General features: G+C 42.2%; 2 protein-coding genes and 1 pseudogene across 5 annotated transcripts in view; all 3 read right to left on the reverse strand.

Annotated features, from left to right (window-relative positions):
* Positions 1-2935: 2935 nt before the first annotated feature.
* Cbfb (core-binding factor subunit beta) lies at positions 2936-41979 on the reverse strand. 2 transcript variants are annotated; one of them, XM_005076188.4, is made up of 6 exons: positions 41623-41979; positions 41299-41385; positions 33763-33879; positions 19873-19989; positions 14256-14351; positions 2936-4437 (listed from the first exon to the last, which is right to left on the reverse strand). In XM_005076188.4, the coding sequence occupies exons 1-6, from the start codon at positions 41698-41700 to the stop codon at positions 4369-4371; spliced, it is 564 nt and encodes a 187-aa protein (XP_005076245.1). In that variant the 5' UTR covers positions 41701-41979; the 3' UTR covers positions 2936-4368. The 2 variants fall into 2 exon arrangements, with proteins under 2 accessions (XP_005076245.1, XP_005076246.1); XM_005076189.4 differs by having other exon boundaries at positions 14225-14351; positions 41623-41978.
* On the reverse strand, positions 14972-19865 carry LOC110342032 (annotated as a pseudogene).
* A 19141-nt stretch (positions 41980-61120) lies between the features above and the next one.
* Positions 61121-71876, reverse strand: part of Ces4a (carboxylesterase 4A) — a 19976-nt gene continuing 9220 nt past the window's right edge. Inside the window, exons 3-14 of one of the 3 annotated variants that reach the window (XM_005076250.2) lie at positions 68849-68990; positions 68631-68764; positions 68238-68391; positions 65732-65836; positions 65548-65652; positions 65374-65412; positions 64709-64849; positions 64207-64287; positions 63682-63838; positions 62921-63052; positions 62675-62747; positions 61121-61795 (exon numbers count right to left, since the gene is read on the reverse strand). In XM_005076250.2, the coding sequence (XP_005076307.1) occupies positions 61645-61795; positions 62675-62747; positions 62921-63052; positions 63682-63838; positions 64207-64287; positions 64709-64849; positions 65374-65412; positions 65548-65652; positions 65732-65836; positions 68238-68391; positions 68631-68764; positions 68849-68990 (1414 nt within the window). In that variant the 3' untranslated portion in view covers positions 61121-61644. Of the gene's footprint in view, positions 61796-62674; positions 62748-62920; positions 63053-63681; positions 63839-64206; positions 64288-64708; positions 64850-65373; positions 65413-65547; positions 65653-65731; positions 65837-68237; positions 68393-68610; positions 68765-68848; positions 68991-71876 lie in introns of those variants that run through there. The other 2 variants (XM_040736642.1, XM_040736643.1) reach the window with 2 other exon arrangements.

A 71876-nucleotide genomic window follows, 5' to 3' on the forward strand; every position in this document is an offset into this window, starting at 1 on the left:
CTGAACTGCCAATGCTTCTTATGTAATTTAAAGGCTGCTACTGCCTTGAGTCAGCTTTTGGGATAGACTAGGTTCCTTGAGGACAGAGATAAAGTCTATTTAAGGCTCTCAATGTACATTATTCCTAAGTGATTAATAGTTTTTTTTTTGAAATTTTATAAGTGTTTTGCTTGCATGTATATATGTGCACTATGTTCATGCCAGGTGCCCATGGAGTTCAGAAAAGGATATTGTATCCCCTGCAACTGGAGTTAGGGATAGTTGTTGAGACACCATGTAGATGCTGGGAACCAAACCTTGGCCCCCTGCAAGAGCAACAAGTCCTTTTTTTTTTTTTTTTTTTTTTTAACTTCTGTAGCTTTGGAGGCAGGCTGTCCTGGAACTCACTCTGTAGAACCCAGGGATCTGCCTGTCTCTGCCTCCCTTGTGTTGGGATTTAAGGCATGCGCCACTACCGCCCGGCTTACAAGTGCTTTTAACTATCTTTCCAGCAGATACACTTTTGTTTTAATTTCAAAATCCAATAGTATAGCTTTAACATTTTTCATCAAAATTTCCATTTTACAATTCATTACCCATTTATAATCTTGAATTGATGACAGCAACATAAGCAATATAAGATTTCCTGGTAGTGGGCTGGAGAGATGACTCAGCTGTTAAAAGGGTGAGCTCAAAACCAAAATATAAAATTTCCTGGTAGCTACGTTAGGTCCAAAGGCAGACACCCCGCCCCACACACCAATAAATGGCAGTGTTAGTGGCTTGTCCTACACAGGACTGTTACTGGGTAAACAGGGGCCTGAACTCTGGGTTTCTTTACCAGGCGCCTCCTTTAAACCACCAGAAACTGATCCTGCCCCAAAGATCAACCTCTGCAAGCAAGGGCATCTAATCCTGCCCAATCCTTAACAGCTCAAGACTCCCCAACCCTGTCAACACATAAAATCTGCTTGCTTTCCCCCCTTTTGCTCTTCTGTTCCTCCAATCCCTGAGAGATGGCCTTGGCAGTTTGATTCCAAATAAACCTTTCTTTCTAGCATGGAGTGGTCTATCTCCGTCCAATGTGTCTTCACTTGCAGTCACCCCCACCATGGGGTCTCATTAAGTAGTCCAGGCTGCTCTTGAAGGCATAATCCTTTGTTTCAGTCTTCTTGATGCTGGTTCAAAACTCCTTAATGGTGCCAACTCAGTATTTACGGTGTTTTTGTCATTTGTATGGAATCTGGTAGTGAGCAAGAAAATTTGTAGATCTATTCATTACAGATCAAACTTATGGAATGCTTCTAAAGTAAAAAGCTTAATTTTCTGGTCTAGATAAATGCAATGACCTGCTCTAAGAATGTTAGATTTAATACCCACATAATAATGTGTATTATTTTTAAAACTAGCCTGAAAGATGGTACTGATTTGGATGTATGTTTATTTATTTTGCCCAGAGGTCATTGTTTATGGTCATACCTTAGAATATGGATAAACCTATGAAATTTTGTTGTTGTTGTGGCCAGGGGTTGTCCCAAGATCTGGTCTCACTCTATGTATAAATCCATGACGATCCTCATTTATTTTATATGTATGAGTGTTTTGTCTACATGTATGTCTATGCGCCACATCGATGCCCAGTGTCTAAGGAGGCCACATGAGGGTATTAGATTCCCTGGAACTGGAGTGATAGAGTTACTATGTAGGTGTTGGGAACTAAACCCAGTCCAGAAGAGTAGCCAGTACCCTTAACCACTGAACCATCTTTCCAGTCCTCCACTTAAAAAAAATAAGGTGCTTTAATTTTAAATAATTTATGTATCTGTGTGTACTTGCTCAATCACATGTATACTGTGTTCACAGAGGCCAGAAAAGGGCACTGGATCCCTGGTAGTGAGATGATTGTGAGCTGACTACCAAGTGCTAGGAATCAAACTCTTGGTCCCTACAAAAAATAATGGAATCATCTCTCCAGCCAATTTTGGTTTATTGAGACCATACAGCCTAGGCCTTGAACTCTGTAGTAGCCAAGAATGACCCTAAGCTTCTGATCCTCCTGATCCCACTTTCCATTCCACACTCAACTTCCATCAGACTTTTTGGAAACTACATCATACACTGGGAAATTATTGTACACTATGATTTGAAAGGTGGTCTCTTCGGAACTAGAAGATAAGACCACTAGATGGCACTGTTGTTGCTTTCCTTAAAAAAAAAAAGTAAAAAGGATCAAAGAATCATAGTTTAGAGGACAGAAATGATCATATTGTATGAATAAAGAGCCAAGACTTTGTTTTCACTACACAGAATTTTAATGTGAAACTAAATTAAACATACAAATATACAGCAAAGCTAATGGTAAAAGCAACCTGGTAGCTTAAGGCAAGTTTTAATGGAGATGAATTTAGAAAAGATGATGCAATGATGTAATTTTAAACATAGATTATGAAAAAATATGGAACTGCATCAATAACTTAAAGTAGTTTTCAAAGCTTGCACTATCAGAGGAAAGGGGCTTATGATCTTAATGCCAGCATTAAGACAGACAGAAGCAGTGCAAGGCTAATAAAAAAAATCATTATTTACAGAAAGATGGCAACAACAAAATTTAATACCATGTGATCTTATTCACTGGTGGACTGAAAGCTCTTGGCTAGAACCAGAGAAAATGTACCACCCACATGTTATTTTAAAAAATAAAATTAAGTGCAGAGGTCAAAACAAAGGAGCTCTGTGATTAAAGTAACCTTAAAACACCCCTGTAAGGATCACTTTTAAAAGGTAATTCCCCCAGAGGAATTTAGGGCACTGAGAGTGTAAACATGTGAACTGTACAACACCAAATACCAACCAAATTCAATCATAGTACTTACTTATACAAAGCTAGCATGATCTTTTGTAACACATTATTGTTTATAATAATTCAAACACAATCCTTATCATGCACGACTTCAAATATATAACAAATATTTTTATTTTGAGATACAGGGTATTTATTTATGAATTATAAGACCTATATACAATGAAAGACACACTTCCACAATCAAGTATCTTTATATGCTTTTTAAATGCAATGACCTTATTCAGACTTTTCTGAATTGACCATGTCAGTTTTTAAAATTCTCTAAAATAATGCCATTTTATGATAAAATACATTTTTGCAAAAATTCAGAAATGTAGTTAACATTTAATGAATATGACCAAGAAAAGTATCTGTAAGCATGTGCCAAATGACTTAGCACTTTCTTCCAGTTATATTTTTAAAAAAATTGCAATTTGACACTAAGCCTATTTTAAAAATATTGTTGTTACACTGATTCATCTCAAAATGCACTATTAATAGTCCTTTTGCAAAATACCATCATATATAACTGTGAATGTTTTACCCAGAATTAATGGAAGAAAATGTATCTTCTGCACAGATGAACATTTTCTAAGACTAATCTTCATCACCCAATATTGTTTCTACAAAAGCATGCAATACAAAATACACATGAAAGCAGCTATTTTAATACAATTTACCTTTATAGCTGATTCATCACTGCCTCCAGTTTAATATGCTGTTACATAGGAGAAGTTCCAGTATCCTTTTTCTGATTGACTTAAAAAAAAAATCCCTGAATAAAACAGAAGCCAGTCTGTGACTTCTTTGGGCATTTCTGTAGAACATTATCACCTATCGAGAATACCTCTACCCAAACGCATGACGATAGAATATAACTTGAAACAGATTTGAGACAAATAAAAATTAAAATGTTTATGTTTAAAAGGGCAAGAAAGGTTGAGTATTAGTATTTAAAAGGATACTGTGACTTTAGCAACTGTAAACTTTTGTTTTAGGAGGCTGTGACAGACAGCTCTATGCCGCTAGGTTTTAGCTTGTAAAAAATGCGAACACATATTCATTTGTAAAATGGTGTAGAATACAAAAAACACAAAATGATATGGAGAAAACAAACACAAACAAAGAACGCTTATTAAGGAGGAAAGCTGTATAACCAACTCGTCTGAAAGTACAAAATAATTTTAAGCAACTGCTGAAGAAAACCCTGATACAAATTTCAATTTCTTATCTTGCTTTTAAATGACATGAACTTTAAAATTAAAATGGAGAAAGTAGATACTTTCAACCCAACTAAAATAATGCCAACAAGATAAGCTTGCATAGAAAAAAATTTCAAATTATTACTGGCTACATGTTTTAAAAATCAGAAATGCAGATATTATAGTGCAAAACCATGGCAGCTGATGATGTCTTTTACTGCCTCAGGTCATGAAATATACTGTAGTACCTCCAGTTATCACAGTTTCTGGTCGCACAATGAGTTGGGTATACCAACTAGAAGCAGTGTGTATGTAGAGATGGGTGGCACATGTGCTGTGCTCATATTAACGAAGCTTGAGATCATCACCACCACCTAAATTGGAACCAGGACTAGGGTCTTGTTGTCTTCTTGCCTGCAATGACAAAATTGTAATATGAAGTCAAGGATGTGGTTTGAAAACTTAAATGATACACATATAAGATATATGTATTATACAACAGGTGGTCATACAATTAAAACTATATCTAACATTTTATAATAATCATTTTATATTCAAAAGGATAAAGGAATACTACATATAAAAGAAAAAATATGACCTACTTTTAGAACCATAGGCTTAACTTTACTACATCAATATAGTCAATCATCTTAAAGCAAACTTTCCCTTTTAGTAATAGCCGATATTTAATAAGCAACAATTACATGCTAAGTACTGTCTGAAGCACTCTCCATGAATGAACTAAATATAAATAGTTCCCCAAAACCCACATAGGTACCATTATTTCTCCCATTCTATAAAGAAATTGAGTGGCTGGGCATGGTGGCACACACCTGTAATCTCAGTACTCGGAAGGCAGAGGCAGGTTATCTCCGTGAGTTTGAGGCCAGCCTGGTCTACAAGAGAGTTCAGTGACTTAAGGCTGAGTATAATGACACACAGAATTAGACCCTGGCACCTGGAAGGCAAACAGACCAAGAGTGTAAGGTCAGGGACCTAAACAAAAGAGATCTTGTTTCAAACCCAGTTATTAGAGAAAGAACATTCTTGACCTTCCCAATATGGTTCAAGTCTCATTTATACTGTAAGGTCAAAGTTTATTTTTTAGTGCTAGGCATCAAAGTCAGGACCCTGCTAAGAAAGTCTTCTACAAAAGAGCCACAATCAGCCCTAAGGAAGGTTTATAACCAGCCCTATGGGTGGGTTTGGTTAGACAGTCAGAGCTGTGTTATTAAGAACATTATGTTATTTGTACAACTGCTTGGTGTAATGGCACTCTAGAAGCAAGGCAGGCAGATCTTATGAGTCTGGGGCCAGTCTGGACTACTCAGCAAGTTCCAGGCCAGCCAAGAGACACTGTACTCAAAAAACCAAAACTAAAAAAGAAAAATAACCCCAAAGTCAAATAACCACAACAAAAAGACAGTTTGCTTTATTCACCCCTAAACAAAACAAAATTCAACAATATCTACTTCGTAGCAGATAGATTTAAGCCATTTTTGTCAGCAGACTTCTCACAACTCAGTTTAGCCTAACCCTTTTCAGTTAGAATACTCCAGGTAATATTACACTGCATAGCCAGTTGAGATTAAAAAGCTACGGGTGCCCAGGCACCAGAAAACCAATTTATGCCCCACCCCCAATCAATACTAAGTGTTTTATAAAGACCAGTCAATTCTGCAGCAGCAGAGACTGATATAGGAATTTGGTCTCAGTCAATGAAGGTCAGAAAGGGGCTGAGCAATGAAGAAACTAAGGAAAATCAATCCCAATTATATGTTAATGTTGGGCCCCAGCCCCATGGGGTCTCTGTGAGTTGCTTGTCAGCCAATAACCAAAGGTGAATCCTGTTTTCTAGTCCTGGCTTACAGCCCCGGGGCCTTGCCCCACTAGCATCAACCTCTAATGAAAACACGAGCTCTTACACCTGGGGTTTCTCCACTGTGCTGTAAGTCTGTATATAAGACTGCTCCCTCCTTGCAATAGACATAGACATACAGACATACATACATACAGTCTCTCTCTCTCTCTCTCTCTCTCTCTCTCTCTCTCTCTCTCTCTCTCTCTCTCTCTCTCTCTCTCTCTCTCTCTCTCTCTCTCTCTCTCTCTCTCTCGGACTGACCATCGCCATCACCAAAAAGCCAAAATCTAAAACCCTTTGGTAAAATATCTTTGTGTTTCAGTCTAAAATTAGACTAAGTCTACTTAAAAGGGATTCCAGACACATTGTGAGTCAAATACTACATTCCATTAGTCTACATTCAAAATCGCCACCAGATACTACTAAGGATCAAAGAGATCAAGCAACTTTTTAAACTGTCAGTGCAACTGCAACTACAGATAGAACTAGCATTAAAATGAGGTGTCTAAGGCCAAGCAGTGCTGGCACACCTCTCAATCTCAGGCAGGCTGACATCTGAGTTTCAAGGCCAGCCTGGTCTATAGAGCAAGTGCCAGGACAGGCTCCAAAGCTATAGAGAAACCCTGTCTCAAAAAAACAAAACAAGAAAATTCCCCAAAACAACAACAACAACAACAACAACAAAAAACAAATGTCTATTACAAATTGCAGTAGTTTGAATGAGAATGGTCCCCAGAGGGTATTGTCTGAATACTTAGTCTCCAATTGATAACTGGGATGATTAGGAAGTGTGGCCTTCCTGGAAGTCTATCACTGGGGATAGGCTTTAAGGTTTCAAAAGACTGCTTCCTACTTTCTGACCAAGATGTGAGCTCTCAGCCATTCTTGCTGCTATGACTTTGCTCTACTCTTTGAAACCAAAAGCTAATTAAAAACTTTCTTTTGTAAGTTTCTTGGTCATGGTGTGTTACAACTATAAAAAAGTATGCTCATTCTACACACCAAAGGTCTTCAAGTAATCTACATCATCTGGGTTCCCTGAAAACACTCTAGGAACGCCAAAGGATGACCAACAATCCCTACTTTTGCTTTGACTAGAGTCTCTATTTTATATATTGGGACACAATACAAAATTTCAAATGAAAAAAGATTTTTTACTGTTTTAAAAGTAGCTTGTTGGGCTGGAGAGATGGCTCAGAGGTTAAGAGCACTGACTGCTCTTCCAGAGGACCTGAGTTCAATTCCAAGCAACTGTATGTTGGCTCATAACCATCTATAATGGGATCTTAAAAAAACAAAACAAAACCTTAAAACAACAACAACAACAAAAACCCGTCAGGTATTGGTGGCGCATGCCTTTAATCCCAGCACTTGGGAGGCAGAGGCAAGTAGATCTCTTGAGTTCAAGACCAGCCTGGTCTACAAGAGCTAGTTCCAGGGCAGCCTCCAAAGCCACAGAGAAACCTTGTCTTGAAAACAAAACAAAACAGGAAAACAACAACAAAAATCCCAAAACCCAAAATCAAACCAAACCAAACCAAAAAACCCAAAAAGCCAGGTGGTGGCACATGCCTTTAATCCCAGCACTCAGGAGACAGAGGCAGGTGGATCTCTGAGTTCGAGACTAGCATGGTTTACAGAGCAAGTTCCAGGACAACCTCCAAAGCTACAGAGAAACCCTGTCTCGAAAAACAAAAACAAAATAAAAAAGTAGCCTATTTACCACAGGGTGTGGTGGCATATGCCTATAATACAAACATTTGGGAGGCTAAGGCAGGAGGATCAAATGTTTGAAACCACAGAGTTACTATCAATTCAGTAAAACAAAGACAGCTTATATGCTAGTACACACAGATAGAAATGAAAGAATCTTCTGTTTTTATTATTCTGTTTTATGCTAAGAGCAACTTTTCCATTTTTTAAAAAAGATTTATTTTATTTTGATTTATGTTTTGTCTGTGTCTGTACATACACATGCATGTTAGTTCCGATGGAGGCCAGAAGGTGGTGCCAGATCCCCTGCAGCCGGAGTTACAGATTGTTGTGAGCCCTCTAACCCCCAAGCAAGCTACTGAAAACCAAACTCCAGTCCTCTGCAAGAGCAGTAAACATTCTTAACTGCTGAGCCACTTCTTCATACCCCTAAAATCAAATTTTCTTTCTTTCCTAAATAAGGAACAGATGCAGGTGATAACAGACGCATAAAGTACTAAGGAAGTTAAACCCTACATTTAGGGAAAAAAATATTTTAAATTGTGTGAATTTGTAGACATTAATGCAGGTGCCCAGGAAGGTCAGAGGCATCTGGAGTTAAGAGGTAGTTGCTATGAGCAGCTATCATACCATGGGTGCTGAGAATAAAAAATCTGTAGGAACAGTTACCTTTCTTAATTGCTGAGCCATCTCTTTCCTACTCCCTATGATTATTTACGGGTATGTGCATGTATCCACGGAAGCCAGAAGAACACATCAGATACCCTGGAGCTAGAGTTTGTTGGGAGCTGAATTTGGGTCCTCTGCTAGAGCAATCTGTACTTTAAATACTGAGCCAATAGCTATCCATTTTGCCACCTATCCCCCACATCTGGTTTCCATCTTCAGTTTCTTATGTCACCTACTATGCATGTCTTAAAAATACTTAGACATAATATTTTGTACTGTTAGTATCTCATTTTATTTTAAGATTATTTAACAATATATAGTTAAGGCTACTAAAATAAATATTTTGCCAGTTCATATATTACTTGCCAAGTCAATTAAAAGGTAGACAAAATATTGTACTAGTGAAAGCCTCTTCCTAAAAAGAAAAAAGCTGGGTGGTGGTAGCACACACCTTTAATCCTAGTGTTCCAGAGGCAGAGGCAGGTGGATCTCTGTGAGTTTGAGGCCAGCCTGGTCTACAAAGAGTTTCAGGACAGTCAGGTCTACACAGAGAAACCCTATCCTGAAAAACAAAAACAAACAAAAGAGGCAGCAAAAAAAAAAGAATTGTTAAAGCCTATCATGAATGATGAATACAAAAGTCAACATTTTACAGATGTCAAACTGGAAGCATGTATAAGGAGTCTTACACGAGGAATTTCATATAAAGACAACAGTGAAAACTGAAAAAACCTTAACCCACCAACCCCTTGAAGTTCTGCTTTCCACCAACAGAATATTAACCTTAAGTAAGTATTTAATGCTCATGACCAGTAATTATCATTACAACTTTAATATGGCAAGGCTAGAGATTTCAGAAGTTATTCAAGCAGTGGTAGTGCTGCCAAAAATCTCAGGCTTCCAAAGATCATTACCCATGAATGCCACCCACGAGTTACCACTGTTCCCTGGCCTTCGTTCCCAGTCAGGCATCAGGACCACCCACTAGAACTAATATTATTCTTTTCTGTCTCAGCCTTTTCTATTCCAGGGAAAATGATTTCTAATGTCCTCTGGCAGACTTTATTATTCAGTTCAATCATCTTTATTTCCTATTGCTAGACTATATTTGTGCAGATGCCCTGGTTAGAAGACTATGGCTTACTTCTTTGCTTTTTCTTCTACTAGTAAACTATTTGAAGGAGACAGTATGTCAACTTTTCTTGGAGTTTTAATTTTACAAACTGTTATAAGAATGAATTAGATGATATTTAATCCCTTGACTATGTGTGTGTTTTTAAGGTTTATTTATTATGTATACAGTGTTCTGTCAGCATATATGCCTGCAGGCCAGAAGAGGGCACCAGACTTCATTACAGATGGTTGTGAGCCACCACATGATAGCTGGGAATTGAACTCAGGACCTATGGAAGAGCAGTCAGTGCTCTAACAGCACTGCTCCAGTGGCATGCCCCTAACCAACACCTCCCCCACTTTTGATTAAGAGTCTCACTATGTAGTCCTGGATGGCCTGGAACTTGCTACTCGGATTAAGTTGCCCTCAAACTGCAGAGACACAGCTATCTGCCCTGTCTCCAGAGTGGGAAATCATACCCAAGATGTTTAAATTATAGGGAGGAAATGTCTTCTTTCAGTTTTTTGTTTTGTTCTTTCAAGACAAGGTTTCTTTCAGTAACATCCTGGAACTCACTCTGTAGACCAGGCTGGCCTCGAACTCACAGGTATCTGCCTGCCTCTGCCTTCTGAGTGCTGGGATTAAAGGTTTGCGCCACCAATGCCCAGCTTCACTGTTTTTTTTGTTTTTGTTTTTTAAAGATGTAAACAGTTAAAAAAAGCAAACTATGAGGAAGGACTAATAGGTAAGACAGGAACACAGGAAAGAAAGGCAAATACACATAAAGCCCACTGTTTTAGATTACAGCTCTGTAAAAGAATAATATTTCAAATTATTGCTATAAAGGACTAGAGCAGTAGTTTCCAACCTTCCTAATGTGGTCACCCTTTACCTCATGAAATTACTTTTGTTGCAGTTTTGCTATTGTTATGAATCATAATACACATATCTGATATGCAGGCTATCTGATCTGCCACCCCTCACAGGGGTCGAGACCCACAGGTTGAGAACCACTGGACAAGTGGCTCTTAAATCACTGATAAAAACTTAACCGTTTTCTCTGTCTTTAAGGTCGGAATGCTTTAGTGCCCAATACACTTTAGAGAACTAAAAGGATGCTCTATCAGCCAGACAATTCAATTAGCTGGAGCCAGCACCAGGCAGAGCTTTTAGCACTAAGGAAGCACTTTAGAGCTATTATTTCTGTGGGCACACTTGGGCTGAGCACATTAGTGTTTTCTAAGTGTTTCTCACTGAATGTGACAATTTCTGTGATAAAACTGGGGCTTGAGAGAGACTGAAGTGACTGAACAGGAATGTGAACTGGGTCTGACAACAAAGCCCAGGCTCTCAATTGCTGACTAGATAATGGAATATTCTATTTGAATGACAAATTATTTGGCATCTCTGCCAACAAGACTTTTATGCACAGCCAAATATATATAAAAAAACCAAAGTATTTTCAAGTGACAACATTTTAAATTAACAACAATACAAGAATATTTAAATTAGATAATTTGTTTTGGGCACAGTGGCACAAATTTAATTCCAGCACTAAGAAATTCTCTGACAAGAGGGTTTAAGCCAGTCAGGGCTATACAGTGAGACATGTCATATAAACAAACACTTTATATAATTATTGAACTCAACAAATATATGAAAGCTTCCTAAGTAACTAGCTGCCCCACTAATTCTCAGTTATCTCTTCAAGAATACTTGTTACTACAGAAAGACTGACCACTCTGTCTCGACAAGACCCACTTTCTGCCAAGACTGAAAGATGTGCAAAGGTATATGTCTACTGAAGAGTCCAGCACAACATGGGCCACTATGTAACCAATTAACACAAACCAACAAAGTTAACTGTCTTTTTTTTTTTTGGTTTCTCTGTGTAGCTTTGGAGCCTATCCTGGCACTTGCTCTGTAGACCAGGCTGGCCTCAAACTCAGAGATCCGCCTGCCTCTGCTTCCCCAAGTGCTAAATTTAAGTATCTTTATTAAATACTTTGCAGAAGTTACCAGTGGTGGTGCACGCCTTTAATCCTAGCACCCTAGTGGCAGGCAGAGGCAGCCGGCCTACATAGTGAGTTCCAGGACTTCCAGGATTACACAGAGAGTGCTTGCTGAAAACAAAACAAATAAAAAATAGACAAAAACAAATAACAAAACAATAACTCAGTTTTCAAACAGGTAGGATAGAACTGTTATCTGGAAGATGTTCATGTACCAAGTAAACACAATGTATAAACATTGTGGTAGATAACACAAGGGACAAAGAATAAGGATTTCCCCAGGGCAGTGGTATGTCTTTAATCCCAGCACTTGGGAGGTAGAGGCAAGTGGATCTCTGCAAGTTTGAGGCCAGCCTGGTCTATAAAGCTACACAGAGAAATCCTGCCTTGGGGGGAAAAAAAAACAAAGAAGGGGGGAAAAAAAAAGAGTAAGAGTTTAATTTCATGAAATCTCAAGGAAGGGAAGGACAGATACATTTATAGTTGTTTCAACACATGGCTCAATAAGTAATTTAACAGAAATAAGAAGAGGTGGCTGGGAGTGGCAGCACATGCCGCTACTCTTAGAACTTAGGAGCTAGAGTCAGGAGGATCAATAATTCAACTTTGATTCTGTTGATATGGTGAGTTCATCTAGTTTATATCTAGCTTGTGCTAGATGAGACCCTGTGTGAAAAGCAAACAAAATCCCAAAGCAAACAAACCACAAAAAGGGTAAGAGGGGCAAGAGGAGGAAGAATGAAAAGTGGTACAAGTCATGAGGGGAGGCAGAAAAAAAGGGAATATAAGGGAGCAAGAAATGAAGTGTCAAGGAAACTACAAAGCAGAAGCCGATTAAGAAGACCTGAGCACCTTGATGAATGGGTAGAAAAGCACAGCTCAGAGTAAAATAAGCAAAATGGTAAGAAATGCAAGATATCAAAAACTGTACAATGGGTGGTGGCATATATCTTTAGGCAGAGGCAGGCAGATCCCTTGAGTTCAAGGCCAGTTTGGCCTACAGAGTAAGTTCCAGGATAGCCAGGGTTACACAAAGAAACCCTGTCTTGAAAAACACCAAAAACAAACAAACAGAAAACCCACCCCCAACACACACACACACACACACACACACACACACACACACACACACACACACACACACACACACACACACACACGAATACTTGTGATTGTTTTGGCGTGTTACAAGCCCAGGCTCTGGAGTAAGACGAAGAATTCTGATCACTTTGCTACGTGTGATAGTAGGTTCCTTCATGTATAAAAAGCTTTAGTAATATTTTCTCAGAGTCATTGTGAGGATTACATGAGCTAATTACACATGAAAACATCTTTAAAGTATATGGCACTAATTTGATAGCAACTACTATTGTTTTCTTTTCTGTGTTTTATCTATTTTAGAATAATTCTAAAATCTAATATCAAGCCTCCTCAATGGTTACTTTGTGGAGTGAAGTGAGACACAGACAGACAGACACAATCTCTCTCCATATATATCATAATTTAAATAACAGTATACAAATTAATTTTAATGCTTGAAAAATTTTTCTAAATTACACTGTAGCCAGGTGTGGTAGTGCATGCCTTTAATCCCAGCACTCAGGAGGCAGAGGCAGGTGGATCTCTGAGTTTGAAGCTACCCAAGTCTACAAAGTGAGTTCTAGAACAGTCAATACACATACAGTGAGGCTTTTTGTTTGTTTGTTTTCAATACAGGGTTTCTCTGTAGCTTTGGAGCCTGTCCTGGAACTAACTCTGTAGACCAGACTGGCCTTGCACTCACAGAAACAGAAGGAAGTAGTTACTATAAACATTGAAAAGCAACCACTACCTAGAAAACTTGAGGTAATGGCTACTTTTGAATAGAGTGAAGTTATAATTAGATATGCAACAGAGGGGATTGTTGTGATATAAAGTTTTGTTATCTTGAAAGCAGTTATAAGGATATTAGACCTATAGTAATTCATCACACTATATATTTCTTTGTATAGATATATCTGTATTTTACTTCATTATAAATTAAAAAATATTTTAGATTTATTTTTGTGTGTATGTATCTGATGAGTATTTTGCCTGTATGTATGTATGTACGTATGCATGTATGTGTACTTGTGTGTACCTGAGATTAGAAAAGGGCACTGGATCCTTTGGAACTGGTGTTACACACAGTCATGAGCTGCCATGTGGGTGCTGGGAACCAAACCTGGGTTTTTTCAAGAACACCAAGGATTATATATATATTCTGTTAACTTCATTCTTAGAGAATTTTGAAAATATTAAGTGGTCCTCTAAAGGGCTACACAAATGACAAAATCTATTGTTTCAAAATGATGGACTAGGAATCGTGGTTCATGTGATAAACCATCTGCCTAGCCCTCCTCAGGCCTCAGTTTAATGCCCAGCACTGGGAGAGAATGACCAAAGAAACAACCTACACTGGTAATTTTCAAAACCAAGATTAATAACATAGAAAAACAGACAATAGCATTAGCCCTCTAAGGATTTTTAGTGATGTTTTGATAATGAACTATACAAGAGGGACTTTTTACAAGTAATGTATGATAGAAATTGGAGGCAGCAAGAGGCTGAACAAAGGTTTTTGAATCAATGAATTAAAAGAAAATATACCTTGTTTTAATATAAGATTTTCTTGTGAAGACCAATGAGAAATCAATACAACCTTAAAATTCGAATAATTACATTTTTACAGCAATTGAATATAATAAATTCAAACAATATATAATTTTTAAAAATAAGACAAAATCAAACTATGAAAGAACATTTTACATAAATATCACAAACATAGCCTGAGAGTTTGGGGAAAGTACTAACCAGTTACTGCCAGCAGCTGTGAAACTCTCACCTCCATTTCCTCCCGGTGAGACCTGTCTCTATCCTCAAATTCACGAGTTCTTCTTCGAGCCTCTTCGAAGGCCTGTTGTGCTAATGCATCTTCCTGCTGTTAGGGTACATGAAATTTTGATTTATATAAAAAAATTAAATTTGGGAATTTTTTAAAAAGGAAATCAACTGAAGAGTAATTCTCAGAATACTAATACCAATCACCCATCCTACCTAATTTCAGAGGTACTTTTACTTTAGAGTCGGGTTCATTATATCCTTGGCTGCTGTGAAACATGATCCTCCCTCCTTAGCCTCTCCAGTGCAGATTATGGACACGGGCCACCACATTCTAACAGGAATCTAAGCCATCTTTGATTTGTAACTCTTTTTCTTACCTCCACAGAGTGGATTTGCATACTATCTAATTTGCTTCTTACTGGAATCTTTAGTTTCCCCTTCATTTCTATAAACGGTTTTCTAATTTGGAACCCAAAGAACTCTTAGCTAGGTAAGTCTCCCAAAGACTGCTCCTGTTCCATTCTGCTACTGCACCCCTGGTCTACAGACTGAGTTCTGGACAGCCAGGACTGTTTGTTACATTGAGAAAACTTGTCTTTTTTTTTTTTTTTTTCTGCTCGGTTTTTTGAGACAGGGTTTCTCTATGTAGCAATCCTGATTGTCCTGCAACTAGCTCTGTACACCAGGCTGGCCTTGAACTTATAGAGATCTACCTGCCTCTGCCACCTGAGTGCTGGGATTAAAGGCGTGCCCCACAACCACCCATTGAGAAACCAACCAACCAAATAAACAAAGCAAGAAATAAAAAAATATAATTTCAGTGGCAATGTCTATAATTAAAGGTATGATCAAACTCCCATACTTGGGGCTGAAGATGGAGCTTAGTGGTAGAGCATTTGCCTAGCATACATAAGGCTCCGGGTTCAATCTCCAGCACCTAGGAGTGGGAAAGCACATTCTTTTTTCTTTCCTAAAGTTTTATGTATATGGGTGTTTTGCTTCATGTATTTCTATGCACTACTTGTGTGCATGGTACCTGTGGAAGCCAAAGGAGGGCATCAGATTCTCCTGGTATGGGAGTTTTCAGTTATGAGTTAATGTGAGTGCTGAGAATTTAAAGCCAGTTCTCTTAACCACTGAGCCATCTCTCCAGCCCCCAAACACTTTATTATGATATACCTACTAGTGTTAGGACCCAAGGCAAGATATTTCTCTAAGCCTCAGTAAATTCATATAGAACATAGGCATAGTAATATTTCACATCTTTGTTACAGTTACACAAGACAACGTCGCCTTAGGGTTTCCATTGCTGTGAAGGGACACCATGACCAATGCAACTCTTAAAAGGGGAAACATTTAATTGGGGTTGGCTTATAGTTCAGAGGTTTAGTCCATTATCATCATAGCAGGTGGCGTGCAGGCAAACATGGTGCTGGACAAGGAGCTGAGAGTTCTACATCTTGATCCACAGGCAGCAGCGAGAGTCTGTGTCCCATATATGTAGTATATGAGACCTCAAAGCCTGTCCTCATAGAGACATACTTCCTCCAATGAGGTCACACCTCCTAATAGTGCCACTCTCTACAGGCCAATTATTCAAGCACATGAGTTTATGGGGGGATATTCAAACTACCACAATACACTAAAAATACTTAAGACAGATTTCAATAAATGCTATTAATTTACAAGTCACACACTAAGCTGGGTAGTGGTGGCACATGTCTTTAATCCCAGGGCTCAGGAGGCAGAGGCAGGTGGATCTCTGTGAGTTCAAGGCCAGCTTGGTCTACAGAGTGAGTTGCAGAACAGGCTCTGAAGCTACACAGATAAACCCGGTCTTGAACCCCCCCAAAAGTTACACACTTTACTAAATATAATTGCTGATACCTACTATACTTTCAGAATATTCTATACAAGCCTGAGGTACCTAGAAAAGAATACTGTCCATTCCTAAGGGAATTCTACTGATACCTCAAACCCAGCGAGGTATCAACTGGGACATACCTGCTAATGGCAAGGTATCCCTTCTGTTCTGTTCATTTACTTTTTCACTTTTTCTCACAACTTTTATTACATTTAGTGCATGTGCACACATTGCAGCTTAGGCATAGAGGTTAGAGAACAATCTGCGGGGGTTGTTTCTCTCCTCCCACCACATGGGGCTTGTCGATCTCACTCAAGTCAGCAGGCTTGGTGACAAATGCTTTTACCCTGTGCCACACCTCACTGTGCCTTACTCACTTTTTCATTTACAAGTATTTGCTTAGCTTATATTATGGGCAGACCATTGTGCTTAGTGCCATGAATGGAATATGAGGCAATGTTGTTTTTCCTCATGCAGCTGCTAGGGTTAGCGGCAAAGAAGAAACATAATTAACAAATTAATAGTAATCTACTCTGATTATGTACAACAGAGGGAAGTAGGATAAAAATGAGAGTGTACACTAGCTGTAACATATTTCCCTAAGAAAGTTTTTGAAGATACAATATTTGAAATGACTGAAAAGTATGACTAATTGCTGCAGAAAAAAATGAGCCAGGAAAGAGTTGGTAGTCCTCTACTTACTAGTTCCAAATTTCTGTCATGGTCTTTTCTGTTGACAAGTGAGATGCACAGAATTCTCACTCCTAACAAACGGTAAAATGGGAAAGCTGATAGGCAATTACCAGTATCATCCCAGTCCTTTAACATTTCTCTTTTAAGGATACTACCTGCTAATAAAATTACCTGCTCACCCATGAAAGGAGACTAATGGCTAGTGACAAGTAACTTTATTCAGCCTCAGGCAATGGTTAGAGAAATTTGCAAAATTTTAGTCTCCTGGGCCATGTGTCATAATAACTTACTATTCTAGAGCCTATATGAAACCACACATAAAGTAGCTAGATGAGGTCAACATAACAAAGTTGGAGTGGGCCATGGTGGCATATACCTGTAACCCAACATGTGGGAAGCTGAGGCAGGAGGATTGTTTGAGTTTTGGAGTTAAAACACCAGCCTGAACAGTATCAGGAGTCTTCAGAAAACAACAAATCAAGGTTAGAGATGATAGAGAGCGTTGGATGCTCTTCCAGAAGACTCAGGTTTGATTCCTAGAGCCCACAGGGCAGCTTACAAACATCTGTTAACTCCAGTCCCAGGGATGTGATACCCTCTTCTGGTCTCTGTGAGCACAAGACACACATAGTGTACAGACAGACACACAGGCAAAATATCCATATACATAAAACAACGCCCCCCAAATGGGCTAGAGAAATGGCTCAGCAGGTAAGTACTTGCTGTGCAAACAGGAGGACTGGAGTTTAGATCCCTGGGACACACTAAAAAGCTGGGTACAGCATAACACATCTGTAATCTTAGCTTCAGGGACTTGGAGACAGGTGGATGCCTGAAGTTCACTGGCCAGCCAGCCTAATCAAATTGGTAAATTTCAGGTTTTATGAGAGACACTGTCTCAAAAAATAAGGTAGAGAACATTGGAGGAAAACCTCCATTGCTGACCTCTAGTCTCCACATGCATGTATATACATATGTACCTACAACAATACCAACATAAACAAGAGACAGACTCACCCACAAACAACAGCAATGAGAAAAAAAAAACACAAAAAGCAAACAAAAAAACCCAATAGGCCCAAAGAGATGGCTCAGCAAGTAAAGGAGTTTCTGTCAACCCTGGTGACCTTAATTGATCTCTGGGACTCACATGGAAAGAAATGACTTTTGCCAAGTTGTTCCTTGTCCTCCAAATGAACACACATGAACATGTATACATGCACACACACACACACACACACAAATACAAACATAAAATGCACTAAAAACAATTAAACCAAAACAACTTAGGTATCCAAAAATCCATGGGAAATAAATGTTTAGTATCCTGTCATAGAGCAGATGAAGAATATTCTGACAAATCTTGCTTTACTGTATTACCTAAATCTGTATTATTTATTTTGTCTGGTGGTAACATCTTTCTTCAGCAATGAATTTTAAAAAGAGTTTTTGAAAATGAAAAATGAGTAATCAAATTATAAGAATTGGGGTGATTATATAATTTGTACAAAATACTGATATTTACTATTCCATGTAGGCAAGACTGATGCCTTGCCAGGAAAGTCAAACAAAAGCAATCTGCTCAAATGCAGTCACTGAGCATACATTTTGGCAAATAATGCATTTATTTAACTCATTACTCCGTAGAACATGACTTTCCATTTAAACACAGTTAGTTCTACCTACCTTCTTGTGCAGAAGAAAAAGCAAGTCAAGGCTACACAGAGTAATCCTGTCTCGAAACACCCACCCCTCCCCCAAAAAGAAAAAGAATCGTTTACTAGACTTAAATTCCCACCAGGCAGACACGGCAATCCAATAATTAACCAGGAGATTTCCACTGAAGGACAAATTAGGAATCAGGTTGTAGGCAAGCCTTTGGGGAATTTTCTTAGTTGATGACGATGGTGAAGGGCTCAGCCCATTGTGAGTGTGGTACCAAATAACCCTTTCCTCCCCAACCTTAGGTAATGGTGTTTCATTCACAGCAATGATAACTAAGACACTACTACTCTTTACCTATTTTTAGTTTTGTTTAAAAATATATTTACATATATACAAACCCACAGGTGGGAGGTAATAAAATGTTAACAATAGTGAATGCCAAGCATTTTCAGTCAAAGGGGCATTACTGGATGGGTTTTATTTCATGAATTTGTTTCCTGTATTTCTGAAGCTTTCTGCAATGAACCTGTAGCACTAGGGGAAAATGTCACTTTAGGATACAGGAAAATTAATGTTTTAAAAAATACCTCATTGCTATCAAAGGAAACCAAGTGCACAATGTTTATACTCATTTTCATCTTCATTGTCAAAAGAAAGAAGACTACTGTTTCTTATCTGTTTTTGTGAGTTCTTTCTAACTAAATTCTGATTATTTATATCATCTTCATTTGTTTTCTTTCTTTTTTCTTGGAGCTTGCCTTTACCTCAACACTTTTCATCTGAGGGACATTTAACTGGTTTTCTATACACGATTCTCCCCTCAGCTGGAGGTGGTTCTTCATCTGCTTTGGCAGCCTTTATTTCTGCTTTGATTTTCATGACTTCTTCCGCTGCTAGGTCTCCCTTTTTTAAAACCACTACTTGATGCTGTTCATCTTCTTTGTCACTGTGATCACCATCATCATCTGGGAGCTGAGGCTGAACTTTCTTGGTCTCTATGGTGGGCCCCTCCCTGTAGCTGACTTGCTCCTTGAAGCGGGACAAGAAGGTAGGCTCGGCTGGCCACATGTACGACTCCTGGTTCCACTTGCTCATGGCGACCCTCCTACTCTTTATTTTTTAAAAACATTTTATTACATTTGTTTTGTGAGTGTATAATGTGTACGGATGCACACCTGCTACCGTATGTGCACACAGGTCAGAGGACAACTTACAGGAGTTAGTTCTCTCCTCCATGTGGGTGCTGGAGATCAAACTCAGGTCCTCAGGCATGGCAGCAGGTATCCTTGAGCTGCTAAATCACCCCGAAGTCCAAACATACTACTCCAAAGATAAGGTAAAATAGTTCCCCAAAGACAAAAACTAAGAGCTAAATAAAAGTCTGAAATAACCCTACCTGGGCTCGCTCCTCATCAAACTCCAGGCAACCCATACCATCCAATCTGTGGAGATCAATCCAGCCTTTCCAGATGACACATACTCCATTGAGAATCATGGGAGCTTTCAAGTACACCTAAAAAAAAAAAAAAAAAAACCATAAACAAAAGACTGTTGAAAAAAAATCAACGAAAAGCCATCAGACCTGAATTTTCTTCCCTTAGAGTTTTTTTTTTTAATGTATACAGATGCTTTGTCTACATGTACATCTAACACATCAGAAGAGGGCTTTGGATTCCACAGGATTATAGTTATAGGTGGTTGTGAGCTGCCACGTGTGTGCTGAAAATTGAACTCAGAACCTCTGGGAGAGCAGCCATAATGCTTTTTTTTTTTTTTTCGAGACAGGGTTTCTCTGTATTGTTTTGGAGGCTATCGGTCCAGCCCAGCCTCGAACTCACAGAGATCCGCCTGCCTCTGCCTCCCGAGTGCTGGGATTAAAGGCGTGAGCCACCAACGCCCGGCTCTTGACTACTTTAAAAAGAAAATTTCATAGATTTTGTGAAAGAACTGGGGAAATAGCTCATTTTCCCAGAATGTGCAAGGCTCCGAGTTTTCCCCCTTGTATCACATACTAGAGAGGGGGGTAGAGAATGCATAAAAACTGTAGGTAGCTTTTTTTTCCCCTGAGACAGGTCTCTCTGTGTAGCTCTGGTTGTTCTGGAACTCATTCTCTAGACCAGTCTGGCCTGGAAATCAAGAGATCCTCCTGCCTCTGCCTCCCTTGTGCTAGGATTTATAGGTGGGTGCCACTACTGCTCAGCTAATTTTTTTTTTTTAAGACAGTGTTCTCTGTCCTGGAACTCACTCTGTAGATCAGGTTGACTTTGATCTCACAGAGATCCACCTGCCTCTGCCTCCTAAGTCCAAGAATTAATTCTTTATTAGTGGGAATGTGAACTTCTAGTACAATAGAGATCTTATAACACACTAATATCCATATCTGCTTGTATGTTAGAATTCTCTGGGATGCTATAACATCTTAAGTCACTGAAAAATTTACAATATATAATACATATTGTCTCAAGTTTAAAAAAGTATCAATAAATTTTATTTAAAATTTGCTGAGTTCAAAACTATTCATCTTGGGGCTGGAGAGATGGCTCAGCAGTTAAGAGCACTGGCTGCTCATTCAGACTACCTGGGTTCAATTCCTAGGATCCACATGGCAGTTAACAATTATCTGTAACTCAAAGATCTAACACACTCTTACATGCAAATAAAATACCGGTGCATAAAAAAAACAACAACCTTTTCAGCTTATAAACCTTTAGTACTTTCAGAAAATTCCAACATCCTTCTATGCTAAGGTAACTTGAACTTTTACAGTTTCATATTTTCTTCTCTAAAGATAACCAATTGTCACCAAAAGTTTTCAAGTAAATAACACTAGAGCAAAAGTCGCTTTAGGTAGAATTTCCAAACTGAGATTTCCAATTACCACATTAATTCTCACAGTGACTGATTTTTCTCAAGGATAAGGATCCAAGTAGAAAGGGTGGTTGTAAATACTATTCAAGATACATATTTATCATAGTTCCTACAATCTTTTCTGCTCTAATGTCAAACTGCTATGGATCTCAGGATGGCTGAGATTACAGTCAAGAGTAACCATACCCATCCAGCCAGGCATGGTGGTACTTCCCAGAGGCCAACCTGGTCCACAAAGTGAGTTCCAGGACAGCTAGGGCTACACAGAAACCCCATTTCGAAAAACCAAAAATTAAGGAGGAAGGAGGGAACAGGAAAATGATGTGAGTACATTATAATCTCAAAAACGAAATAATTAAAATAAAAAATAAAGTTTTTTGAGACAGAACTTCATGTAGCCCAGGCTGGCCTTGAGCTGATCTTCCTACAACTACTATTCAAGTACTGGAATTATAGTCTTGTGTCCACTGTACCTGGCTATTTAAAACATTTTTTCCTTTATATCCTCTCTACCTCACTTAACATGGGCTTCTGAATGAAAATCAGCATAAATTTAAATCATTCAGTGCCTTGAATAAGATGTTTAAAATTCAGAAGTGGAACTTCACTGAATTTTCAAAACTCCAAATAATCAAACACATCCTTATAAGTGAGATTTTCATCTACATACGCAAAATATGTCAACACTGGACCAGTCTAGTGTTTTATGGAAAAAAATGACATTTTTATTACTTGTAAGACAGACTACTGGTAGTAGAGTTTCTCAATTTAAGAGAAAAGCTGGCACGCCTTTAATCCCAGCACTTGGGAGGCAGAGGCAGGCAGATCCCTGTGAGTTTGAGACCAAACTGGTCTACAGAGTGAGTTCCAGGACAGGAACTCTTTTTGGTTTTTCAAGAAACCCTGTTTTGAAAAACCAAAAAGAAAAGTTACTCCCCAGGTACCTGTAACATAAATCTATAGGATTTATGCCTTTATACTATATATGTATATTTTTCTCTTTACTATATTGAACCCATTTCTACTTATAAAAGTAAGAAGATTCTCCTAAAACATAAGGTTCTTTTTTTCTCCTCCCATTTGAGCAAGAAAACCAGTCTATAGTTATAGTTAAAACCGTTTAACCACATATTTCCTTTTGCTCTGATAAGTGTTCATTCGTTTCCACAATATAAATGTATTTATTTATTCATTTATCCTTTTTTGAGACAGAGTCTCATGAAATATAGTCTAGCCACTAACTTGATGTGTAGCTGAGTGGCCTTGAACTCCCTGGATCTCCCTCCCTGCTTTCATCTTCCTTGTGCTAGTAATCACACCTACTCACCACAAGGTCCAGCCACATTTACTCAGTCACTGTGTACCTTAGTCCAGTGACTATGCTGACCTCCCACTCAATACCCCAGAGAAACCAAAGAACATCGCCCCTCTGCATGCCACATCAAGAGAACGCCTCCAAAGATCTCGTTCCTTACAGCACTCAGCAGAGTGTAACGTTTTACTACTAAAGTCTCTATTATGCTAAATTCTGATACTAAGCATACATGATTTTTCTCCAATTAGCCAAGAAAAGGTTAACTTCATGCTACCTTTAAACCAGATTTGTGTTCTTCACAAAATGTTTATATCTTTTAGAACTGCAGATTCTATGATTCTTTTTAGCTTATTCATATTAACTAATATCCAGTCAAAAATAATTCCCTTATAAAATTCATTTTTAAAAACCAATCTTTTACTTCTTTATAAATCTTTCATGAAAAGGAGACCACCACTGATCTGTTTTGGGAAATTTCTAATGGCTTTAGAAAATGGATACATTCATTATAAAGAATAATGTCTGGACTCCTAATTTAAAGTAACATCTAGATGGTCCTGGTGATTTATTTAATGTTCACATTGAAATAAACAGTTTTATGTGTAATCTTCAAAGTAAATGCTTGGTGCTTTTATATATTCATGAATACCAAGCCTCAAAGTCTGAAGAAAATACACTGCTGTCTCTTAACAGCTGGTATTTTGTAATGTTAATTCAATAATGTCATTTAAACACAAAGACATTTATTTCACTGAAAATGATGCCTTGTTTCAAACTCTGAAAAGAAAGGTTATTGTATGTCCCAAAATGAAGCTCAATTGTCCTGGAAAAAATATGTTATAGAAATGGATTCCACAAAGTCTTAAAAAGTAGTAAATAGATGCAGCCAGTCACAGAAAGCAACAAAACAGCTTATCTTTCCAAAAGCTAAAAACTACTGAATGAGACTTCCCAGGTTTAAAAGTGACCATATAGCCTTTTTTTTTTTTTTTTTAAAAGAAAGGTAAAAGCTGGTTTGGCAGAATTCAACTCAAGATCTAAACATCAATATTTCTGATGTCATAAGGAATCTAAATAATATAAATAACTTTATTTTCAACCTACAGCTTCAATTTCCCTATCATTCAAGCCACAAAGAGGTTAAAAAATCATGCTTGTATCATCCAACGATATTATTAATACAAGGGTACATTATTTGGACATAAAAAGGAATGCATGCTGGACATGACGGCACAGCCTCTAATGTCAGCACTTAGAAGACTAAGTGGAAGGACCAGGCGCAAACTCGGGGTAAGTCTGCATTACACAGGAAGACCATCTCAAAACAAACAAAACCCTCACCACCACAGGCAACAAAACAAGAATTCAAACAAACACCAAAAAGTAAAAATAAAAATCAAGTATTGTGCTGGGCACGCCTTTAATCCCAGCACTTGGGAGGCAGAGGCAGGTGGATCTCTGTGAGTTCAAGGCCAGTCTGGTCTACAGAGCAAGTTCCAGGACAGCCTCCAAAACAATACTGAGAAACTCTGTCTTGAAAAACAAAACAAAACAAAAAATCAAGCATTGCTTCTACAACAGATGAACCCCTAAAACCGCTATATTAAGTGAAATAAATCAGGAAAAGTTCAAAATTATTAAATTAACCACAACAGACAAATTGAGAGGAGATAGGAAACACGAGGTTTCAGCTTTCTAAGACCTAAGCTGATATAATAAATATGGTGGCCACTAACAATACTATGGCTTTAAATCTCGAGGAAGGGAAGAGATGTCTTGAGGAATGAATAGGAAATGAGGACTGATGAAGAACTTGGAGAAAGTCCAACTTTTCAATTTGGATACAAGAAAACAAGGCAGAGCAGATTATGAATAGCCATTAAGCAAATGAGAACATGTATTATAATTATAGGCTAAAGTTCCCCTTTGTTGGCTATACTATGTTACAGAACCTTAGGTCTCTTATTTACAGCAACAGAGATTTTTGTCACAACTATCCTTCCTTTGATTTTTTTTCAGACAAGGTTTAAATACATAGCCCTGACTGGCTTGGTACTCACTACTTGCTAGCGGCTAGGCGCTAGTCTCAAACTCAAGTTTCCTGTCTCATTCTCTGGAGTTCAGTGACTATAGACCTCTACTACCATACCTTGACAATGGGAGATTTATGTCATATTACTGAGACTGGGACTCACTATATAGTACTGGCTGGCCTCTGAGATTTGCCTGCCTCCCAAGTTCAGGAACCAGAGTTCAGAAAACCTGTAAGGAGTTTTGAATTTATAGATGTATTTCAGTAAAACCAAAAACTAGTTGTTAATGGAGATCAAACTTAAAGCTTTGCATCCGTTGTAAATATGACCACTGAACAAGCAACATACTTAATCTTACTTCTTTCAACTGTATTCCCTCTTAGTTAAAAAATTAAAAATAAATTGGTAAACTTGGATCCTGAAATTTAAGTGTCAGAATAAGGGTACGAGAAAATCTGATCAACTTCTCATTTATTAACTTGTACACTATTTCCTTCTTTGAAGGTCTAGAGGCTGCAGCTCAGCTGTCTTTCCCTGGCCATGCTGACCCCATTTTAGGAAAAAAGCATTTTCTAGCTACAAGGTAGAAAAGTAGAAAAGCTATGATTCAAAAAAATCTTTTTGAGTTCTTTCTTCAGATACTTTTCAGATAAGCAAAGCACAATAATTATAAATTTACAAACATACTCAATGCACAACAGTATCAAGTCACAAACCAATATGCACAGAAACTAACCTCAAATGAAGCAAAGACTTCATTCTTCAAAAAAAAATCTTTCAACTGGAAAGAATATTTCACTTTTCTATAATGCAAAATATTATATGGTGGAGCATGCCTGTAATCCTAGTACTTGGGAGGCAGAAGCAGGTGGATCTTGAGTTTGAGGCCAGCCTGGACTACAGGGAGTTCCAGAATAGCCAGGACTACACAGAGAAACCCTGTCTTTAAAAAACAAAACAAAATAAATAAATAATAAAAATAATAAGCTGGTAACATTCAGTTTTGCTTACATGTACGTCTGTGTACCATGTTTGTCTTGCCTGGTGCTCTAAAGGCCAGAAGAATGCATCCATTAGACCTTCTGGAATTGGAGTTATGGATATGGTTTCGAACTGCCCTGTGGGTGCTGGGAATTGAACCAGTGTCCTTTGAAAGAGTAGACAGTGCTATGAACCACCGAGTCATCTCTCCAGCCCCCCATAAATATTTACATACTTATTAATAAAAGAGCAAGAAAGTAGAAAAAAAAGTTCTTAGCTTCCCTATGCTAATCATTCCCAAACTACTACTACTACTAATTATTATTATTTGCTATTTATCTGAGGTTTTTGTTTTTGAGACAGGTTCTCACTATGCAGCCCAGTATTGACTTTGAACTCACAAGCCTTTCTGTCTTTTGTCTCCTAAGTGCTGGGATTATATAGATGTGTAGCACCATGCCTGACCTTCAAACTACTTATTTTCACTTATCAGCACCAGGTTCCTCACTTTTATAATCATTGCTGGAAATATATCTCCTTTAGTAAAAATTAGACAAGTCAACGTAACTAAAGACACAGACCACCACAGAAACACTGTTTATACATACATTTCCACTAATGCTCTACATGGCAGTTTTTTTCCAAGGGAAAGAGCTATCTCCCAACCCCACCCCCAGACAATGAACAGTTGTTCTACCCACAAACTAATGACTCATCAGACAAGCCAGCTGTAATGCTAGCCTGGCCAGAAGCACCCAGGAAAACAAGATTCCACTGATGAAATATGTACCTTGCTGCCCAGCTGTAATCATTTCTGTAGACTACTTAACAGATTCCTTTAAAAGACTTCATTCTGATTCATCCTGTTAGCCACATGGTCCCCTCTGTTCATAAGTGCACAGTTGACCACTGTCAGAGAATCACTACAGTCATTCATTCACATTTGCTTCTAAATAACAACTGGGCTGCATTCATAAGAAAATAGTTTCTTACAGTGATCTAAGACAATGTATAAACCTACTTCATATAGTTCAAATGACAAATTGTAAAATGTAAAACTAGAAAATATTTTCGAAACTTGTATATATGTACACATATTTAAGCACACATTCAATAAATTGGTACGTTGCTGGGCACAGTGACAAAAACCTGCAACCCTAGACCTTGGACGACAGAGGTAGGGGGACTGAGATTGAGATCAGCTTGAGCCACATAGTAAGAGTCCATCTCAAAAATGACAAAGAAAATAAAAAGAGTATGTTAACTAAACTCAGATGCTTTTAAGACTACATAAGAGCCGGGCACAGTGGCTCACACCCTCAATCCTAGCACTTAGAAGGAAGGGGAGGATCATTCTTTGATACTGGGCTAGTCCAATGCCTGCTCTGTAAGACTGTCTCTCAAAAACATAAAAACCAAAACAGAAACCCACCACCACCACAAATAACAGGAGAACTGTATACTTTTCTACAAAATCAAAAATTGTACAAACATATCACTAATATGTTTTCTACACAATTATTATAACTTGATTTCAATGTATTTTTCCTAAGCAAAAAGCTTGTTATGCTTTTTGAGTTAGAGTTTCAGAAAGGCTGGCAGAAGTTCGTCAGTGGTTGCCTGAGAGCTCTTAAGCATCTGCAGCAGAGCTAAATGCAGTTGCAGCCTGAGATTCCATCCAGTTCATTCTCTTCCAAGCTCTTCATCTGAAAATGACAGTCCTTCTTAAGTCTAAATTAAAGTTTGGTAACTGGGACTGGCAAGATGGCTCACTGGTAAGAACAACTGCTGCCAAGCCTGGCAATCTGAGTGCAATCCCTAGAGCCCACATGGTGGAAGAAAGAGAACCTATGCGCACAAGTTGCCCTCCCCCACACTCACACATTAAAAATCGGGAGGGAGGAGCTGGAGAGATGGCTCAGTGGTTAAGAACATTAGCTGGTCTTCAGAGGCCCTGAGTTCAATTCCTAGCAACCACATGGTGGCTCACAACCATCTGTAATGAGATCTGGTGCCCTATTCTGGCCTGCAAGGATACATGCAGACAGAACACTGTATATAATAAATAAACAAATCTTTAAAATCAAGGAAAATAAGAGGCAATATATCTTAAACAGGTGCCTACTCAAAAATTAATTTATTTATTAAATCAAATTCTGTTAAAAAATCACTTTGCTATTCTACCTTCATAAGCATAGGCAAGCCTTGATTCTAGCACTTGAAAGGCTAAGGAAAAAGAATAAAAAATATGACAGGCATGGTGGTGCATGCCTTTAATCTTGACAGTTAGGCAGCAGAGGCAAGCAGATCTCTAAGGGTAAATCAACAGTAAACAATAAAGTTCATTTTTTGAAATCAGCTTTCATACTCTTTAGACTAACTGGACCATATAATTACCATATATAGGCAAACAGATTATAGGAAAAAAACACTAATATGACCATTAATTATGGTCAACCAAAATCATCTGCATTCATTTGAAATAAAATGTAATTGGAAATAAGTCCTAAGAGGAAAGAGCAGAGTCTATACAATTTCAATTTAGGAATGACTTCAGTTTTGATAACTTGCTTTTCCCTATCTGTCTTTTGACAGCTAAATTACAAGGAAGCAGTTTAAAGAAGAACTAAAAATGTCTTGGTTGCCAAGATTAATAACATACCAAGATGGACTACTCAGAAGAGATGAAGTATTCCAGCAGCACTGTAGATCTACCTGAAATAAGCTTACCAAGTCATACTACAGCACTAACACTATGATTCAGTCACAGTCTTACACTACATAAACCATCTAATAGTCTAACTTTGGATAGGGGATTATAATTTAAGATGCATTTTCAGTGCCAGGCATACTGGCACAAGCCCGTAATCCATACCCTTGGGAGGTAAAAGCAGAAGAAACACAAGTTCAAGACCAACCTGTGTAACAGAAAACTAGTCTCTAACTATTCAACTTTCATTTAATCCTCACGAGGAATATTTTGCTTACTATTCATGAATATGCAAACAGTTGTGATTCGATTCTACTCTACCTTTCTACTGTGTTGTAGTATTTTAAATCTTCCCTGAAACACTTTAAGAGCCAAGATAAGGGCTAGGAACACAACTCAGTGGTAGAGTACTTGAGTAACCCATACATGGCTCCGAGTTCCATGCCCGGTACTATACAAAACAAACAAAAACAATGACATGCCAAATGCAAACAGTTCAATTGTTTCAAATGGGCTGGAGGAATGGCTCAGTGGTTAAGAGCACTGCCATTCTTCCAGAAGAACCATGTTCAATTCCTAGCATCCACATAGCAGCTCATAATCTTCTATAACTTCAGTCTTCTTCCACGGGCACCAAGCACATATAGGGTGAAAAAAACTTAAAAGCAGACAAACACCCATACACATTTTTTTCTTTTTGTTTCAAGGCCAGCCTGATCATGAGAGTTCCAGGGAAGTTTGTCCTCCCCCACAATTTTCAAATACTTCAAAACAAACTATGCTCTAACTTGATCATACATAAAGCACCTATTTCTAGGTAATACGTCTGTTAACAGGGCTTCTGTATTAAAGACCTTCGGTTTTGAAAACAACAACAAAATCTTCAGTTTGGGAAAGAAAACTGAGTGGGGGGGTTGAACCTAGGGCTTCACAAGTGCTAGGCAAGAGCTCTAAAAACTGATCTACATCCCCAGCCCTCTTTTTGCCTTTCATTTTTGAGACAAGGTTTCCCTAAGTTGCCCAGGCTGGCCTTGAACTCACTCTGCAGGTCAATAAGGTCTTGAACTTTTGATACTTCCACGTAGGCCTCCTAAGAAGCTGGGGTAATAGACCTTTGCCAACAGGTCTAGGTGAAAATAATATTCTTGCTATCACATAAGCAAAAGAATAAATAAAAGGGGCTATTTTCTGAAGCCATTTTCTTAAATCACAAAACTACTGTTTTGAATAAGAATTATTATTTCCTATTTACTAAAATGGTAAGCTGTTCTGAATTCACTAAATTTAAGAATTATTGTTGTGGCTGGACTCCAACATGGCCAATGATCCCATCATCCTGGTATTCATACCCAACTGTAATAATCCCCTTCTCTGTTGAAAGTGGTCTAGACTTAGTGACTAGCTACTAATAAACCAAATGAGACCCAAATGACTCGGAGTAGTCATAAAAAGCATGGTGACTTCATTCATTTTCTCCGTACAGCGAGCACACATTTTGAAACACAAGTCATATCATCTTAGAAGTGCATCCTTTGGCTTTAGACAAGTCTTCAGAGACTATCCAGCCCAATCTAACAGTTTGAATGTGACCTCAAGAGAGAACCTAACCCAGAATCACAGAGCTACAATAATCCCAGATTTGTATAAAGGAGCCTGAGAAAACTTCTGAAGTGGTTGAAACATTACCTTATCCACAGTGGCATTTATACATATGAATACATTTGTTAAAGTAAAAATTATGCTATTAAAGTAGCACATTTTATTATTTTTAAACTACATTTCAATAAAGTTGATCTTTTTCAAAGTCACTGAACTCTTGATGAAGTGTTACTTTGAAAAGCAGTCTATTAATTAGTTCTGGGAATTCCGAGCAGGCAGCAAGAAAACAGAAGCTATAAGAACAAGCAACCATCACAAACCCACATGTCCTAAACTGCTTCTTCCTCATCTATAGCCCTTCCCAGCTCAGATGAGAGCAACCCCACATTTCCAGTTAGTCTAGCCAAAGAGGTGGAGCTGCTTTTAACACTCTTTTTCCCACCCACCACATACAACTTATACATAAATTCAGATGGTTTTATTTCAGAACACATTCACCTCTCACTACTACACCTTGTTAAGATTACTTCAATAGCCAAACTGGTCTCCCTATTTCACTTTGGCCTGTACAATCTATTACCAACCTAGAATGCAGAGTGAATCTCTCAAAACCTAACACAAACTGTATCATTCATCTGCTTGGAACCCTGAAACCACTCTCAATTTCACTCATAATAAAAGCTGGTGTAAGCCAGGTGTAATGGCTCATACACCTTTACCCAGAATATTGGAGACTGACGGAAGAGTATTAGAAGTTCAAGGCCACCCTTAGCTATATAGCAAAATCAAGATCAGTCTGAGATATGTGAGACCCTGACTTTAAAAACTAAAACTAAAACAAATCAGGGAAAATAAAAAAAGTAAAAAACAATACCTTTGGGTAAGTGAGACAGTTCAGTGGGTAAGAACAATTGCTACCATACTTGGTAACTAGAGTTCAATCCCTGAAGAACAGATCTCCACAACCTTACACATGTATATACTATATAAAAATATAAAACACCCCCCCCCAAAGCCTGTCTTAGTCTACTGTAGCCATACTGGCCTGCTTGCTGTTTATATAATATGTAGTGCATGCTCCTTTACAATGTTTTTTCCACCTAGAGCATTTCTCTCCAGATCATTTCCTAACCTTCTTTAGGCTGCTTTTCTACCAACACCACCTATTTAAAATTGCAAATGTTCCTGGTCACTTACAAGTCAAGAGAAACAAGCTGATTGCAAGGTAACTATGTTAAAGCAAGGGGATTTACACACCTGCAATCCCAGCAATTGGAAAGTATAGGCAGGAGGATCAGGAATTCAAACTAGGTGGAAAAAATATGATGATAGTCATTTGGTATTTGATAAAAAAATAAGAATTAACATTGGGGAAAGGTCTTCCAATTGTCTTTTTGGTAATCAGCCTTAGACCTGTGGAGACAGAAAGTCTAAAGATAACAACAAAGCATAAAGGGAGAAAGAAAATATAAGCTCCCACAGTCTGAATGCCATGGATGAGAAAACCTAGGTTAATCAGAGTACTTTATCTTAGCAGTCCGCAGCAACATGCTAGGAGAGTATTGTTTGCTGCCTTTCTTTTGGTGAGTATAGGTGTTGGCAAAACTATACATGAAAGATCTGTCAGCTACATGTAAACACAACTTTGGACTATAGCCCTACTCACCTGTTTAGCTCTTTTGACACTACAACTACAGAGAATAGCTGCAACACAGAACACAAGCCTGCAGAACTGAAAATATTTACCATCTGTCCCTCTTTTAGAAAAACAAACTTCTAAAACTAGTATTAACAAGATGTAAATTTTTTGATACCTTGCACCAGTTTTATCATTTGCTAATGAAACGGAAACATATGATAAATACCAATTTTCACTTTCTAATTAGGCAAGCTACAAGAAAGTAAATTATGTAACTATTACTCATTGTTTTTTAAAACCCTGCAGTATTTCCCTTTTCAATATACAGATTGGCTGGTTGCCCATAAAAGATCAAATCTAGTCAGGTGGTGTTGGCCCAAACCTTTTTTTTTTGAGACAGGGTTTCTCTGTGTAGCTTCAGAGCCTGTCCTGGCACTCACTCTGAGACCAAGCTGGCATCAGAAGGCAGAAACAGGTGAATCTCTGTGAGTTTGAGGCCAGTTTAGTCTACAGAGCAAGCACCAGGACAGTCAGAGTTACACAGAAAGAAATCTTGTCTTGAAAAACAAAACAAACAAACAAGAGATCAAATCTAAACAAAATCTTTCATTGTACTTAAAACAGATCAATCTTTTAATTACTGTTTATACTGACAATTCTTTTCAGTTGCTTTTATTTTTTTTAAGAGTTACTTTATTATTTGTGTGTGGTATGGGGTGCAGATGTGTCTGAACACCAGGGTACAGTTTTTCAGGACCAGCTCTTTCCTTCTGTTTTTGTTCTGTGACTGTGATACTGTGTTAGTAGTTCCTCTAGACTATCTCCCACCTTGTGGTAGGAATGCTGAAGCTGTAATAACCACAATGGTTTCTGAGGATCATTGCTGTCATCAAGGTTGCCAGGCGTACATTTTTACCTGAAGAGCCATCATACCAGCATTAGTTTGAGATAGGGTCTCACTGTGGCCAGGCTGTTTTGGGATTCATTAAGAAGTCCAGGAACTGCCCTCAAATTAAAGAAGCAAAATCTGCCAAGCCACACAAGAGTTTATGCTATTCATGATGACACTTAGAAAACTAATTTAGCAAGTTGCTAGAAACAGGTATGGTAACATACTACAAGCTGGGTGTGGTGGCACACACCTGTAACCCCAGCAGTCAAGGTAGAGTCAGGAGGATCAAAGAGTTCTAGGTTGACCACAGCTACAAGAGACTGTATGTCTCAAATAAAATACAAAAACCACCCCAGAAAAACAAACAAAACCCCAATGTAAAGCACGCTTGTTTCTAATTTAAATAAAAAAAAAACATGATATGTGCACAAACATAGTCAGGCCACATAAAAAAAGAAAACTAAATCACCAACAAAACCATTCTACAGAGAAAGTAGGAGAAATATTGAATACACAATTGGATATAAAAATTCACAAATCATTTGATTTAAAAATACATTTTTATTCTTTGAAAGTCTGACTCCTTGATCAAAGATCAACCAATATAAAATACTATTTATTAAATTTTTATCAAGTGATATAATACAGATTTTAATAGCTATCAGTGTAAATATTTCCATCTATATTTTCATAACTTTAACCTCAACTTCTAACATAAAAATTGTAAGGCATTTATCTGAATTCCCAGAAAGTTTATCTTAAAAAAAAAAAACAGAAAATATTTAAGTAGTTTTCTTATGATTTTCTTAAAATAAAATTTGCTATATTAACAAAATACCTGTAATTGTTTGTAAATACAGAAACATTTAGCTTTTTAAAATTTTTAAACATAGTTTTTACCCCATTTTTTTTCTTTAGTTCATTTTTCACAGGACTATAGTATTATACATTAGCAGACACAAAAAATTCTTATTAACGTTCATAGAAATTAAAATTTGAATATCAAATGTAGAGTATTAGAACTTCTCATGACAATCATATATGTATATCATACACACACACATATATACATAATTAGGAATCAAATGTCATAAAAGTCATTAAAATCATTTTACATTCTTTTAACACAAAAACAAATCTAACCATATGTCTGGATAGTCAGACTAGTAATCTCCTTACTAAAATGCAATTACTCAGACAATAATAAAACAAACCACAATACTTTAAATTGCAAAAAGATATTTCCTACCTTGCCTGCTTCTCTTTCTAAGTCGACATATTCCCGGCTAGGTGTTTGTCGCTGTTCTCCCTGCCAGCTGGCCGGAAAAAACTGGAGAGACAGATTGGTTCCTGTGGCCACAAAAGCCTTTTAGAAAAATCAATACAAACAGGATCAGGAGCAGGACATTACATAAATTATGCAGGCAGTCATTTATTTTTACATCAGTTTATGTCTTAAGCCAGGCAGCACCGAGAATACTTAAAAGTAAAAAACATGCACTCATCATTTTTCTTAAGTATTAAGTTACAAACATCTGATTCCATTTTAAGGACATTTGCCATTGGCTGCTTAAATATAAAATCAGACATGGAATCAATACTTTCTTTCAGGTCATTTTTTTGCTGACGTTAGAAACTCACATTGCTTGTGTCTAACCAAAACTTCTATCCCTGGATTTAAAAACTTTATTTTCAAATGTGAAAAATCACTCATGATTTTGAAAAGTATAATATAACTTTGTATAAATGAGATATTTTAATTTTTCTTGATTCTTTGGCTCAAGAAAACATTCAACCATGTATGGTGGTGCATTTAAAAAACGTGCAGTATTTAAGTATGTTTTAAAGCACGAGTTCCAAAGCCCATCAAAAAAAAAAAAAAAAAAAGTACTAGGAGGCCAGGTGTGACAGTGCACATCTTCGATTCTGACAGCACTCAGGAGACAGAGGCAGATGGAGCTCTGTGAGTTTGAGGCCAGTCTGGTCTATATAGTTGAGTTCCAGGACAGCTAGGGCTACATAGTGAGATTCTGTCTCCAAAAAAGAAAAGAAAAAAAAAAGTTAGTGGCACAGTTCAATACACGGAACAATCTAACACCATCTCCAAAGCATCATTTTATGTAGCCTCTGAGCAATTTAGCTCTATTTCCCCACATAAAACAAAGTCCCCAAAATACCACTATTCCCCTTTCTAAGAGAGATTTTGAAAGAAGTAAAAAAAAAAAATCACATTTAAAAAAAAAATACATTTGATCTGGAGAGATGGGAGATGGTTCAGTTGTTAGAACACTGGCTATTCTTGCAGAGGACACGGGATCAATTTCCAGTACCCACATGGTGGTTCCCAATATCTGTAACTCCACTTCAAGGGGATCCTGTGTCCCCCTTTAAGCCCCTGAGGAAACTGCACACACAGTGCTCAGATGGCATACATGGATATGTGAAGTAAAAACAGGAGTGTCCTGACATAGTCGGGAAGTATAGCCTAGGCCTGACAGTCCAGCTTTGAAACCCTATCTAGAAAAATAAAAACATAATGAAAAACTCAACATTTTAAGCTGTGCATAGTGGCACATGCCTTTAATCCCAGAACTTGGGAGACAGAAACAGCAAGATTTCTGTGAATCCAAAGCCAGTATGGTCTACCATAGTGAGTTCCAGGACAGCCAGTGCTACCCTGACTTGGAAAAAAAAATCATTTTAGGGGCTAGAGACAGCTCAGCTCTTAAGAACACTGGCTACTTTCAAAGGACTGGAGTTTGATTCTCAAAATCCATACGGGGTCTCACAATCATCTGTAACTCAACTCCCAGGGGACCTAATGCCCTTTCTAATTTCTGGGCGCGAGGCACATCACACAGGGCATAGACGTACACAAAGGCAAAACATCCATATACATAAAAAAAGTTTTAAAGCCATCCATATATGAACTCTTCTTTGCTGGAAGCATAGTTTTAAATTTTGCTAATTCTGAAGCGTCAATTGTTTCTAACCATAATCATCATTTGAAAGCTAGAGACTCACATTCGGGGGATTTGCTCAGTCACTAGATGATGAATTTATCCATCAGTTCCCCAGGAATAACAACTTCAGAAGAAAGGGGTCTCACTATGCGGTCCTTTTTTCTCTCCACCTCCTACTTATTTATATCACTGGTACTATAGGTACATTTCTTCAGCCTAACTGCTCAATCTCTCAACTGGGCAAGTTTCACCCATAAAAGCCCCACCAGCACAAGTTCAAATGAAAAGCAGATTCATGAATTCAAGTTCATCTTTGGCTATGCATTAGTTTAAAACCAACTTGGGCTCCACGAGACCCTGCCCAACCCCATCCTCTCCCAAAAATGAAAACCAAAATTCTAGAAGGAAATATGCCTAGGCTGTATGACCGAAGGCATACCTCAGTTTCCTTATTTATTAAGCTGCTTAGAAAAGTACCAATAAGCACTATATAAATGTGTACTGAATAATATAAAAGAAATAATCCCTTTCCCACAGAATGCTCTAAAACTCAGCACAGAGCCCAAGCTGTTCAAATTCAAGGCAGTCCTCCTGTCTTGGGATCACAAGCAGGAGCTTGTCATGCTAAGCTTTGTCTTTGGAGACTATCTTGCTATTTTGCCCAGGCTGTCTTCAAACTCCAGGGGCTAAGTCATCTTTTTCACTCAATTTCTTCAGTACTGAGACTACAGGCACAAAGGCTATACACAGTCGAAGAGAAATTCGACTGTGCTAACTTTCTTGGCCTTAGATAACATTTTCAGAGCAGAGAATTGGCAGGTTAAACCCAGCCCAGGAGGCATGTTTGTTGACAGCTGTTTTTACTAAGAGGCAAATCCTTCAACCTCTAGTGCCCTAAACCAGCTCTGTGCTAAGACACTGCAGATCCTATTACCTCACATCCTGTCTGAATGGCAACCTCAGACTTAAGGTGGGTGTTGCTCACTCCTGAAATTATAGCAATCAAGCAACAGAGGCAGGAGAATCAAGAGGTCCAAGGCTAGCCTGTGTTCAGTGCTGCCCAAGCCTGACAACAACACAAGTTCACCTCCAGGACCCACAACATGGAAAGAAAGAACTGAGTCCAGTTAAACTGTCTGACTTCCACAAGCACACCATTCATGTCAGAATGAGTGCCTACAAGCATGTGTGCGCGCAAAAACAACTGTAATATCCAAAAGAAGATAAGTTTCTGCTTCTCTAACTTCATGTCTATTATCTGAAGAATCTTCTCATGAGGATAAAAGTGGCAAAAACTGATAAGCAAGTACTGCAACCCCATCTTTTTCTTTTCTTAAAAAAAAAATAAAAGACAAAACCTCACTATGTCGTTCTGGTTAGCCTAGAACTTACCACATAGACCAGGCTGGCCTAAAATTCACATTGATCTGCCTGCCTCCTGAGATCTAGGATTAAAGGTTTGGACCACCTTGCCCATCAAAACACCAGTTAACCCATCTTTTTAATGGAATACCTACACACATGAAAGAATTGGGAAACTCTGAACTCATTCAACAGCACACGTTGTTTTAGAACCCAACATACTTCTTACTATTCAAATTTCAGGATTAAAAGTATGTATTAGTGAGAAAATGAACAAGTAAAAAAAAAAAGTATATATTAGAGGCAGTAGGATTGGAACTTTGAGGCTATCCTGTTACAAAGTGTCTCACCACACACACACACACACACACACACACACACACACACACACACACCTGCACACGCGCATGATTAACTTTCACTTTTCTCACAGTAGAACTATAACTCTCACATAGACATTTTTCTAAAAATTATTTCTTATATTATTAGTATCAAAGACATTTACAACATGTTTACTCTAAGAATTAATGACCAGGCATGTTGGTGCACACCTTTAACCCAGCACTCAGGAGGCAGAGGCAGATGGATTTCTGAGTTCAAGCCTAGCTTGATTAACAAAGCAAGTTCCACCACATAAATTTTAGGCTTTAAATTATATAACCTCTAAATTCAAAATTCAGTTAATCAAATATTTTTAATGTAAAACAAAAATTATGATATTTTTACTTAGAAGATATTCAGAATATGGTCTCTATCTCTGTGAGCTAAGGGTCCTGTAAGTTTTCTTTGGAGGAGGGCTAGGCATGACCTCAACCACTGGCTGGAACAGCCCTAGTCCACAGGATCCTGTATTTACAGTGAGGCAAAAGGGCCATCCTCAGTTACACACTGAATTAGCCCAGCCTGGGCTACTTGAGAGCCTGCCAGCTATCAAAAATCTGCCAAAAAGCAATGAAATAAATGTAGATAGCATAATCCTAGCTAGTCAGGAAGCACAAAGATCACAAGTTCAAAGCAACTTAGTAAGAGTCTCTCTCAAACTTTAAAATAAAATGTTTTCAAAAGGGCCATGGAGGCCAGACAGCGTTGGCGCACACCTTTAAGCCCAGTGCTTGAGAGCCAGAGGCAGGCAGATCTCTGTGAGTTCAAGGCCAGCCTGGTCTACATAGAGTGCCAGGACAGGCTCCAAAGCTACATAGAGAAACCTTGTCTCAAAAAACAAAAAAAGAAAAAACCAAACAAAAGGGCCATGGATACAGCTCAGTTTTATGGAATATTTGCCTACCAAGCTCAATTCTTACTACTGGGGTGGGGAAAATAGGTAACAATTAATTAAAAGATGAAAACCAGAAAGAGATGGAAATTTGAAATTCCTTCCCCAATACAAATAGTTAAATTACTTAACAAAGGGCCAATGAGAAGGTAAAGGTACTTATATTGCCAATCCTAACAACATCAACTCAAACCCTGGGACCCACATGGTGAAGGAAAGACCCAAGCTATCCTCTAACCTCAACTCAACTCACCATGGCACACATACTGCCCCCTCCACTAAATCAATAAACATTAAAAAAAATTTAAAAACTAATTACTTGCTGTGGAGCCCAGTTCCAATGAATACATTTACAAAACATGCCTGTACCTAAGCCTGAGGGAACTCTGAAAAAGGGACAGAAAGTCTGTGTAAGAGCCACAGAGCAGGGAATTTTCTATGACTGTGTCTCCAGTAATGTCAAAAGCTGTATTCACAGTCACCAACATGACTGTCCAAACATGAACTGAACAAGGATGACACTGGGTATGTCAAAGTGGATGGGGAAAAGCCCACTAGGTTCCAACCCTACACAAAGAAGGGAGGCATCCAAGGGGAGAGGTCCAGTGCCAAATGGTCAGCCCTTAAAACATACATACAAATAATATTGTATGGACTGAACAGGTTATATTTAGAAATATATATATATATATACATAAAAAATTTTAAAAAGCTTTGAATTTGAAGAGTGGGGAGGAGATATGGGAAAGCTTGGAAAGAAGAAAAAACAGGAAGAGAGAAATGTAATTATAATCTCAAAAAAGATTAAGAGTATGGAATAAAAACTCTCCCTTCTCTCATTTCTTTTTATAGCTGTATCCATCCCACCCACCCACCCATCCATCCATCCCTGGCTATCCTGGAACTCAGTCTGTAGACCAGATTGCCTTTAAACTCAAGCAATATACCTGCCTGCCTCTGACTCCTGAATGCTGGGATTAAAGGCATGCGTGGCCACCACTTGGCTCAATCTACCTTTCTTTTATAAAAATTTTCAGAAAATAAACAAAGCTTATTAAAATTTGTAAGGAACTGGGGTGCTTTTCAGTTGTGCCAGGCATGGTAAACACCTGTAATTCTAGGACTTGGGAGGTCCAAGCAAGAGATTGTAAATTCATCCAAGGCTATATTGCCAGCCTAGATTACATACGACCTTTTCTCAAAGAAAAACAGAAAATAAAATTTGTAGGATCAAATACTTAAAGAGAGCCTATAATGTCTAATTAATTCTGAAAGAAATTTATGATAGACATAGCAAGCTGTATCACTGCTAGATCACAACATTAAAATACAGCTGTTTAGATATACTGTGCCTTGAATTATATGCCCAATTTATAATTATATGCACCAAACTCTGATAGGACAAATAAATCCTACTGGCTACATATCACTGCATCCAAAAGAAAAAAAATCAACTCAGCTTTAAAAAACAGTAACTTAGCCGGGCGATGGTGGCACACGCCTTTAATTCCAGCACTCGGGAGGCAGAGGCAGGCGGATCTCTGTGAGTTCGAGGCCGGGCTGGACCGACAGCCTCCAAAACAATACAGAGAAACCCTGTCTCGTAAAACCAAAAAAACAAAAACAAAAAAACCAGTAACTTACTTTATTTGCATTTTATTTTTATACTTAACATTGGTAACATCCAGGAAATCCTTTATCAAGTATATCATCCGCTTTTTGCTTCTGAAGCAGGCAAAAGATGCCATCATCACTGGACTGATGAAGGATTTTCTTATACCACTCAGGGTCAAAACTAAAAAGCATTTCTTATGCTTTTCAATCAAGTAATCATCACAATTATTCAAGAAACCAGATAAGGGTTGAAAGTAGTAGGCTTTCTTTATGAAACACCTTAATGATCAAATATTCTATAGCTCTTGATATATCTAATTAGTGTCACCTCATTATCAATTCAATACCAACATCCTTCATTTTAAAACCAAATCTAGTTTCAGTGACCAAAGGTTGAGTTCATGGTATGTGAATTACATCTCAATTAAAAAACTTTATGTGGGGAGTTGGAGCGGTGGCTCAATGGTTAACAGCACTGGCTGCTCTGCTCTTCCAGAGGATTTAGGTTCAATTCCCAGACCCACATGGCAGCTCACAGCTTTCTGTAATTCCAGTTCTAGGGAATCTGACATCCTTACAGATATAAATGCAAGCAAAAACACCAATGCACATTAAAAAAATCATTGTGTATGGGGAGAAAATACATTCAATAGTCTCGTACTGTTAGCCTGTATTCAAATTGTACCTTTGCTTCAAGTTTGAGCTAAGAATGAATGGGTCTGTCATGGAGCAAGTATTAAGACTCCATTACATAGTGCTTCAACTAAAAAACACACAAAAAACCCAAAACTGAAAACCTAATAATCTCTTTCCTACAGTCTCTTCCCTTTGCTGCTTCCTAACTAACAGACAAGAGAAGAACCAGGTCACTAATATTTTTTGGCCTAGGGCTTGCTGGGTAGTAGGCTTCAAATATAAAACAGGCGCCTCTAGATCAACTCCGGGTTTGGTTTCGTAGAACCAGGCCATCAATTCTTTAGGGATTCCAATACTAAGAGAGGCATGTTTACGTTAGAAAAAAAGGAAAACAAACGTTTCTTTCAGACTCTTAGCATTCTAAGAAAATGGTCCATCCTTTGGGGCCTCTCCCCATCCCCCCCCACCTCATTAGGACGACAGATAAGTGGAGTAGATTTACTCCCGGCTGTATTGGGAGATAGCTTCACATATAGATTTACCAATCTCGCTTCTCAGAAACAAACTATCGCTGACCCCAAATGATTCTTTTCACGAATGGGGAGTAGTCCTCCTACACACACTCCGATCCCTAGGCGATAACGCTTGCCAGCCTCGGGTTTCAGCTCCACTCCGAGAGCCGAGCCTGCTCTGGGATGCACAGACCACCGCAGCCGGTCACGGAGAAGGAACGCGTGTCCACCTGAGGGCCGGCCCGCCAGCGTCTGCTTTTCTGCCTTTCGAATCCGGACTAGGAAGTGAGACTGCGCCCGCTCAGTTCCGGGAGCCGCAGCGTCCGCGGCGCCGTGCGGAACCCGCCCGGGCCGCGCGCAACAAGTGACTGGCGCGCGCCCTGGGTCCCCGCGGCCTCCCCGCGCACCCGGGCCCGCCGACTTACGATCTCCGAACGGCCGTCGCGGCAGGCGTTCTGGAAGCGTGTCTGGCGCTCCTCGTGAGGCCGGTCCCTGAAGCCCGTGTACTTAATCTGCAAGGCGGAGATGGCCCGAAATCAGGAGTCAAATCCTCGGCGGCGCCCGCCCGCTCCCCGCGGCTCCGATAAGGGCAAGCAGAGTCTGTGGGCGGACTGCTGCCGGGGTGAGATTACCCCTCCGCCGGCTCGCCGCCTCGGGCTCCCCGGGAACCAAGCCGCTCAAACTTTTCTCCGCCCGGGCCCACTCGGGGCGCGCCAAGGCCTCCGCGCCTCCCACCCGCCTCACCTCACCTCACACTCGCGGCTCAGCTTCCTGAAGAACTCCTCGTTCTCGAACTTGCTTCTCTGGTCGGGTACGACGCGCGGCATCTTCGCGCCTTCAGGCCGCGCCGGCCGGCCGCGCTCCGGGCTAGCGCGGGCACCCGCTGGCGGGCTCGGTGCTGACCGGCTGACCGCCCACCCGCGGCGTCTGGACTCCCGCTGCTCTTTGTTTCAGGAGCCCGCCCGCGTGGGCTCCCGCTCCAGGGAGTCTGAGGTGCGGCCGTCTGCTTGAGCCCAACCCACACTACCGCCGTCGCCTCAGCCGTTGCTTGCCGCCCGCGCAGACACAGCTCTAGCCTCCCCCCGGCCGCTGCCGCCACTTCCTCTCGCCGGCCCCCCTTCTCTTCCCCTCTCCCCCGCCGGCCCCACCCCTCCTTCTCGCGCGCCCGCCCGCCTCAAACTCTGGCAAACAAGACGCACCATTCACAACTCCACGACCCGCGCCGCGCATGCGCCATCCACCAGCTTGCGGGGCCGCTGGGTTGCAGTGAAACCCGGCTCCTTCCGCAGCAAGATCTCCTTCCCCTAGACTGTCCGTGGGCTTCTTGGCGAACAACCTCCCAGAAAGGATCCGCCCCTCCCTTAGCAACTAGGAGCGGCCCCGCAGACCTTTTTTTTCTGCTCCTTCTGGGCTATCTGGAACTTGTTGGCTCCCCAGCCAGCCTCACAGAGTCACCCCAGATAGCCACTTCAATTCGAGGAAACCTAAGTCCTTGAGCACTTTGCACATTTCTTCACACAGCCAGAGAGGGATGTGGACTGTACACTAAAAGGTGGAAGCAGACATCTAGCCGAAACATGCTCGAAAGGTGGGGGCTGTGGGAGCCAGGTGGGCATTAAAGGTTCTGTATAGCTGTCTGTATGCAGGCGAAGGTTTTAGACAAGTACCAGACCAGTAAGTCTCAGATTGATAATTTCCAAAATGCATACTCATAAATTCATAGCGTCAGTGTGAGAGCATTTATGTAGGTCTAGCACATCGTTTAAAGAAAAACAGTCTAAATTATATATAATCCGTTGCCAGACTATATTTTTGCCCAAATGTGCAGTCGGATAGAAAAAACATCTGCAAGTTCTAGTGAAGGCATGTAGCCAGAGCAGAAGACAGTCTGGGTTTGCTACAGACTTGATCTAAAGCTGATCCTCAATAAATCCCGATCCTTACAATTCCAGTTTGTTAAAAGTTCAGTTCAAGGATGGCAAATGGGTGCCGACTTTGACAGCAAGTGACCAGACGCTAAGTATTGTGAGGATACACCCGAAGTCACTGGAATCAGTTGGCAGTGAATGCTTGAATACAGATTTTGGCAGAATTTTGCAGCCAGTCCAGTCAAATCTTATTTTGCAGATAGAGACCCAAACTTGGGTAAACAACTGTCCTAGTTTGCCAGAGACTGTCAATGTTTTAGCAATGACTCCCTAGCCTCGCCCCCGAAACTGCTCAATCCCTTACAAACTAGGATGGTTGGTCATCTTAACTGAAGTCTGGAGAGTTGATTGCCCAAAGTCAAGGGTTCATTGGTGTGTGTGTGTGTGTGTGTGTGTGTGTGTGCTACTTTTCTACTGCTGTGATAAAACATCATGTCCAAGGCAGTGGTGGTGGGGCATGGTGGTGACAGGAGCAGGAAGCTGAGGGCTCCCTTTTTCTCTTTTTTTTTTTTTTTTTTTTTTTTTTTTTTTTGGTTTGTAGAGGCAGTGTTTCTCTGTATAGCCCTGGCTGTCCTGGAACTCACTTGGTAGACCAGGATGGCCTTGAACTCTTGAGATTTGCCTACCTCTGCCTCCCAAGGACTGGACTTAAAGGTATATACCACCATGCTTGGCAAGTCATCTCCTCCTTAGGCCAGGCATGTCCCAGGGAGCCCCGAGCCTGTAGAATGGACATGTGTGCATGAATAGAAAGGGTGCAGTTGTAGATGCAGACAACAGCTGCTGATGAACCTTCAGCTACTTCACAATGTTTCACTCTGACCTCTTTTCACTTACTTATTTTTTAATGGTGTGTGTGTGTGTGTGTGTGTGTGTCTGTGTGTGTGCGTGTGCACACCTGCATGCACACAAGTATAATGTGTGTATGTGGGCACACATGCCATGGCTTGTATGTATAGTTCAGAGGACAACTTCCTGTAGTCAGTTCTGTCTTGTTACCTTTACTTGGGTTCCAGGAATTGAACTCACGTCATTAGACTTTACACAGCAAGTGCTTTTTTTTAACATGCTGAGCTCTCTTGTCAGCCCTGCTCAGACACCTTTCAATTGCAAGGGAAAGAAACCCTATCCCAACAGACTTAAAACTAAAAGAGGTCATTTATTTCAAGTAAACAAATCAAAGAGGGGTACAAATGAACATCATCTAGACAGTAAGTACTCACTTCTGTTTCTCTTTTCTCGTCACTGCTTAATTCTCAAAGACTCTCTTAGGTGGCTTCCATTTCCTGGCAAAGGATAGCATCAGACACTCTTCAACTTCTTGAAAATTACAGGGAAGAACTTTGATAGCTTGTTTTGGGTTCACATAACCTCCCTTCTGTAAACCATTATGTCCAGACAGATGTACTGATGTAATCTATGAGTTTACATTATATGCCTGTTCATCAGGGGTTGAAGGCCTATCATTGACAGTTCCAGAGACAGTTTGATAAATTGAAAGAGAGAGAAAGAGGGTGTGAATGGAAATGTGTTCTGGGCCTACTGAACAATTTGTATCAGCTGTATCTGGCAAAGGATGCAATTTTTATTGTTTATTTATTTATTTTGGTTTTTCAAGACAGGGTTTCTCTGTGTAATATTCCTGGCTGTCCTGGAACTTGCTCTGTAGACCAGGTTGGCCTAGAACTCACAAAGATCCACTTGTTTCTCCCTCCTGAGCGCTAGGACTAAAGGTGTGGGCCACCACCACTCTGCTTTATTGATTTATTTTAAGATGAGCTCTCAGCGTGACTTATTTTGTGGTAAAAAATGACCTTGAATTTCTGATCCTTCTGCTTCTACCTCCCCAGTGCTGGGATTGCAAGCATGACCACCACACTTGGTTTATGAGGTGCTGTGGATCCGACCCAGGACTTTGCACACGCTAGACCATCACTCTATCAAATGAGTGAGACATTTCTAGCCCCAAAGCATCCCACTTTTATTAGTTCATAAATATTTTGGTCAAACTGATAGAGAAACTTCCACAGGCGAAATAATTGACAAAACTAGTGTTAATTGTCTGACACATGGGTTAGGAGGTAAGTGAGGCAGCCTTCACCCGAGGCAGACCTACACCACTCGTAGGATGAGGATCTTTTATGCATCTACTGTGTCACCCTCAAGTCTTCCAGTCTAGCTAAGACAGTCTTTGTGCACAGGGCAGCACAGTCATTGCTAAGCAAGAAGAGATGGCATGGTTCCCAGTCAGCAAGAACTGTCTGAGAGTGTAGTGGCTTATTGTTGGTATTTTTGCTGCTGGGCCTCATGGTGTGTGTGTGTGTGTGTGTGTGTGTGTGTGTGTGTGTGTGTGTGTGTGTGTGTGGTGGGGGGATTGGTGGTAGTAAATAAAGTGTATCCCATATGATATCAGTCAGCACATTCTGTTTAGGTAGACGTTTGTGTTGCTTTCCATTTCAACCTCTGAGAAGTGACCTTAAGAATGTGCCATTACTCTACAATGGGTTCTGGTGGGCCCACTCACATCTCATCTTGGTCTTTTGTCTCTCTAACAGTAATTGTTTCTTTCATTGGAAATAAAAATCGAAGCTGGGAAATATGACCCACTCCTGTAACATTAGATTAGTACTTGGAAGACTGAGGTAAGAGGATGTCAAGTCCTAGGCCAGCTTGGGATGCTCGTGGTGAAATTGTCAAAACCAAAACAAATCAAACAATCAAAAAAGAAAGAAAAAAGAAAAAGAAAGAATCTGGAGAAGTGGCGACACACACTTTTAATCCCAGCAGCCTGGAGGCAGAGGTAGGCAGATCTCTGTGAGTTGGAGGCCAGCCTGATCTACAGAGCAAATTCCTGGGTAGCCAGAGCTACAGAGAAACTGTCTCCAAAAACAAAACAAACAAGAAAATAGAAAGAAAGAAAGATCAATTTCTATAGTGCCCTGAAAGGAAAAATAGTATCAATGACAAGGATCTTGTCCTAGATACGTATGGATGTGGAGAAATGCACAGCGAGCCAGAGTATTCTGCCAGCTGCATGGGGATGGGGAACAATGCCCCTTGAGAAATAGATGGCAAAAATCTGCCCAGCAAACGCAGAATCACTGTAGCCTTTGGCAAGTCCAGGCCACAGGGTAACCCACACTCAGCATGGTCTGGCATCTGGGAAAATACTACTGGGAAATAAGCTGTTGGCTGTCGGAACTCTCCTCAGCTGACCTCTGTATGCCTTTTTTGTTGTTTTATTTTTTGGCTTATTTTAAAAATGGGATTAAAAGAAATCTATAAAGGAAAATTCCATCCAAATGATGTGCATTTAGTCTATACTGCTAACAGCTTTGGCAGCAGTCTGGTTGAGAATAGATTGATTCAGACTCTGCTCTGTGAAGTTTGCTCAGACCTAGTTCTAGGAGGTCCATGATGCCAACCTGGGAGTGTCTTTGTGCTGCTGAGAAATACACTCCCCATCACTAGTAAATCCTCTGAAGCTTTTTTCCTGGAACCTTTCTAAGAATCCATCCAGTTCAGGGGCTCCTCTGTGTATTTCCCTACCTTTCTGTCTGGGTAGTCACTTTCTGGGACCCCAGTAGGTGAATAGAAAATGTACACTAGGGATACCCGGGAGACGGCTCCATCAGTAGAAACCTTGCTATGTAAAACATGAAGACCTAAGCTCAGATCCCTAGAAGTCACATTTTTAAAAGATGGGACCCAGGGCTAATGCTTATAATCTCAGTGCTGGGCAGGCAGAGGCAGGAGAATCCTTGGGACTTGCTACCTAGCCAAAATAGTTGAGTTGGTAATTTCTAGGTTCAATGAAAGACGCAAAAAATAAGACAGAGAGAAACTAAAGAAGACATTGATGTCAGCCTCTGCCCCACCCCTAATGTATACCAGCACATACAATATACACACAAAGAAAATGACACAATAATGCTGGGCAGGGATGGAGAAACTTTGTCTAGCCCAACTATGAAACTCTGGCCTGAGTGTTTTAATGCCCCAGTCTCAGCAGTTCATCCACACAGCCCCTTTTCTAAGTCAGATCTTCTATGTCCATCAGGTAGATGGGGAGATTAAAGAGTGGAAACGTATTAAGGTAAATCACAAGACTCTGACCCAGTAGACTATAAGCACTGAGTATATCATTTTCATTTACGCCTCCACACCATCCTGCAAGTTTGACCTTATTGAGCCTATTCTCCAGATGAGGAAACTGAGGCTCAGAGGGGCTGAATAACCCCAGGATTGTGTGAGTTTGTGTTTTGAGACAGTTTATGTTATCCAGACTGTTCCTGAATTCTCAATCCTCTTGCTTCAGCCTCCCAAGTACTAGGATTGCAGGACTATTGTGTGTACCCTCTCCCCCACGGGTCCTGGGGTCAAAACTCAGGTTCTTGCACTTGCTAGGCAAGCTCTCTACCACTAAGCTAAATCTCCAGTTTCAAAATGATCTTAACCATTCTTCTTTGCTGGTGGAGATGGCAAATGTCCTGCCTATACCTCTTACCGAGCTGCAAACTCACAGAAAGCTGTAGCTGGATCTTTCCTACTGGGGTACCCACCATGTCCCAGAGACCCCATAATAGTTGAATAACATGGTCCTACTGTAGGCCTTTGTAGGGGGATGCACCTCGTGTTTGAGGGTTATTCATTCCCGCCCCTGGTTCCAGCTGTTTGTCCTTCTTTGTCTTGGAAAGTCAACACCTAGTGGTCTTGCCTCCCCAAGTCCAGCAGAAGGGATGGCTTTATCTGGGTCTGGTATCTGAGCTACCTACATCCGACTTTCCGGGTCTCTGTGCCCTTGGTCATCTTTCCTAAGGAAACAGTTTCCCTTCGGTTACTGAGGAAATATTGTACCGTCTTGAAACTGAAATGGGATCTGAGCCACAAATGAGACTTGAGGGGAAGGAAGAGAAATTGGTAGCTGGCACCATGCCTTAAAGTCCTGGCTCCACTCAGCTTCTAGGTTTTAGAAGGAGATATGCCAATATCCAAGACAAATGTGTCATCTGCCCGAGTAAGGCAGCTTCCTGGGTCCTTCACATCTTCATTTTTAAAATTTTCTTTCTTTCTTTCTTTCTTTCTTTCTTTCTTTCTTTCTTTCTTTCCTTCCTTCCTTCTTTCTTTCTTTCTTTTTGTAGAATTCACATTCCATAAAATTTACCCCTGGGCCCTACAGGATTTCTCTTTTGTCCCCAAAGTGTTCTTTTACCTCTCTTGCCGCCCTCCCCCACCAGCTCAAGCCCAGCCATAGGGAAAGGAAAGAGGAGCAAATTTACCCAGAATAGCATTTCTTCAGTGTTGGGATCAATAAACCCTTTTGCTTAAAAGGAACCAGATGATTTCATCCTTGTAATTACAAGGTTGACGTTTGCAAATCTTGCCCAGGCTCCAAATGAGCCTCTTTGTCATAGGCGGTGGAGGGGTTTGTCTGGGTGCCCGAGGATGGAGAGGGAGCCTGGTGTGGGGGGAAGAGGTCCTGGCTCAGGTCAAGAGGCCTGGACCGCACTGATGCTTTGTCCCCCTCCCCCACCACCTTCTGGCAAGTGATGGGAAACAGACTAGACAGGACGATAGGGAATATCAGCCATGAACTTGAACCACACCACGCTCCTGCTTAAGACCCCTCCCCCAGGTCTCGTGTGTGTGTGTGTGTGTGTGTGTGTGTGTGTGTGTGTGTGTGTGTGTGTGTGTGTGTGTGTGTGTGTGTGTTTCTGGCAGAAAGACAAAGGCCTTCAGCATAGCATTCCAGACCCCAGACAATCTTTCCTTTCCTTTCCAATTCCATCTCTTGTTTCTCCCCATGGCACCCTGCAATCCATACTGGCCTGATCATATTTCCCACATGCCTCTGGCATGACTTTCTCCCCTCCTCTGCAGGAAAAGTTCGCCCTTCTTTAAATATGAGTTTAGGGGCCTCTGCCTCCCACAGAATAACTGAGCACCCCTCCCAGCCCTCTTCCTCCTCCTCCTCTGTCTCCTTCTCTTTCTTCTTTGTTTACGTTTTATGTATTTTGTGTGAGTGGGAGCAGGCATCCTATGATACGGGGGTGTGTGGAGGTCAGATGACTACTTGTGGGAATTGTTTTTCTCTTACCATGTGGGTCTCAGGGATCAAACTCATGTTGCTAGGCTTGGAGGCAAGTGCCTTTCCCCAGTGAGCCATCTTGCTGTCCTCATGCTTGTAACTTTTATTTTTTGAAGGTTTTGGGACTGAACACGGCCTTGTACATGCTAGACAAGTGCTCTACTAAGCTAGAGAGCTCTACCACCTATTCACAGCGGCACTCCTGACCCTGTAAGAATTTGGTTCCCTGCTAATTCGTGTTTATTCTACTGTCATATAGCACCAAGACGTCAAAGAAATTATTTTAAAAAATGTACACTTTTTTTTATAAAAAAATGAGGAATTACAATAAAATCAAAGAATCCTGTCACTTTAAAACAGTCATTGCTATAGACCCAAAAACTGAAGTTTGGAGATTGCTTGACCTTAATCCCAAATTCAAGGGTAGGCTGGGCAACTCTGTGAGACCCTCATCTCAAAACCACCACCACCGATAGTAGCCCAAGAAAGTAGCATCACCACAATGAACAACTGCTAGCATTTTAGTGTATTTCCCTTGGCCTTGTCCCGTCCACACACTTTCCTACATAGCTTTGACATTCTGTATGTGCAGCTCTGAGCCCTCTGTTAGGGGTACCGCTCTAAACCTATGGTGCAAGTATTTTTCTATGATATCACTTACAATTCTTAATAGTGTCTTCTTTATCCACTGCTCCAGTTTAGATCGTTTCCTGTTACTCATGATTACAGCTAGGGCTACTATGAAGCTTATGGTGCACTGACTTTCTCTTAAAAGTTCTGGGTAGTGTTGTTAGTACCAGTTTTCAGAAGTAAAACTACTGGTTGCAAAGGTACAGGCAGTGTACATTTCCTAAGGCAGATTTCATGGCTGCGTTTCCCTGTGGCACTGCCTCTTCCACTTCCTCTTGCTCCCCCCATCTTCTTCTTCAGATGAGATCTCACTATGGCTGGGCAGGCATGGGGCTGAGGGAGAGAGGAAGGTAGGAAGTAGAGGCAAGAGGATCTCTGTGAGTCGGAGGCCAGCCTGGTCTACATTGTGAGTTCCAGAACAGCCAAGGCTAAATAGTGAGTCCTAACAACAAACAAACCAGTAATTTCACAAACAAACAAACAAAAAAGTATCTCAGGGTGCCCTCAAATTCATGGTCCTCAGGCTTCATCATCCCAAGTCCTGGGTGGTAGGTATGTGACGCCATGCCCTGTTTCTTTCTGAGCCTCAAAATCTATTCCCTCCTCTGTTTTCAGTGTCCTCAGACACAGGAAATGCCAACCAAGAATAAAACAAGACCTGCAAATAGAGATCAATGGATCAATAAAGAAGGTTGAATAATTTAACACTCACTTCTGGCTCATTATTGACTCTGAAATCCAAATGCATCCTTTTCTGCCTCTTCTCCTTTTATGTGTCTGACGATGACACCTTGACATTTTGACCTGTTCTTGGATTCTTTCCCAAGTTTCCTAACCACACCATGCAGGCAGGCACAGTTCCCATCAAACTGTAATACTGCCTTATAAATAGAAAGAATTACCAAGTCATAACCCCCTCCCCAGCAGCCTGCCACCCTCCTAGGAACACAAAGAAGAACAATTTATGAAGCAGATACCGGTTGTCTTCCTCAAAAGGATTCTTGTGAGTGAATAGCCAAGGAGTTTAGCTCTGGTCTGTCCTCTTCTAGCTTATGTCTTGTCTAGTTGGCCTCTCTTTGCTTTATTAGCCCTACACATTCATCCTCTTTTTCAGAAGCTTCTCTAGTTCTCCCTTATGCTAGTTTCATCTCTGTACCATTCTGTCCCAGGGAGCTCCCAGCATACCTTGCAGCTTCTACAAGTGTTGATTCTATCCTGCAAGCAACTTTCTAGATAGCTCACACCATGACAGTGACAAGGACTCATTCTCAAGAGAGCTTCCTATAGTGCCATCTCTCATCCTTCACCCAAGTTCATTAGACTCTTTCCAAGGAGATACCAAGCAGAAGTCATCTCATAAATACACCTCAAGATGTTATTGTGAGGTTGAGGGTGGAGTCAGTAGTAGAATATTTTCCAAACATGAAGACCCTGAATTTGATTCCTGGTACTGGAAAAATTCTTGCTTTTTTAAAAAATTGTTTATTTGATTTTTTGAGACAGGGTTTCTCTGTGTAGTGCTGGCTGTCCTGGAACTCACTCTATAGACCAGGCTGGCTTTGAACTTGGAGATCCTCTTGCCTCTGCTTCCTAAGTGCTGGCATTAAAGGCATGAACTGATACACCCAGCTCTTGTGGGTTTTTTTGTTTTGTTTTAGATTGTCTTGGAGGCCAGGCATGGTGGCAGTTTCCAGCACTTAAGATGTGGAGTGTGCATAGTTAGTTTGAACCCAGGCTGAGATCCAAGAGACCCTGTCTCAAAAAAAAGTGAAATTAAAAAATGTTTTGAAAGAGGTAGCCATTTGGGAATAGTAATGGTTGTATGGTATGAGCTGAGATTCCACATAGTGAAATATAGGTACTATATATTTGCTTTATAACAAAACAGTTTCCAAACACTCTCTTAAGGCACTCCCAAATGCCTTCAAGGTAAAGAGGGACAGGATTACTGCCTTGTTTTGCAGCTCTTAGGATTAAGACTCAGAATGGATAATTGAGTCATTCAAAGGATGCCATCGCCAGGTAGAAGACCCCAGAGATCTAGAGGATGAAAGAATCTAGAAGTTGAAGAAATTTAGCTCTGTGTGTGTGTGTGTGTGTGTGTGTGTGTGTGTGTGTGTGTGTGTGTAATGGGGTCTTATGTATACAGGGCTCCTAGGCTGACAGTGAAATCAAGGTAGCCAAAGATGACCTTGAAATCCTGTTCCTTCTGTCTCTACCTCCAAAAGCTGAACTACATATGTAACCCAGCTCAGTCTGTTACAGAGTAACCTGAAGTCAGAGAGCTATAGTGAGCTGCTTAAGATCCCAGAATTTGCAAATCTGTTTCTTTATAAATTTATTTTTATTTTATGTGCATTGCCAGTTTTGCCATGGGTGTTGGGAATTGAACCCAGGTCCTCTGGAAGAGTAGTCAGTGATCTTAACCACTGAACTATCTCTTCAGTGCCCCCCCAGGGATCTATTTCTGTCTACCAGGTTTATTTTGGTTGCAAGTGATTGAAAACCAACCAAAAGTGACTTAAAACGTACCTGCTACAGCTCAGTGGCAGAGCATGTTCCTCGTATGCATGAGGTGGTATCCCCAGAACTGAAAGAAGAAACCACAAAGTTGGTTTATGCAAAAAGAAGTGCAAGCAGAGCATGGTGTTACACACCTTTAATCCCAGCACTTCGGAGAAAAAGACAAGTAGATCTCTGTGAGTTCAAGTCCAGCATGGTTTACACAGTGAGTTCCATCCAGGTTAGCCAGGGATACATGGTGAGACCCTGTCTCAAACAAACAAACAAACAAACAAACAAAAAACCAAAACCAGCCGGGCGTTGGTGGCGCACACCTTTAATCCCAGCACTCGGGAGGCAGAGGCAGGCGGATCTCTGTGAGTTCGAGGCCAGCCTGGTCTACAAAGTGAGTTCCAGGACAGCCTCCAAAGCTACAGAGAAACCCTGTCTCGAAAAACCAAAAAAAAAAAAAAAAAAAAAAAACCAAAACCAAAACCAAAACAAAACAAAAGAACCAAACTGCAGTACTTTACATTATGCATTAGCTCACATAACTGGAAATTCTAGTTGTTCCTGACTATAGGCTTGGCTGGGTCCAGGTATTCCAATACCATTATCAAAAATTTGCCTCTTTCCCCCAGTTTCTTGGTTCTGTTCTGATTTTACTAGACTTATTTCTCATGTGATAGCCCTTCTGTTTGTGACTTGAGGACTGCCCTTTCAATCTGGGGATTGACCTCAATAGGCCAAATTTGGGTTGTTTACGCATCTCAAAACTGGATTAAATGAATTGCTGTGCAGAAGGTAATGTTACAGGAAAAGGAATGGCTGTACTAGGTAGACTACACACCAGAAGGCACATTGGTTGATGTTCAGCATTGTCATAAAGCTCTCCAATAATGATGGCTATGGCACATACCCTCTCTCACTATATATATGTCATACATACATACATACATACATACATATAATTTTATATGTATGGGTGTTTTACCTGCATGAATGTCTGTACACCTCATGTGTGCAGTGCCAGTGGAGGTAGAAGAGGGCATCAATCCTCGGGACCTGGAGGGCTGAGCACTGAACCTGAACCTGGTCCTCTGCAAGAGCAGCAAGTGTTCCTGACTGAGCCATATCTGCAGCCCAGGCCATGACACTTTTAAAAGTTCCTTCCAACTCTGAAAATGACAGAAGGTTTGATAAAACAATGTCAGAAGGGTTTTGGGAAAAACAAAACAAGCAACAAAAAACCCAGCAAAACAAACCTGCGAAGTTCATGTTTTCCTGTAACAGAGAGAGGTGCCAGTGGCCTCCCTCCTTTTGTAGGTAAGCTAGGAACCAGGGCATGGCTCTGGAAGGCACTTCTTGAGGCCCTGGGGGCCTGCTGCTTTCAGCATTAAATGACATAGCTGATCAGAGGCCTGGCCTGGCTCAAATGGATAGCCGAGTGTAGCCAGTGTGGGTGTTCTGGGTTAGGTGTTACCAGTGATGGCCTAATTAGTGCTTTCTCTGTCGGCTGTGCATGGCATAAGTGTGCGTTCTTGTTGGAAGCCCAGTTAAGGCAGGGTATGAAGGTCAGCATACATTCCAGGACTTCAGAATATAAATATGAATAACAGTGCCTCCTGGAGGTGCAGTAGCTCCTCTGTCAGCCAGGCCTGAGGTTAGTGAGACTGGAACTGCGAACCATTAGTTCTCCTAGAGACTGCCTTCTGACTTCTCACATTAGACCCTGTCACTACAAATGTTGGTTTTGATATAGTTGCATTGTTACTCTTCTCAGACGTGCTTGAGATGTATGGTTCATATAAAATGCAAGTGGGTCAGTATTTTTCCTGACTGAGAGAACTGGAGAAGCCGACTGAATGTTCAAGATCACAGAATAGGGCTGGAGATATGGCTCAGCAGTTAAGAGTGAAGACTGCTCTAGCTGAGGGACCCAAGTTTGGTTCTCAGCACCCAACATCAGGCAGCTCTTGATTACCTATGACTCCAGCTCCAGGGAATCCCAACGCCTCTTCCGTCCTACTCAGATTCCTATGTGTGTGTGCAAATACATGCGCGCGCGCGCACACACACACACACACACACACTAAAAAGTACCTTAAATATAGAGTAGAGGTAGCCGGGCGTTGGTGGCACATGCCTTTAATCCCAGCACTCGGGAGGCAGAGGCAGGCGGATCTCTGTGAGTTCGAGGCCAGCCTGGTCTACAGAGCGAGTTCCAGGACAGCCTCCAAAGCCACAGAGAAACCCTGTCTTGAAAAAAAAAATAGAGTAGAGGCTACAGCCTTGATAAAACCCAGGGTCCCCACCTTTCTGAGTTCTGTGACATTCCATGACTTGGGAGGAGCAAATCCATGGTGGTGACTACAGCAGTCTTTGAAAGATCCATCAACAGAGTTTTGGAGTCCTGGGCCTCATGTCCTTGGGAGGTTCTGGAGGCTGCACTAGCTTTTTCCCCAGGCCAGCAGAGCTACTCCCTAGGCAGAAGCCATGAATCAACCATAGGCACTTCTGCCATGTTGATGGATTTTCCTGCCATTAGTGCTAATTTCCTGAAAGCCCTTCTCTCCCACCTTCAGCCTCCCCATCAAAAGGAGCAAGATCTCTAATACTCACTCAGCAGCTACTTGGTGAGGTCAGCACCATGTTTGTCTACCAATTCCTATGAGTGGAAGTGAAAACAACTCTGTAATAATGGATGGAGGTAGCTGAGGCCAGAGTTTCGTTTCACTACAGGGACTGTTCCCAGTGTACAGAAGAGCAGAAGCAGGCCACGGGAGGCAAGAGGCCGGCCTGAGAATGGGCCAAGGTCAGGCCCAGACAAGAACACAATGCTCCCAGATTCTGCCTAGGAGTCATGGGGGATCCTGCTCTGTGGAGTCATGCTCCAGCCTTAGCCGTAGAGGTCTTTCAGGGCTCAAATAAACCTCCACTCCCCACATAATGGCTCCCTAAACAAAACCCAAGTTCAAACCCCTTGACCACGAAGCTGCTGGTAGAAGATTAGAGTCAAGTTTTGGTTAGCTTTCCTTGGGGTAGAGTAGGCAGCACCTGGCTCTGGCTGGAATCTCTCTCGGGGTTTTTCCTTGGCCCATTGTGTAGCAGATGGAGTCTGGGTGGGGGAATCATAAGAGTTTCTAGGCTAGAGTGGCTGAGAGACCTCTGGGCAGAGTACATCCTGTGAGGAGGGCTGGGGTTGGCAGGAACTGACCTCCTGCCTTTACCCATGGCTCTTTAGGAAAATAGTATCTCTAAGAACCTTTTTCAACTCCTGTTTACCCTCAACTGTTCCCAAGGTCTAGCCCTCTACTTTGTGAACATACTGGCTCCATTCTATGAGAATGAATGCATTGACTAATTCTGTACCACTCTCCTCTGGTCAATTCTCTCCTATTCCAGTTCTTCTATGTAACCTCCAAGATCTTTCTGAAAAGTAACTATGCCTAGGACGTGTTCCTGTTGTGGTCCCCATTGCTTCTGAGCAGGGTCTACGCTTCCTTCAGACTTACGGACCTGGTGCACCAGCTGAGCCACACTGCTGGAAACAAACAAGTTGACTCAAAATTTCTACTCCTTCTGTTCACTCCAACTGACACAGCTTCCCTCCCCTGTCAGGTCTGGTCCTTCCACCTGTCCTTACTATTTAAATGTTCCTTCCGACTCCCTAGCTCCACCTGTTAGGTGGTTTCCTTTGTGGTCCCATAGCCTTCCAGCTGATCCAGTCTTCCATCCACACCCAGACTCTGTCCGTGACCATCCAGGATAGGAATCTGGTCTGCTGCTGCCACCTTCCAAGTGCCCAGGAACTGTAATCTCCCAGCTTGGGCTGTCCTTAGCATTGTCCTCCTTCTCTGTCATTTCTGCCCACGTGTCTCTGTGTTTACCAACTTGTGTTTCTTTCCTTCACCCCCTCTGATTTTTCTTGGCCAATCATTTTATTGTCTCTTCAGCTGTCTCTGTTTCTTTCCCTCATTTCCCACCCATTAATTTAATCTTGCTCTTATTAAGTACTCTAAGTGGTCTCATTGTCCCTGTGTGTTTTCACTGATCAGTCTCCATGCCCAATTTCTCACAGGCATTGATTCCTCTCTACACAGTCAATGGCCCTGGTACATGGAAAGGCTCAAACTCTTTAAAATAAGTGACACTTTCTTCCCCAAAGAGTGTGGGCACACTAGGCCCGAGGGATGTGTGAACAGAGGGCAGGCACTCAGTCCTTCTCCCACTGAGGCCAATCTGAGATGAAGTGTGGACACAGAAAAGGCCCCTGCATCCAGAACTGTTCAAGGGCCTCAGTTCCCCTCTAGCCCAGGCCCGTGTAGCCCTGATAGGGAAAGAGAAGCGTTGCACAGCAGAGGCCATGCTGTGGCCCTTCCTCCTAAATCTTCCCCCCTTGTTTCTTTGAGAACTTTCAGCTCATACCATTGTATGTCTTAGGCACTGGGTCCATCGCTCTATGGCCCCACTGTGTCCAACAGTAGCTGCAAAAATCGTGTTGGAAGGACCGTGAAGTGTTTGGTGCTCCACATCGGCTCCCACTGTTCCTTCTTCCAGCTCCTCTTCACCCGATGCTTGCCTGGATCTCAGGGCTTTTTACCGGGTTGCTGTCTAAATTAAAAGCCCTGGAGTCTCTGCCCGTGCACCCTGCAGACGCCTGGAGGTAATGTCTGATCCCTTTGGGGGTCACCCAAAGCCTATATATAGGTGAATGATTTGTGTTGTTCAGGGCAGGGACCTTGAGGAGGAAGTCCATACATTCACTTAGCAGTGTTGAGGACCCGAGGCTTCATACTGCCAACTTCACTGCAGCAGGAGCACGAACAAATAAATACCCATGGTGGATTTCCAAAGCCTGGTCCTGCCATGGTCACCATTAGGCGATTGGTCAGGACACTGCTAACCCAGACCCGCAGAAATAAAGGCCCGAAGAAAGCTAGAATTCAGAGTCAGACACCAAGCGCCTCACTGACAGTTCTAAGATTTGGGTTGAACTGTTGCAATTTTCTAGCTGCTGCAGGATGAACTGATGACGGGCTCCGAGGCACATGCGGTTGGGAGGCCCAGGAGTCCTCACAGCGGGGCCAACCCTCTTGCCTCGCCACCAGCCGCTGCGAGTTCCAGGCCTAGGCGCCCTTGAGTCCGCCTGGGCTCTGGACAAGAGCCAGCGACGAGATCCATCACTGCAGTTGGCACGAGGCCCGACGGCGCGTCCCCTGGAGGCTCCCAGGCAGCTGGCGCTGTCAGTGTGCAGGGAGGGCTGAGACCTACTCCGGGTAGTGTAGCGGGAGCCTGGGGTGTGAGGAGGAGTCAGAAGCTGCTGAGCAGTGGAAGAGAGGCATCTACCCCCCCCCGTCCCCCTCCCCCCCCCCCCCCTCCGCCCCCGAGCGCTAATTGGCTCTTTCCCAGCCCGCTTGGCTGGAAAATGCTACTTCGTGTGTCGGAGAAGAAGGGGGCGCTGCTTCTGGGAGTCTGAAGCCTGAAGCCAAGCTCCGGGCCCCAAGGTGGGCACCGTGAACGCGTGCACTGGCTTGGTACCTGCGGGGTTGGCAAGCAAAGGTGGAGAGGAAAAGATTGTAGGCAGGGTGGAAGCTGGTGGAAGGCAGCACCTTCTTGGGTGGATGGAGAGAGTGTGGAGTCAGCAGTCTACCTGGCTCCCTTCCCGGTTGCCCACTGGAATTCTATGCTGGAACCTCAGGGGAGGTCGAAGGTCCTAGGGTTTCCCGTAGTCGTTTATTATTCTGTCAGCCACGGCCATGCTGGAGTCTGGACTCTTGTTTCTGTTACTTCCTCTAATTTGGAGGATAAACATTCTTCCTTAGGTCTGGATGAAAATGTCTAAAGAGGGGTGTTGAAGAAAAATCAGATTGGGTGTGGTGACTCCTGTGTGAGTAATCCCAGTATCTTGGAGGCAGGAGGATTGCTAAGGGTTCAAGGCCAGACCCAACTGCATAATGAGATCTAGGTCAACTTGGATTGCAATAGGAAACCCTATCTGAAAAACAGAATAAATAGAGGCTGGAGAAATGCCTCAATGGTTAAGACCACATATTGCTCTTGCAGAAAACCCAGGTTCAACTCCCAGCACCCACATAGTGGCTCCAACCATCTGTGATTTCAGTTTCAGGGATACAAAGCCCTCTTCTTGACTTCTGAAGTCACCAGGCACGCACATACATGGTGCACACACATACTTGCAGGCAAAACACTCATATACATAAAAAATCTTTTAAAAATAGAATAAATACAAAATTAAAGCGAAGGGAAGGCTGGTAGACTTCATTCAAGGTCATTGAAATAACATAGGACTTTTGCAGCCAGGAAGACAGAAATTTGGCTCAAATACCAATATAGCACAGCTAAGTGGGAATTTATAGTCAAGAGTAGTGTGGTCAGTGGGTAAAAAATTACTCACAAGAAATATTAGAGGTTCTGGCTGAAGGTATCTAACAATTCTTGAAAAAAAATTAAAAACATTTATTTTATGTGTATGGGTGGGTGAATTGCTTACATGTGTCTGTTTACTACTCAGTTCTTGCAGAGATCAGAAGAGGACATCGGGTCCCCTGGAGACAGAGATGGTTGTGCTGAGAACTGAACTTGGGTCCTCTGGCAGAGTAGCCAGTACTTTTAAATGCTGAGCCATCTCTCCAGCCCACTTGTCTAACAGGCTTGACCAAAGACTGGCCCAGGTGCTCAGACATCACCTGGAGGATGTGTGGGATGAGGGACTCCATTAGTTATGGAGGGTGATCAGATATTGAGTGGGAGCTGGATCTCTGGTTAAGTCATCTTAGCAGGCTCTTGCTAAATTGGACATGGTTGAAACAAACACAGAACCTTAAAACGTCTGCCTTCCTTGAAAAACTTTAGGGCAGTCTGAATTGAGTCAGTGAAAATACCTTTGTTTGTTGAAGCAGCTTTGGCTGTCCTGGAACTGACTCTGTAGACCAGGCTGGCCTCGAGCTCACAGAGTCTGCCTGGGTTGAAATCACACCTTCTTTAGAGGATGTGTCAGTCTATTTCTGTTACGGTGGAACATCACACAAGTATGTATAGCTATTAGTCACAGTAACTAAGAGGTGCAAACAGTTCAAATCTTTTTTTCTTAAAGATTTTTTTATGTATATAGTATTCTACCTGCAGGTCAGAAAAGGGCACCAGATCTCATTACAGATGGTTGTGAGCCACCATGTGGTTGCTGGGAACTGAACTCAGGGCCTCTAGAAGAGCAACCACTGCTCTTAATCACTGAGTCATGTCTCCAGTCCCCAACTCGTATCTTTTTTCCCCTCTTTTGAACAACTCAAATATCTAATGGCTAAAAAATACATAAAATACCAGCCTGGTCTACAGAGCGAGTTCAAGGACAACCTCCAAAGCAATACAGAGAAACCCTGTCCCGAAAAACCAAAGACAAACACGTAAAATAAAACAAAATTGTTATATTCAATAGCATGGATGAACTTTATAGACAACATATCACACTAGGCATGAGAGGACAAAAGTACGAGTTTACTCTATAAGGTACCTGAAAGAGTCCAATTCATGAAGAGAGAGTGGGGGTCCATTGTCTGGAGAGACATTGTCAGCAGAGCACTTGATCACTTCTGCTCTTCCAGAGGACTCCGGTTCAGTTCCCAGTGCCCCAGTCAGGACACTCACAACCACTTCTAACTCCAGCTCCAGGAGATCTGACATCTTACTCTGGTTCCCATGCATACCCACACATATGTAGCATATGCACATATGCATACACATAAAAATTAAAGCAAATCTTTAAAAAAAGAAAGGTCAAAGAGTTATCTCAGTGGACAAAGGTACTTGCTCCTAAGACTGATAGCCTGTGTTTGATTCCAGGAACCCACATGGTGGAAGGAGAGCCCCAGCTCTTGAAATCTGTATTCTAACCTTCACATGGGCACAGTAACACACACACACACACACACACACACACACACACACACACACACCGAGGGGGCGGGACAGGCGAGGATGTATGTGTTCAGGAGAGTGAGGAGGCTGGAAGGGTTAGACCTAAATGGTTGCGAGCATGACTTGTGGTGTCCTAATATCCTTGGGGGAGAGGAGTGATACACTTGAGATAGAGAAGGAACAAGCCACATTTTTCTTTCTTTCTGTTTTGTTGTTATTTTTGAGATGGAGTCTTATGTCTTCTAGGCTGGACTCAAACTCTGTGTGGTTGAAGATGACCTTGAACACCTGGATTCTCCTTTCTTACTTTTCAAATGCTGAGATTACAGGTGTTCACTACTGAAGGACTCTAGTAGGCCAGAGCATGGCACACATGCTCGCCCTTGCTAAAAAACTGTTAGATTGCATTCCTAATGCTACTCCCCAAGGTCCATCCCCTTATTTAGTCACTGACTCATTCCTGAGACAGAATACTAAGATCCAACAATCAAAATTCATTATTTGGCTAACATATCCAATTAGGATTTATTAACTTGCCCTAGTAGACTCCCCCTTTTTCTCCTTAAAAGCCCACTCCTGCCTGGTGGTGGCACACGCCTTTAATCCCAGCCCTGGGGAGACAGAAACAGGCGAATCTCTTTGATCTTGAGGCCAGTCTGGTCTACAGAGAAAGTTCCAGGACAGCCAGGGCTACACAGAGAAATCCTGTCTTGAAAAACCAACTAACCAACCAAGCAACCAATAAACAAACAAAAACAAAAAACAACCAATAAGCAAACAAAGGAGAAAAACACCTCCTTGCTTCCTGCAGTTGCTGCTTCATGCCTGCCTTTGAAGCCCCTCCTCCTTTGCCGCTCTGGGGTAATAATCTCTTCTGTGCTGAGAATTTGGTGTCTGGGTGTGTCTGTGCTGACTCCGAAGGGGGCTACCCCCTTTAGAAACTACCACAGCTGGCACTAGCCAAATGTTTTGCAGTCTAAATGACTTTGTTTCAGCCCCTCTAGCAAGTACAGCCCAAGAAGCAGCAAGTAGCAATATTTTATTATTCTGAGGGCTCACACTGAGATAACATCTATTTCACCCAATCATTTTACACACAGAGAGAGAAATTGAGGATCAAAAGAACACACTTTTATTGACCATTATCCCTAGGGACAGACTTTGGAGATGAGTGTGGGTAGGTGAACAGACACCAAGTCATCAAAGTTTTGCGCCTTGTAATGAATAGATTGTTTGGGGCCTCAAGGCCAGCAGAGCAGGCAGGCTAAAAAGGATAGATGATCAATGATAGCAGGGTGCAATGACAGAAAGTGACAGCTGTGTGAACTTTGCGTAAGAGGGGGCTGCAAATACATCATAAAGGGTAAGAGGACTTGGAAAGGGGAGAGAAGAGATTATCCTGAGGCTGAGGTTGGGAGAGCACAGCACAGTGTGATCAAAGGCCCTGGCCTGGTTTAGACGGTGAGAAACGGAGTGTCACGGGATGTCAGGCTGGACAGGTGGTGCTAAGCCCCAAACCATGGGCTAGGGCTCCAGCTATAGCCTGAAGGCAGCTGCGGGCTTCTACAGGTCCTACATTCAATGGATAGGACTGCTGTCCTCATATGTATCGGGGCCAATCTCCTTGAGGCAGGACGGTAGGATAGTTCCCTCTTGCTTGGCCACTCTCAGTGTAGCTGCTGCTTCTAGGTTCCCTGAGGCTGGCGCAGCCTTCTCCAGAAAGCCATCTTTTTCTCTTTGAGCTTCACACCGATGCTTGTATCGAAATCCAACTGCAGGTACTTTTCATCCTTGTCAAAGCGTGGCCAGTAGGGCAGCTTTCTGCCATTGGGGTCCCTAACCAAGGTGGAAAGAGATTCTTGTCACTCCTTTTTATTCAGCTCGTCCCTCTGAAGCTGAGATCCAAGGAGGCTTTGTGACAATGATGCTTGGACAGCTCTTTATGAAAGAGTAGGAGAGCTAGGTGTGATGGTGAACACTTAGAATCCTAGCACCGGGGAGGCAGAGGAAGGTGAGTTGTGAGTTCAAGGCCAGCATAGGTTGCATAGCAAGTCCCAGGGAGGAAGTGGGAGAAGTGAGCTTCCAGGAAGTACAAGGTTAGGTAAGATATAAAGGTGAATATAAAGAGGATGGGTGTGCAAAGGGAATGATGATGACATAGGAAAAGTTCTTGGCTTGTCACAATAAGCTGAGGGAATGGAGTTTCACGCTGAGAACATGAGCAAGGGTTTTAAGCAAGTGAGTAACTTGGTTAGATGATATTTCAGAACAACTCCTCTAGTGTCACAAGATGATGGGGGGAGGAAGGTGGGGCTAGGAAAATATGCATAGGGGACCCAAAGTTCAGTTCAAGTGTCACTTCCACATGAAGCCACCCCTGTCACTCAAATAGGACCAGATCCATCCGTGATGCTCCCAGGGGGACAGCTCCCAATGTGCCTGTTTGGAATTTGGTTTTCATATGGTGGGGTGAGGAGGACATACCACATGCTTATGGCATTTTTTAAACCCCATCTTCCAGTGCTAGGGTCAGATACAAAGGAGAACATCAGTGAGATACTATTGGATGAATGAATGTTGAGTGTGCATCATGGGACAGAAGGGACGTTCTAGGGACATTTAGGACCCCATGACTGACAAGGAGAAGGACCCAGGCTTGACTGTCTAGTTCCTGTGGGTCGACTATTGTTTATCTGTGTAAGGGGCTAGACTCACCCAGTGCGGGCAAAGTTGGCCCAGTATTTCATCATCTGGAGACTGAATTCCTTTTCCTCACCAGTGGATGAGCCTGGAGGCAGAAAAGGATGTGGTATTTGGAGAGAGCTGGGGGTACCAGCCTCCCACTCTGCATTTGGGAATACATTCCACACTAGAAACTAGATAGTTCCCTGTGGTCAGCCAATGGACGTTTGAGTCTTTATACATGGTGGAGAAGCTAGGTGTCAGGTAGGGCATTAGGACCTTTGGAGAAAGGGCTTCCGAAGATATAGGAAAGCTCGTCTCCGTGGTCTGCCCCATCATGTCGAGGTTTGATAATTATGTGTGAAGGAGCATGGTGCTTGAACTCGTACAGATAGACAGGGAAACCAGCATCTGTGAATAAATGAAATGGGTGAGGGCTGCAGGCAGAGCCTCCACCTAAGCTATATCCCCATCTATATACCCAACGTGTCCCACCCACCGGTATCAGGCAGGCCTCCAGCTCTCCAGTCATGGAGCAAGTTAGAATCCTGCCCACACTAGCCATCAGCATGCTGTCACTCAAACACTCTGAGCTGCAGTTCCTCGTCTGCAGAGTTGGGGACACTACACCCCAATTGACAAGCTTATGGCAAGGATCATGGAAGCTGTCTTCTTCCTTGTTTTGAGCTTTCTGTTCTGGACATGGTATTTAAGGGCTTTTAATGGCTGACCTTTCCAGCCTCACCTTTGACCTCTCATTCTCATATCCCCCAAACCCAGTCAGTACACCTTTCAAGTTGCTCTTAAGCCCATCTTCTTAACCTCTGCCACCCCAGCTTTCTCCTCCAGGTGGCTGAGGCTCTGCCCTCATCCCTAATGAACAGCTCTTCTTCTGGCTTGCTGCCTTCTCTGTGGCCTCTTGGAGTCCTATACTGGCCCAAACTATGAAGCGGGCAGGGGAAAAGCTGGTGACCCCAGCTGGAAGCAGCTCAGCTGGATAGGGCAGGGGAGCAGTGCGGTTACCCTTAGGAGACCCATACCCCGGTGGTAGCGTGCGGCTTGAAGTGTGGTGTACACAAAGGTAGCATCTCCAACTAGGTCTATCAGGTGGTTTCGGACTGTCTTCCAGTCAAGCTTATCGGCAGCGTCATTCACGTACTCCTTCACCACCAGTGGGACCTGTTCCTTCGTGATATTCTGGGCCAGGATGCAAGACCTACCCTGAGGCCTGCTATGGCAGCTAGGCCATGGGTGGGTACGCCATTGGCTTGCACCTAGCCTCAGCTCTCCAGGACTTTTGGGAATGGGATTTCTAGGATGGTCTCCATCTTGATTGATTCTTACCCCCCCCACTTTTGCCATGAGAGAACTGCCGTCTATGACCCTAAGGGTGCCTCGGAGACTTTGCCCATCAGCAACCATCTCATGCCAAACTCCTTTAGGGCTCTCCAAGAATGATCCCACCCTGTCCCAGGAGCAGGTCCTACATTTTAAAAGAAGAGTGTGTGGTGTTTAGTCCTGTTCACACTAAAGAACCCAAACCATGAGACCCCCCCCCACCTCACCAGAAGGGTGCTGGAACTCCAGAGCATTTTAGTGAAGTATCTTTTGTTCATTGCACGCTGAGTTAGCTGGAGCTTCATGAGCTGCTCGCAAGAAAAAGACCCAGGGATGAATCAGGTCTGAGCGCTGACCTGTCTGCATGCAGAATTCTCAGACAAGACATAGCCCAAGAAAGACCAACAACCTTTCCTGCTCACTGTCTGTCATTGCCACCTGGTTCTGAGTTGAAGCAGAGCTGGAAGGGCCCGTCTTGAGCTACAGCATTTGCCCTGACCCAGGCAGTGTAGGAGGCCCCTAAGGTGTATAGTTGTTTGCAGGTTCAGGGGTTGATTACACTGCTCCCAATTCCCCTCCATTATCCCTGACCAGCTTTCCCTGAACAGAGCATACAGGTAACTTCTGCATCCTTAGTGGGGTCTCTGAGATCTAACTTGGTAGCCAAAAACTATCCAAGGGGTACCCCTTTGCAAACCCACTGAGTGAGCACCTTTCCCATCCACTCACAAAAGGCAAGGTCCACTGGAACTCCATGCTGTTGACACCTAGAAGGTAGGGCACAGGTATAACCTGCCCGCGGGTCAGGAGCACCACAGGGTCCTCTGGGAACACCACACCATCCACCACAGGGCTCAGGAACCATATAATCTGCAAGGCCAGGGGCATTTTCCAGCTAGTCATCCCACATAACCTCTGGGGACCTTTGTGACTTGGGTGCTCAGCTCATCAGGTCTGTCTCAGGAGTTGCTCAAGCTTAAGCTCTTTTGGTAAAGACTGAGATTGCGCATAATGATGCTTAGGAAGTTGAGCATTGGGAGGGGCCAGGACAGACAGGACCAGCTACTCAGACTTTAGATGCTTGCTCCAGGCATCCACATAGGTCATTCCTTATGAAAATCCTTACAAAATATCATTTCAATGAGGCATGCATTATCCATTCTATTTAAAGTTACACATCTTCCACCATGTCTGACCCCTTCTCTTGTTGCTATGGCCTTCTGGAAAGCTGAATAATTTACTTTTTTATAGGGCCTATCATCTTTCTCTCGAATGGGGTATCAGTTCTACTAGGGAAAGGAATCTGGCCTGCATGGTTCTTCAAATATCCCAAGGACCTGGCACACAGTAGGTATTCAATAAACACTCAAATTGCAGGCCACTGCTTTACTCACATCTTTTGGATCTTTCTGGAGGTTGGCATGAAAAAATGCCTATAAAGGAGAAAAGAAGATAAGAATGAAAAGAAACCCCCCAATGTGCTCCAGAGACAGGTCCCCTGGGGAAGTATTTATGGGTGGATGTAGTACACAGGCTGGTAGAGAAGACAACTGGAATGTTCTACCTACCATCCTCTTGGAAACATGCATCATTTCATCCTCTGATAGAGCCCTCAGACACTCTACCATGATCCTTGTGTTATTGTGGTTGCAGCCAGCCATGTCAGCAATCTTCTGTAGAGAGAAGAGGTATACAGGGATGCCTCCATCTTTCCTCCCTCTTACTGAGTCCTGGGAGAGAAGTGATGCCCACCTTGGCTGCCTTCAATGGATCAGGGGTGATGAAGGCTTTCAGTATCGCAGTGCCACTCTGGGAAATGGCCCGATGGAATAGACCTTGGGCTAGGGGTGACATCAGCTGTAGGGATTGGAAACAGAACACCCATGAGATCCACAAATAGGGCCAACTGAGTTGTTTTGGGTGCCTGCCTAACCATTTCTGAGTAGCCTGAGAGATGAGCATCTTGGAGGGAGCCATGGGTCTTAGGCTGGAATCCTAGACTTAAAGCCAGCATCTTCCACTACATAGACCAAAGTGTAGTTCTGTTTCCAATCCCTACAATCGAGGCAGGGTTTCTCTGTGGTTTTGGAGGCTGTCCTGGAACTAGCTCTGTAGACCAGGCTGGCCTCGAACTCACAGAGATCCACCTGCCTCTGCCTCCCGAGTGCTGGGATTAAAGGCGTGTGTCACCAACGCCCGGTTATGTAGTGGGTTCTAGAGGCCTCAGAGTTGACCTGAGGATATGCATAAGGGGGGGGTGTCTTTCTCTGCTACAGGTTATAAGTGAGGGCAAGTGGGACCCATAGTCACACCTCCAATTACCCATGCTAACAGCTATTTTAGAGAAGTTATATCTTTGGATGCCTCAGAACTGATGTGTCTTAAACCTGTTCTAGTTAATCTCCAACTGTGTAGAACCTCCTTTTTTGACATTATCCACCCAGCTTGGGGGCTGTCCCTTCTCTGCCCTCTGCCACATGTAGCCATTCCAGTCCTGACCATTTGGCCTTGGGAATCACTCAGCAACCATCCTTTATTCTCCAGCCTTCCTACCCTCATTGTCTCCTCTGGGACAAACCCTGCTCCTTCATCTCCCAACTGGGCCTCCAAGTTGGAATTTCTGCTTATTTCTAGCTCAGTTCCATGCAGAAGACCGAGAGACAGCTGCTCTTATCACTTCCCTGATTCAAATCTGTCCCTGCTCTTAGGAGGATGGCTGCAAGCCACAAGTTTGAGACCAACCTTGTCTACATAGCAAATTCCAGACTAGCTTGGTTAAACACCAAGTCTGAGGCCAGCAAGGGAAGCAGAGTGAGACCCAGTGTCAACAAACAACAACAAAAATATCCAAGCCAAACCAAACCACACAGAAAAGCCTTGTCCAGGCTGTCTAGTACACTGAAGAAGAGATGCTTCACTTGTCTGTGCACCGGGGTTTCATCTGTGACATGAAGACAGTGCTTTTCTACTTGGACTTACTGTTGTAATTATTATTGCCAATTGACTTGTTAGTTTTGGACAGGGAGGGCCTTGCTGTGTAGCTCAGGCTGGCTAGGCATTTCAGGTCTGCCTCTGGAATGTTGGAATCACAGATCAGATCTGCCTGTCTCTTTGGACTTTGTGTGTGTGTGTGTGTGTGTGTGTTACATATAGTCCATGCTGGTTTCAAATTTACTATGAAGATAAGGTTAGCTGTGAATCTTCCATCCCCTCAAATTTTAGAACCACAACGCTGGGGGAATTAGATAAAGTAATACACATAGTCACACAGAAAGTGTTCAGGTGTTTGAGCCTTATTACTACTGTGGCCCTCATGAGCATACTTGATGTGATTCCTGCTCACCGCCACCCCTGTGAAGTCTCCGATACAGGGCCCTGACTTCCAGACACAGGCTGTCACTAGCCCTGTGTGGGAACACCAGACCTTGAGCAGAGACCCACTTCCCCTTCTGCCTGGGAGTAGGCAGCTGTAAGACAATGTTTAGTAAAAACATGTTTACTAAAAACGATACAATAAGTTCCTGGAAAAGGCCTTCCCAAGGAAACCGCCCTCACCTCGACCTTGTCCAAAGACTAACCGCACCTTCAAAAAACCCACACACATCCACCTCTGGTGTCAGAGCAGAACCAGCCAGGATAGAGGAGAGAGCAGAAGCTTCTCTGGTGGGAGCTTTTCTTAGGAGGTTTTCTTGAACCTTTTTGGAGCCTGTTTAAAGTTTTCTTTACATCATTGAACGAGTCTCTGTGTTGTCAATCCCCGACACCCTCCGCACGTTCTCGGACACAGGCCGCGCAGCAGACGTGACAGCCCTGTCCAGAAGGTAAATGCTGACCTCTGTTTAGAAGCAAGGGCTCTGAGGGAAGCAAGGGGTGGTAGGCACCCACAGTGCCTTACCCTTTCATTGCTGGAACTTGGATTCCTCATCACTGTTACTCTTTTTTCCTTTTCAAGAAAATCATTTTAGTGTGTATGGCAGAAATCTGGTCAGATGACAAGTCGCAGGAGCCAGTTCCACCTTGTGAGCTCTAGGAACTGAACTCTGGTCATCAGCCTGGTTGGCAACCCACTGAGTCATCTCAACGGCCTCGATGGGTACTATTCTTGAAGAGAAAGTACCCTTGGCTGTGAGCGTCTGTGCCCTTGACGTGAATGGTATCCTTGGCAGGTTTGTGGACACACAGGTTCTGCACATGTTCCTGTGCAGTGTGGGAACATGCTGGCCGGTGTCTCTACTGGTCCAATAGAAATCGCACTCACCAGTCCTGAGACGCTCATGGCTCCCGCCGACTGGCCAAATAGTGTTACACTGTCCGGGTCTCCTCCAAAGGTCTCGATGTTCTCCTGAACCCAGTGCAGAGCCGCTATCTGGTCTAGCAGCCCCCAGTTCCCGCGGGCGTGGCTGTCGCCCGTGCTAGGCACACGAGAGTCATAGTCAGTGTTTCAAACTTCGATGGTCAGGATTCAGAGAGCTGCCAAAGCTCCCTACCTAAGCCTTCCTTAGACTCACTCGTGAGACAGTATCCAGGGTCTCTACAGCTCGAACTACCCTCTTCACTAGGCTCCGCCCACGGACCACACCCCTTCCGCCAGTCCCCGCCTTCTGTGCCTCCGACAGGTAGGTGAAAACCCCGCCCCTGGTCCAAGGCCCACCTGAAGAAGCCCAGGATGCCCAGCCTGTACTGCAAAAACACCAGCACCACTTTCTCGCGGGCGGCCAACTCTGAGCCTTCGTAGGTGGAAGCAGAGCCGACGAGGAAGGCGCCTCCAGGGAACCAAACCATCACCTGGGCAAGAAAGGTCTCCAGAGTCTGAGTTTGGCTGTAGGGTAGTAGAGGGGAATGGCGGGTGGTGGAAAACATGGTACTCACCGGCAGCAGCGGGTCCCCAGGCGCGAGCACTGGAGCATAAACGTTCATGTAGAGACAGTCCTCACTGAAGTGCAGCCACTCATACTGTTTCCGCGTGTTTAAGTACATGGAAGTTATCTGGCCCCAGGTTTCCTGAAGGCACCTGTGGGCATGCAGTGAATTTGGATTGGCAGTGAAGAGAATACTTTAAATCCCGGAGTCAGCAGTGATGGAGGACAACCTAAGACAAAAGCCTGGCGGGCTCTGCATGCATGCCTCCTGGAGTCTGTCACCAGTGGTCAGGTCTAGGGCCATGAGGCAGGCAGGTCTCCCTAGAATCCATCCTGTCTTCTACCATGTGTTTTGCCCTTCACTGCTTAGCCCGGGTAGTCTTTGTTCTTGTTGGAGATGGCCAGTGAGATCAAGGTCGAAACTTGGGTGTCCCAGACTCTTTTATCTCCCAAGCAGGCTGAGGAGCCCTAGAACATGTTTCTCCACTCCAAACACAGGGCCACTGTTTGTCAAGACCATCAGATCTGTGGTCTGACCACATACAGCCCCAACCTCTTGACAGTTCTCTAACTTGTTCTTCGGAGGACATTGATAAAAGTGATTAAAAACAAAGTAAGACATAATGTGGACCATGGCACTGCCCTCTTTAAAATCTTCCTTGTGGGGGCTGGAGAGATGGCTTGGAGGTTAAGAGCACTGACTGCTCTTCCAGAGGTCTTGAGTTCAATTCCCAGCAACCACATAGTGGCTCACAACCATCTGTAATGAGATCTAATGCCCTCTTCTGGCCTGAAGGCATACATGCAGACAGAACACTGTATACAAAATAAATAAAATCTTAAAAAAAAAACACCAAAACAACAACAACAAAAAAACCCAAGACTTCCTTGTGAGCCATAGTGGCTGACACCTGGAATCAAGGCTATTCTGGGTAGCCTTAGCTACCATGGAAGGATCCACCTCCCCAAAACCAATTTCCCCAGCTCTCTACTGCCTTCAGAGGAAAAAGTTCACACACCCTCAGTCTGACTTAGACCCTCCTTTCCATCCAGTCATCTCACCAGCCATCCTTTGTTCCTCATAGACATGGTCGCTTGCCTCTGATTTCCAAGCCCTTGTGCCTCTCTGACTTCTGCCAAATGCTTTCCTTCTTGCCCAGCAATCTCCTACTTCTGTTTAAGGTCAACTCAAGTGGTATCCCCTCTTACGGGCACTCCATCTGTGTCCTGCAAACCTTTCTCCACTCTTGACTGTAGTGCTGGTCGAAATTATTTCAATTAATTGTTTCTCTTCTGGGTGACTCAACCACTCTTTGAATGTACAATGACAGCATGTCCTAGCACTCAGTCAAGCACCGTGTGGACTTACAGAGTATTTGAAGAGTATGGGTTATATGGCCACCTCCCTCCTCTCCGCTGCTGGAATGGCTATTCTTACAAGTCTGGGGCTGGCCTTACTTGATTGGAATCCCTATCTGCCTGTTCCTCCTTTTAGTTCTCCTCTTGTCCCAGGCTACCTTCCCTTTCCCTTTTTCATATGTCCTTCCCACAGCTTTTCAACCTGCCTTATCCCAACTATCATCTCCCAATCACCTTTATTAGCAGCCATCCGAGATCTCTTCCTACAAGGTCACACTTCCATTTTTTTCTTTTGTGTTTGTGTGTACAGGTCAATGCATGTGCGTGAAGGCCAGAGAAAAATCTCTGTTGTCATTCATTTTTTAAAAAGGCTGGTCTCTCAATGACTTGATTCTGGCTGAGTAGTTGAGACTGGCTGACTAGTGAGCCAAAGGGATCTTCTTGTTTCTGTTGCCCCAGTACTGACATTACAAATTCTTGCCTAGGCTCTTGGCTTTTTAATGTGGGTTCTGGGGCCTGAACTTAAGACCTCATACTTGTGAGGCAAGTGTTTTTACTAATTAAGTCCATTTCCCCAGCATCAGGATAAACTCCAGCCAATCGTATCCTAACTCACCTGGCCTCTTTCTTCAAAGGTCACCAGCAAGCAGTATATATCTTCCTTCCTTCCTTCCTTCCTTCCTTCCTTCCTTCCTTCCTTCCTTCCTTCCTCCCTCCCTCCCTCCCTTCCTTCCTTCTGAGACAGGGTCTCATGTAACCCAGGATGGTCTTGAACTTACCATGTAGTTGAGGTTGATCTTGAACACTTGACCCTCCTACTTCCATCTCCCAAGTGCTTGGATTACAGACTTGTATCACTATGCCTGGCTTCATAGCTCTGCCTTTGATCTTTGCTTTACTTCCCCCTCCTTTGAAAATTTGTAGTGCCAGGATCAAATCCAGGTTCTTGTGAATGGTAGGCAGGGGCTCTATTTCTAGGCAACAACTCTTCTTCTTCTTCTTCTTCTTCTTCTTCTTCTTCTTCTTCTTCTTCTTCTTCTTCTTCTTCTTCTTCTTCTTCCTCCTCCTCCTCCTCCTCCTCCTCCTCCTCCTTCTTCTCCTTCTCCCTCTCCTTCTCCTCCCTCTCCATCTTTTTTCTAAAAACTTATTTATTTATTATGTATGCAGCATTCTGTCTGCATATATGACTGCAGGCCAGAAGAGGTCACCAGATATCATTACAGATGGTTGTGAGCCACCATGTGGTTGCTGGGAATTGAACTCAGGACCACTGGAAGAGCAGCCAGTGCTCTTAACCACTGAGTCATTTCTCCAGCCCCAGGCAATACTTCTGTTTGACTTCTTTTTCTCCTTTTACTAATTTTAAAATTACATTTATCTATTTGTTTGTGTCATGGTGTATGTATGGAAGTCAGAGGGCCTTTTGGGAATCAGTTCTTTCCTTCTACCTTGTAGGTCCTAGGGATGGAACTCAGGTCATCAAGCTTGGTGGCAAGAACCTTTATTTGCTGAGCCCTATCACTGGCCCTCTTCCTTTTTGAAAAAAAAAGTGTGTGTGTGAGTGTGTGTGTACGTTTGTATGCATGCATGCAGGTGTGTATGTACAAGTGAATGTGCATATTCGTGAATATGCATTTGGATGCCAGAGGTTAACCTTTGATGACATCCTCAGAAATACC

This window comes from Mesocricetus auratus, unplaced genomic scaffold, assembly GCF_017639785.1.
Source record: "Mesocricetus auratus isolate SY011 unplaced genomic scaffold, BCM_Maur_2.0 Super-Scaffold_100062, whole genome shotgun sequence".
Classification (NCBI taxonomy): Eukaryota; Metazoa; Chordata; class Mammalia; order Rodentia; family Cricetidae; genus Mesocricetus; species Mesocricetus auratus.

Coding starts and splice junctions, on each gene's coding strand:
- Cbfb (XM_005076188.4), bottom strand. CDS start 41,700: ATGCCGCGCGTCGTACCCGACCAGAGAAGCAAGTTCGAGAACGAGGAG. Junction 41,386..41,622: donor AGCTGAGCCGCGAGTGTGAG/GTGAGGTGAGGC, acceptor TCCGCCTTGCAG/ATTAAGTACACGGGCTTCAG. Junction 4,438..14,255: donor CTCACCGGGAGGAAATGGAG/GTGAGAGTTTCA, acceptor TTGTCATTGCAG/GCAAGAAGACAACAAGACCC.